The sequence below is a fragment of the Humulus lupulus genome, chromosome X (assembly GCF_963169125.1).
Source record: "Humulus lupulus chromosome X, drHumLupu1.1, whole genome shotgun sequence".
Taxonomy (NCBI): domain Eukaryota; kingdom Viridiplantae; phylum Streptophyta; class Magnoliopsida; order Rosales; family Cannabaceae; genus Humulus; species Humulus lupulus.
Genome location: NC_084802.1, coordinates 92,240,528 through 92,312,616, shown reverse-complemented (window position 1 = coordinate 92,312,616; position 72,089 = coordinate 92,240,528). Strand labels below are relative to the sequence as shown.

The 72,089-nt window shown below is 38.2% G+C and overlaps 2 protein-coding genes across 3 annotated transcripts; one reads left to right on the top strand and one right to left on the bottom strand.

Annotated features, from left to right (window-relative positions):
- Positions 1-35,153: 35,153 nt before the first annotated feature.
- LOC133806051 (uncharacterized) lies at positions 35,154-38,258 on the top strand. Its single transcript, XM_062244187.1, has 5 exons — positions 35,154-35,201; positions 35,674-36,528; positions 36,607-37,344; positions 37,423-37,925; positions 38,022-38,258. Exons 1-5 carry the CDS (start codon positions 35,154-35,156, stop codon positions 38,161-38,163), a joined length of 2,286 nt encoding a protein of 761 aa, XP_062100171.1. The 3' UTR covers positions 38,164-38,258.
- Positions 38,259-49,701: 11,443 nt separating this feature from the next.
- On the bottom strand, positions 49,702-63,893 carry LOC133804998 (putative lipase ROG1). Of its 2 annotated transcripts, XR_009878738.1 has the most exons (11): positions 63,347-63,893; positions 63,019-63,086; positions 62,591-62,661; positions 62,119-62,391; positions 52,495-52,655; positions 52,334-52,389; positions 52,137-52,189; positions 51,935-52,067; positions 51,446-51,543; positions 51,053-51,293; positions 49,702-50,328 (listed from the first exon to the last, which is right to left on the bottom strand). XR_009878738.1 is itself a non-coding variant. In XM_062243098.1 (10 exons), the coding sequence occupies exons 1-10, from the start codon at positions 63,622-63,624 to the stop codon at positions 51,222-51,224; spliced, it is 1,263 nt and encodes a 420-aa protein (XP_062099082.1). In that variant the 5' UTR covers positions 63,625-63,893; the 3' UTR covers positions 50,759-51,221. The 2 variants fall into 2 exon arrangements, 1 of the variants encoding a protein (XP_062099082.1); XM_062243098.1 differs by lacking the exon at positions 49,702-50,328 and having other exon boundaries at positions 50,759-51,293.
- Positions 63,894-72,089: the final 8,196 nt, after the last annotated feature.

Below are 72,089 nucleotides of genomic sequence, written 5' to 3'. Positions count from 1 at the left end.
AGAATCAATCAATGCAGTATACAAAGAACCAACGCTAAAAATCTGACCTGTCACAACTGAGGGACTGGCCTCCGCCTCAGTCTGAGTCAAAGTGAATACCCGAGCAGGAGCGAGGCTGTCTCCCTGCTTTGGTTCCTCTTTCTTAGCTTGTGGGCAGTCTTTCTTCAAATGATTGATGCTCACACAAATAAAACAGGCCCTGGTCCGGCACTCGCCCTGATGTCGTCGCCTGCATCGAGGACACATCGGAAAGCTCCTCCAGTTGTCATTTCCGCCCTGACGGCCACCTACAGTACTGCGAACCCTCCTATCAGAACCATAAGGAACAAATGAATCTGGTACTCTTCTTTTCTGCTCACTGGGGCCACTGTCCCGACTAGGCCCAGAAGAAGGAGGCACCGTCCTCCTGGTATCGCGCCTAGCAGCGCTATCCTTCCAGATCTGATCCTCAGCCCTCTCTGCAGTAAGGGCTTTATCCACTACCTGAGCATAAGTAGTCTCTGGAACCAATGTAATACTCACATCACGGGCGATCATCACATTCAATCCCCGTATAAACCTATCTCTCCTGGCCGCATCAGTCGGCACTAACTCTAGCCCAAACTTCGCCAATCTGTCAAATCTCAGGGCGTACTCAGTGACTGATAACCTACTCTGAGTCAGGTTGATAAACTCATCAGCCTTCACAACTCGAATTGCTACACTGTAGTATTTCTCATTAAAAATGCTCTTAAATTCTTCCCAAGTCATAGTTGCAGTATCCCTTCACTGCCTTACTACATCCCACCATACTCGTGCATCATCTCTAAGAATATAGCTGGCACAATCAACCCTTTCCTTTCCTTCAACCCTCATGAAATCCAAGATTACAGAAATCATATTCATCCACTGCTCAACCCGCAGTGGGTCTATTCCACCCTCAAAGGTAGGAGGTTGTTGTTTTCTAAATCTTTCATACAAAGGTTCCAACCTGTTCTCAACCACAGGCTGAACCGGAGCTGGTGCTACACTCTGCTGTAGTGGTAACCCGGTGACTTGTGGAGGAGCCTGCTGCCTCAACTGACTAAGCTCATCTTCCGTTTTCTTCAATCTAGCCTCCATTTCGGCTAAAATCTGCTGCCAGTTCTGAGGAGCAGGTGGAGGGTCCTGACCCTGATTGTCATCCTCGGCCCGAATGCCGCGGATTCTAGATGATTGCCGAGGCATTACCACTAAATGTCTGCAATCAGTGACACCGCTCATCAGGCATGATAACAAGATCCAATTCCACCTCTCAATCTCAACAACAACCAAGATCAACCATCCAAATAACATACAGATAGCATATAACACACAACGGGCCTTGCCTTGACATCATGCATATGTTATGTCACTCATCATGCTCATTACAATCTAAGCAGGCAAACAAGGCATTCAAACACATATTCAAGTACATTAATCAACCATACCAATCAACCCTGATTCGAGCTTTTCAATGGCAGCGTGCGTACATGTTCGGTCAATCTCCAAAACTAATAAACCTTGGCTCGCTCTGATACCAAGTAGTAACGCCTTACTACCTTAGAGTCGTTACCAAGTGAGTTTAAAACACAACTGTGCGACTAACTAACTCTACAAGGTTTTCAAAGACCAAAGTGTGACTAACCGGAAGTTAAGGCGGTAATCTTTGAAAATACTTAGTTTCATTAAAAACTTTAAGTACCAACATCTGGGATCCCAAAAATAAGGTTTACAAAATACTTACAACTCAAAAATAGATTTACACTTGATTAACTATCAAAAGAATAAGTTAATACAGCCATATTCAAAATGCCCCCAACCAAAGCAGTCGGGCAGGCCGAACATGTACGCGCCGCCCCCACGCTCTCCATACTCATGGCTGGTTGACTGACCCTTTGCTCTTACCTGCAACACAGAGCACCCGTGAGCCGAAGCCCAGCAAGAAAACTCATACAGTAAATAACATATAATCCACTATTAAACAGGAAAACCATCAGACTGAACAAACACAGCCATGCCGCCCTAGAGGCCTAACCAAAGCCTGGGGTCTCGGTCCTTACCGTAAGGATAACTCATGTATCCATTGGGTCCCACCCTGACTATAAGCACTCCATGTGCTAAGTGTTACTTCCGGCCCCACGGCCGTTCTCAGCCTTCGCCGCTCTCGGCCTTAGCCGTTCATCTCATTATAATCACACATATAGTACATCTCGAAATAATCATTCAATCATATAATAATTCATTTAAGGTTATACATTAGCACGTAATACAATCTAGGGCCAAGCCCTGTATTATCACTATGGGCCCATCCCTATTCTCGGGTGCTACAGTTTTCTTACCTGTATCCCGAGTTTCCGATGCACCAAGGTCACAAGCACGGTCCTCTAGCACGAGCCTTTCCGAAATCCTAGTCACAACACACATAAAACACTTTTAATACTAACCAAACCCAAAACCACTTCCCGGGACAAATCCCGTACCCTCGGGACCTCTAATTCCTTAAAATAATACATTGGAACCATCCCCCGCGTCCCCGGGCAAAAGCCCTAAAAACCCAAATTTTTGGCTGCCAAAATGGCCTAGGGCCGTGGCACTCCCCTCAAGGGCCGCGGCGCCCAGCGGCTGGGCCATTTCCTGAAGCATCCTCGCGCCGCGGCGCCCAAGAACAGGGTCGCGGCGCTCCTTCGCGAACCTAGATTTTTGGGTTCTCTCTTGCGTTTTTCCCGAGCTACAACCTCCCCAAATCATCCCAAAAAAATACCTAAACCCCAAGATCAATTTAAAACTTCATATGAACCATCTAACAACCCCTAAACACTAGTATCAAGATCAAAACACCATCCCACCCAAAGATCCACCCTTTGATTTCTAATTTCAGCAACTTAACCCAAAACTTTAAAAACTTAACTCATGCTTTAGATTTCTCAAATCAAAACAGAAACAAATCTTAAATGTGCATAAAATCCTTACCTCAAGTGGAGAATTCACCCAAAAGCTTCCTTGATCTCCTCTTAAACTCCCACTTCAGCCCCTTCTACTCTTCTTCTTCTTTTTCTTCTTCTTGCCCTAGCTTTTTTTCTTTCTTCTAGTTTTTCTTCTCTTCAATTTTTATCAAAACCATCACATGACCCAATGCCCAAACCGTGTACCCCAATATCCCAGCTGAAAATTGTCTAAATCCCTTGCCAAATGACCACTTTACCCCTTCCTAATAATCCTTCCTAACTAAACCTTCAAGGGCACTCAAGTCCTTTCACTTCTATTCAATTCTACCATTTTCAATCTAAAACTTGTTACTCAAAGCAGTTACAAATGATTACACAAGTTACTTAATCGCCAATAACTATAACCATCAGTTCTCAATTCAACTTACGAAATTCCTAAAGTACCCCTAGGCTCCTTCCGAGCCGAGTACAAATTCCCGTTGTGACTTTTAGACTAACTAGCTCACTAGGACCGTCTCGACGCGTGCATCACAATAAAAACTCCACTCTCACGTGGTACAAATCACATAATACAATTATCACATTTATGCCCTCAACGGGCTAAAATTACCAGTTTACCCCCAACATTCAAACGGGGCCCACATGCATCTATATACCACCTAAACATGCAATACTAATCACATATTCATTCAAATTCATATATTATCATGTAAATTCATTTATTGCCCTCCAGGCACGCTAAACAAGGTCTTAAACCTTATTAGCAACTTGGGGTGTTACACTATTGTTATGAGAAATCTATAAGCGACACTATACCTTCTTGGTGATAATGTAGTAAAAGACTACCCACAAAATAATAAGAATAATATAAATAATTTTAGTAAAATTACATAGAAAAAGCTTAACTAGATCTATATAAATTAATAATAAATATTAATTACATAAATAATTATCGAAATAATAAAACTCAAATATTTGAACATTAAAACACTTTTATAAATTCAAAATAAAAAGATTACAAAATACAAAGCTTCACCCCTATCCTCACCAAAAGAAAACTCTAGCCTAAGTTAAAAGTCATTCTCACATTTCCCATTGAAAATGTGAGAAAACTAGGCTTAGAGATAAAATGGAGAAGAGGAAATAGAGAGAAAAGATTGTAGGTAGAGAAGTGTGTAGAAAATGTGTGTTCTTTAAATGAAAACTACATACTATTTATAGGTGTAGAATACAAATAAACTATGGTCAAAATGACATGTGGCAAGCTACCATTGGTTGAGAAGGAAGCACATGGATTGCTAATTTTTTTTTAAAAGAAGAGACTTCTATTGGTTGAAAATGAAGCACATGGATTGTCAATGTTTGTTGGAATGACTTGTAATTGACATCTCTTATTGGTGGAGAAGAAATTGCATGGATTGGTGACATGGAATCTTCATGAATTGGATTGGGCTTTTTTAATTTGGGCTTGACTTCTTCAAAATGCCAACCTTCTTAATTTTCTTCCACTTTTACCTCCTTTTCTTTTTGCTTTATTTTATTCAACCAAAATTGTATCATTTTTCTAAAAAATGAAAAAAAAAATTAAATATTTTCATTTATAAAATATATAACATTAATTTCATGAAAATATTAATTAAAACTTAATTTATTTTGACAATTAAAATCAATAAATGTGCATTTTGACCTTTAATCAGAGACTTAAAGAAATTAAGATTGTCCTGAGGATGTCTATTTAGATTCCCCTTCACAGTGGCCTTGATAATCATGGGCTCGCCAATCGTGGCTGAGCCATCTACTGCTTCGCTATTCGTGGCCGAGCCAATCGTGGCCTCACCATTTGCGTCATTTGCGGCATTGTCGTCCGTGACCTCACCATCTTTGTTGATTAGTATTGAAGTACTGTAGTCACCACCAGGTCATCGCCAAGGGCATGGTTGCTAGTGACGTGGTTGTCGATGGCGAGGCCGACAAAGGTGCAGCCACCAATGGCACAGTCTCCAATGGCCCAGTCACCAATGGCATCGTCCATGGCGGGGCTGATGCTGGGCGCTGCTAGAACTCGATTGGAATGACAGTGAGGGTCTCTGCATCTCTTGCTCTTGCTAACTTTGCTAATGCATCGACGTTGGAATTTTGTTCTCTAGGGACATGTTCGATCGTGTGGCGGTCCAACTGGGCAAGCATATCTTTGGATTTGTTGAGGTAGGCGGTCATACGAAGTCTGCGGGCTTGGTATTCGCCAAGGATTTGGTTGACCACCAGTAGGGAGTCGCTTCGAATCATTAGGCACTTAGCTTTGAATTCCTTCGACATGCGCAATCCCGCTAGTAATGCCTCATACTCAACTTCATTATTTGTGGCAGCAAAACCAAACCTCAATGGGCAATGGATACGATGACCTTCTGGGGTTACTAAGATTAGGCATGCCTCGATATTGTGTTCGTTGAAGGCTCCATCCACATAAACTTGCCAATAGTCTTCTCTTGATCGTTGGTTTTCGTCCATAGCCTCTGGTCACAGATTGCATTTGACTATGAAATCAGCAAGGGCTTGTCCCTTTATCACCATCCTTGGCTGATAGGTGATCTCGAACTGTCCTAATGCAATGGCCCATTTCAACAAACGACCTGAGGCATCAGGCTGCTGCAACACTTGTCAGAGGGGTTGGTCCTTCAACATTTTGATTGGATGAGCTTGGAAGTATGGGCATAGCTTTTAGGATGCCAACACCAAATAGTAAGCAAGCTTCTCCATCTGAAGGTATTGAGTCTCAGCGTCTATCAGTCACTTGCTGAAATAATAGACAGGATGTTGTACGTTACCCTCCTCTCGCAAAAGCATTGCGTTCAATGTGTGGTCAGAAACAGTAAGGTGTTGGTACAAGTCCTCGCCATTGACAGGTTTGGACAAGACAGGCAGTTGTGCCAAATGTTGTTTTATCGCCTGAAAGACCTGCTCACATTCCTCTGTCCATTCAAATTTATTGCTTCCCCTAAGGAGGTTGAAGAACGGAATGCACTTATCGGTTGACTTTGAAATGAAGCGGCTCAGAGTAGCAACCCTCCTGGTCAGGCTTTGTACGTCCTTCATTCATTTAGGAGACTCTATATCAATGAGGGCAATGATCTTATCAAGGTTTGCTATGATTCCTCTTGAATTGATGATATACCCTAGGAGCTTTCTTGAGGTGACCCCGAATGATAATTTATGAGGGTTCAGCTTCATGTTGTATCAACGCAGAATGGCGAATGCTTCCTCTAGGTCAGCTATGTGCCCCCTAGCATTCTTGAATTTTACTAGAATATTGTCAACATAAACCTCCATATTAATTCTGATGTGATCCTTGAACATCTTGTTGACTAGTCACTAGTAGGAGGTTCCAGTGTTCTTTAAGTCGAAGGGCATAACCCTGTAGCAATACATGCCCATGTTTATCATGAACGATGTGTGCTCTTGATCTGGGGGATGCATTTCTATTTGATTTTATCATGAGTAGGCGTCCATGAATGAAAACAGCTCGTTTCCAGAGGTGGCGTTGACGAGCTGGTCAATCCGAGGGAGCATAAAGCAATCCTTGGGGCACGCTTTGTTGAGGTCGGTAAAGTCAATACACACTCTCCAAGTACCGTTCAGTTTACACACAAGCACCAGGTTAGCAACCCACAGGGGGTAGAAGGCCTCTTGGATGAATCCATTCTCTTCCAACCTTTTTACTTCTATTTTCAGTGCTTCGTGCCTCTCAGCATCTAGAAACTGTTGCTTCTGGCATACTGGGGGTGCCTTCGGTTCTATGTTCAGGACATGGCTAATGACCGATGGACTGATTCCTACCATGTCGTTGTGGACCAAGCGAAGACGTCTTGGTTCTTTTGCAAGAAATTGTTCAAATCGATCTTCACGTTGCTACTCAGGTTCTTCCCGACCATTACCTATTGAGTGGGGTCGCCATCCTTCAATTCCACTTCTTTGAGGTTTTCTCCAGTCCAACCAGTCTCTCTTCATCCCCAAAGCGAGGATCCAACTCCTCCCTGGTTTGGGACTTGTTTCATAAGATGTGTGGACTTGGGTCGCCATCCCTGCAGTCACCATTGGTGGTGGAGCTAGCATTGTGGCCGGCTTTCTCTTGGAACCTCATGATGTAGTCCTTCAAAGTCTCCTTCTTGCCCTGCTTCAGATTAGCGAGGTGGTTTGCCTCACGAGGATGGACGCATGTGACGTAGAACTGCTGGTAGAAGTCTTGAGTAAGTTATTTCCAGAAGATAATGGATCTAGGAAGATACTTCCAAAACCATTGCTTATCGGCTCTGACTAGCGTGGCTGGGAAAACCTTGCAACATGCATTGTATAACACTTTGTGGATCTCCATCTGAATCTAGAAGTTGTTGACGTGCTCCAAGGGATCTCATTTGTTGTCATAGGTCGCCATCAGTGGCATCCTAATGTTGTCAGGTAGTTGTGCGTCGGCGATGGGGGAAGAGAAGGGGCTCGCCTTTCTTGGATTCAAAGCATTCCCGCCATTCTTGGCCTTGCCCATCTCTTGGATTTCCCTTCTCAGTTGCTCGATTTGAGCAAGAACTGGGTTGTTGGTGGTCGGGACCTCTCGGCCATAGGAGATTGAGACCCCTTGAGCGTTGGCGATTGGAGGTTGCCCAAGGTGGTCTCCTCACTCTTCCCTTCGAGGAGACAAACACGCAAGTCACCTTGGCTCTTCATGTTCTAACCTTGGGTGTCACCTCGCCAATCGTTGAGGTGTTCACGCAGGTTGGGCTCATTCTTGGGTCTCACTTTTTCTCCAATACATGTGAAGATGCTATCGGTGTGGCCGTTATTGGCGTCTTCCCTTTTCCATATGGCTGGCTATGAAGTGAGTAGCTAACTGAGCCTTCAATGTGGTCCCGAGCCTGGGGCGGTCCCTGTCCTCCCTTGTTTGAAGGTCGAGGAGATCATCCCGCCTGGCACTGTGATCTTTTGCGATTGGCAGCGCTTCTGGAGTGATGAGCAGTTGATTGTTGTACTCCTTCTCCACCCAAGGCATGGGGTTGCCTTGAAGGAGCTTGGCGACGCCTTACTGCCATGCATATGGCCGTCTCAAAGGCAAGGGTTGCCTCTCGCTGTCATTGTTCCATATCCCGTTGTTGGGCAGCCATCTCAGCTACAGCAGAAGCATTCATGGCGTGCAACCATGCCATCTCTTCTCTCAGGGTGGCGACGTCCTCCCATGCTGCCTTAGGCTGTTGGGGGATATGGTCACCAATTCCTTCATCTAGGTTCTCATGAGGGTCCTCCTCAATGTTCCTCGGAGGAGGAGGATGAGAATTTTGTGGGACCGCAAGGCCGTTCTCTTTAGTTGGAAAGGGCTGACGGTGGCACCTTATTTCCCTATTAGGTTAAATCTTTGTACACTTGGCTTGGAGACAGATTTTTGTCTTACCAAAAATGGTAGTCCGACGTGTTCTGTTCATGTAATGGTTGAAGGCGCACTCAGGTGCGGAATGAGGCTCAAATGGAGAGGGCCACCGGTGAGCAGCGAGGAGCCACGACGACCGACGGCTGACTCTTGGCAACCGACAACCGGTGAGGTTCCTCGGGGATCAGCTATGGCCGATGGCGACTTTAGCAGATCCTTGTGATGCATGTTTGTCCGACTTGTGCGTCTAGCTAGGGCCTTTTTCTTCTTACGATTGATGTTAGTGTGGCCATCTGGGAATCATTTGGCTTCATGCAATGGAAGAAGTAGGCCAGCACTGGCGAGTCTTGCCTCTTCTTGAGTATTCAGGAAGTGGCAAAGGTCACTCCTTACGGCGATTGGTGGTGACTATTGTGTCCCGACACTTTGTCTTGACACGTCATCGCTTCGTGAGTCGCCACATGGAAGTGCCAAATTTTCGGTATAATAATATTTTATATACCATAAGACAAAAAATAAATATACCATGATAATAAAATTATATACCATACAAAAATTTTAACAAAAATAAAAATGGTATATTATTACTCAAAAAGTGTATATAACACACTAACAAGACTATATACCACCATTAAAATGAATATATTATACTAACGAAATTATATATCACTATTATATAAAAACTAAATATCATCTACAAAAATAATGATATAGCATACCACAAAAAAAAACATATATACTGAGTTCGAAAATAATATACCAACACTTAAAAAAATGAAAAAAAAAACAAATTATTACTCAATATATATATAACATGCTAACATAATTATATACCACCATTAAAATGTATATACGTCACTAACAAAATTATATACCAATATTAAAATGTATATACAATGCTAACAATATTATATACCACCATTATATATAACAAGATAAAAATTAAACATCATCTACAAAAAAAAAGGATATATCATACCACGAAAAATAAATATACTGAGTTCGAAAATAATATACCATCAACAATTAAAAAATTATTACTAAAAGAATGTAGATATCATGCTAACAAAATTATATACCACCATTAAAATGTATATACCATGCTAATAAAATTATATACCACTATTACATTTAACAAGACAGAACCCAAGTATCATCTAAAAAAAATAATATACGATACAACAAAATACATACACTAAGTTGAAAAATAATATATCAACAACATTTACAAAATTATTACTAAAAAATGTATATATTATGCTAACAAAATTATATAGTACTATTAAAATGTATATATCATGATATAAAGTTATATACTACCATTATATATAACAAGATAGAAACTAAATATCACCGACAAAATATATATATATACTATATCACTAAAAATATATACACCACTTAGAAAATAATATACAAACAGCCCATAAAAACAAAAAAACAAGTAAATATAACTTTAAAATAAATACTAATTGAACAACACTAATATACATATACTATGATATTAAAGTCATATGCTTCTAAATAAATAAAAAAATGATAGAAAAGAGTAAATTGGAAAAATGAAAATATAATAAAATTAAAATTTTGAAAAAATACTATTATTTCTAACTTAAAAATAAGTGATATTTATTAATTATCATCCTAAAAAGAAGAGGTCATTTGTTATGGGTATCACTTTAATGAGATGCAAATGAGAGACTTACATACTAGCTGAGGCTTTCTAGTCAATGGTTCAACACTTCAATCAAGCCATCATGACCCACAACAACAATTTTCTCCATATGTAACAATTTTGCAAGCTTCCAACCCGAACACTCCAATCCCGCAATTTCAACCTGTGAACGGACATGAATATGATACAATCCATGGTAGCAAACTTTCTGGTCTTTGGCCAATTTCCACCATAATAGCCACCACAACATCCACCACAGCATCCTTCACAATAACCACCACAGCAGTCCGACGACGATGACACAGTGAGGTGGTAGTTTAGACTAGCCAATCACATTTATCAAAACTGGGACCTATTGTTTTAAACAGCAATGTCACATCACTGTGTATAATGTTTGGATGCACATATCATTACCCTTTTTCAAATTCAAATTTTTTAATTTTTCACAGACCAACTGTGACGACATGTCGTCGCAATAGAAAATTTCGATCAAAAAAAGAGTTGTTCTATTGCGACCGACGTGTCGTCGCTGTAGCAAAGAGCTATAGCAACGACTCCATTTGTCGTCAATTTAGGACCCTACACATACGGATCTACAGTGACAACATTTTTGGGATGACATGTCGTCGCAAAAAAGCTTCAGTGACGACACTACAGCGACGACAAAGTCATCGCTATAGACCTATTTTCTTGTAGCGATATCATGCTGACAAAATCATATACCACTATTATATATAACAAGAGAGAACCTAAATATCATCTAAATAAAATAATATATCATACCACAAAATACATATACTGAGTTGAAAAATAACATACCAACAACACTTACAAAATTAGTACTCAAAAATGTATATATTATGCTAACAAAATTATATATTACTGTTGACGCAGTTTTTCGCCAACAGTGAATTATGAAAATAGCAAGGATGGATTAGTGCTTAATGATAAACCGCAATAAGAAAATGATGCTTAAGAACACTAGAAAAGAAATATTAAGAACACTCGTCTTTTTACGTAGTTCAGAGGTTAAAATCCAACTAGTCCACGAGTCTGTATTATTATTGTTTTTTTTCTCTAAATTTTGACAGAGTTTTGGTATTACAGAACTACTATTACCCTATTTTCCCTATCCAAGGTCTTAGTATTTATAGAGAAAATTCATGGATAGGATAGGCATTGGGGTCATCATGTGAATCAAATCCCTAGTGTGACCTATCTCACACTAATTATAATTATTATAATTTATCCTAAGGTATGGTCTAATCATTAGGAAAAACTGATCATGGATCCTCAGGGGTAATTCGGACATGCGATGTTTGATCACACACGATTATATTACGTGTCCGGGATTTCAAGGATTTGCGGACATGTAATGTCTGACCATGCACGTCTATATAACGTATCCAGGTTTATAAAGATCCAAGGATGCGGTAGATCTCTAGCGCACCCCGAGCTGAGTGCAGCGCCGGCTCGTATCTCGGGTGCTATGTTTTATAAATGTTTTCAGTTCGTGCCTATTGCTTTGTATTCACCAGCTCGTGCTATAGACCTAGGGTGTCGTGCTGCCTTTATAGAGGAATATGGACTTGTGGATCATCTATTACAGTTCTTGGCTAGTCAGCTGTATCCGAGTTGGCTAAAAGACTCGTGTTGAATTTTAGGACGTACATTTGCCCCCCAAGTCCCTGCTAGTGTTCTATGACGTCATCTTTTCACTTACACGGCGGGGACTTTTAAACTTCCGTCGTGATTATCCAGGCTTGCCCATTACTTGAGTACTAGACACGTTGAACGCTACGATTGGCGTCTGTTCGGGTTTCGAGGGCTGCATTGAAGGCCTGGCCAACTTTTTTCCGTCGTTTCGTCTTTCGAAACACTATCCTCAGATCTTGAACTAGCTTGATCGGACGGCCCACGTTGTTTTATGCCTTTTACGTATAAAAAGGGACAGGTCAATCCTACAGCTTACCACCTTTCATTCGAAATTTTTCTTCTTCGTCTTCTACCTTCTATGTTCTCACACCTTCTTCTTTTTTCAGAGAAAAGAACTTTCAAATACTCCCCTGAACCCAAAATCTTCCGAAGACCCGGCCGTTCAGCTCTCCCGGAGTGAGTTTTCCAAATCCGTACGAAGCACACCTCATGCATCGATGATCTTACTATATGTCATAACATGCCTTATGGGTTTTTTCTTTATAAATTTCTGCATTTTATTTGCATATTTCTTTATGCTTCATCGTAGACGATATTAGGGTGCCTTCTTGGTTTTTGGCACATAGATTTCACCTTTAGGGTTATACAAAAGATTTTGAACTTCTCCTGATATTGCAGCACTTATGACATAGGATATTTTCTGGGTAGAATTGGGCAACTTTTAGAAAATACCTATTAGGTGCATAGAAGATGAAAGGTTAGGGTTCAAAAAACTGGGTTGCTTAGGGAACACGCTTTCTTTGGTGGCTTTTCTGTAAATCACCCTCCCTCAGTCAGTAATGGCCAGATTTTCTGACACACAGATCCCTAAATACCAGGGGTCTGCTGGGAAACCTAGGCGCATAGCGTAGGTAGCGCGTGCAATTTCTTGCCTTTATCTTTATAAAATGTTAAGTCGCCTATTAAGTGACTCTTTGTTCTTGTTCGCTAGGCGACCTAATGGCGCCCAAGAAAGGCGTATCTAAGAAGAGTGCAGTCGGTTCATCGTCTCAATGAGCCAACAAGGGAAAAGAGGTCACTATCCCTCAGTTTGGCCTCGTGGTGGAGGAGGAGGTCGTGGTCGGACCTAGTGCATTCTTTGAGGCAGAGAAAATTGTCTCCAAGATCACAACCCAAGGGAGGGTCAACAAGATAATGTTGTCCCATAATATTGAGGTCGGGTCTGGCATCCTCATTGCTCGACCTCCATATGAAGGGGAACAGAGCTGCGCACCACTCCAGGACGACTTTGCAGCCTGGAGCGATGAGCACTTAAAGGTGGGGGCCTTCCTTCCCCTTGACCAATACTTTGCAGACTTCCTCAATTATGTGAAGTTGGCGCCGTTTCAACTCCCCCCAAACTCGTATCGACTGCTGGCGGGGTTGAACTATCTCTTCTTGAAGCACGAGTGGGAGGTCCCCACTCCGGTAGATATTCTTTACTTTTTCTGCCTCAAGGCCAGCCCGGAACAACGAGGGCAAGGTGATGGGTTTTATTACTTGACCCGATTCCCAAACTCTCCCTCAATCATTGAGCTCCCCAGCCATCCAAACGATTATAAAGATCAATTCTTTATGTCGAATGGGTTCCACAACTGCGAACATCGACACTTCAATCGTCCTCGTAAGTCTCCTTTACTTTCTTAGCTTGTGAAATTATTCTCTTTGTACCTGGAGTTATTTCTTGTGTGCATACTAACTGAGTAGTATTTTTGTGTAGCCATATTTGCGAGGACGGACAAATATGTGACCCTCGGGAGTCAATATGATACTCTATCAAGGCTTCCACCGAGCGAGAAGGATTACCGCCAGCTCATGTCTGACGAGACGATGTTAGCGTGTAGGTTAATTACTGAAGGCCAGATTCTGGCCTTGAGAAGAACACGGGCTAATTTCCCAATAGTCTGCGAGCTTCCGCCTATCCCTGAATGGGGCGCTGAGGCCGATGAAGACTAGGAGCAAGAAGAAGACGAGGTACCTCTCGTGCAGAAGAGGCGACCCAAGGCTGCTAAGGACCCTGATGTAGAGCAGGCTTCATCGGGGGCAGCAGCCGGCCCCTCCAGCCAAGGTAACCCATACCCCTATAGGGACTTAGATAAGGTTGTCGCCGACCTTAGGTTAGTCAGGTTTAATTCAAACTAGCTCGTCCATCGCCACCCCAATGATCCCGACCGTAACATAACCCTGCTTCAGTGCGTGGATCACCTAGTGTTACATCATGACATGGGCCATCCTAAAGGCACCGTAGTTGTAGATAACACCCTATCCTTTAGGTCAGTCTTTTTTGAAGAGTATGGAACCAACCTCAGGTCGTGGCCCTCTCTGCTCCAGGGTATCCTTGCCCCTGGACTTAGGCAATACGTAGAGGAGTCCAGCCCCGAGAAAGAACCTGAGCCTGAACCTCCCCTAATTCAAGAAGTTGTAGATTTAGGCTGCCCCTCTCCTCTAGCGGTTCCAAGGCTGGAGGTCGTGGCAATAGACTCCTCCTCTAGCTCGGAGGGTAGGACTTTTTGTTATATCGTATACATGTATACACATTTTATGTAAACTGATGACTTTATATGTATATTAACATCCTTCTCACTCTTTTCCAGGTGAAGAGATGGCACAACCAGGGGTTCTCGATATCCGCACGATTTTCTAGGAGGGAAAATCCAGCTCGGGGCCAGTCGTAAAGAAGCCCCAGTTTACAGCAAAGAAGGTGCCTCCTGTGACAGGGACAACCTCCAAATCCCCGGCTAAGGGGCAAGGCCAAAGCTCAACAGCTCCAGTTGCTGCTGCTCAGGAAAAAAGGGGTCCGCCTCCACCTCCTCCTCGATTTCCATCCACCTCTACTCGGATCAGGCAGCACAAGCTGATCCTTCAGCGCCTATCATCCCCACCGCCACCGTACGCATCCCCGTCAATGCCCAGGACCTGGAGAAGATCCCGGACACCTTTCGGGGGACTCTCTACAAGACGGCGAACCATATGGTGGAGCATTTTTACAAGGCCAATCCGAAGGATCTGAGGGTAATCGAGGAGAGGAGCCCAGAGAACATCATGGAATCCGCGCTGGGGATGAACCTTACAGTTAGCCAACTTTCCTTAGCCAAACATACACTCTTTTGATTTTATCCCAGCATGCGCCTAACTTGTTTCCTTACTTTTTGCAGGAGGTCTTGGCTCAGCACCGCAGCATAGCCCAGGCCAGGGCCAGGAATGAAGAGCTTCGGGCTGAGCTCCAAACTGCTCAGACCGCCCTGACTGCCGCCCAAGCTTCCCTCGCAACTGCTCAACAAGGCGAGCTAGACGCCAAGGCTGCCCTTGCAGCGTCTCAAGAGTGTGAGCAGGCTGCAAAGGCTGCCTTGGCTACTCTCAGGTCGAGCTCGCGGAGGCCAAAGCCAAGCAATTGGAGGTTGAGACTGCTACTAAGGAGGAGAAGGCGGCCTCGCTATCCTCCATGGAAAGCATGCAATACCACTACTGGGCCTTCAACCAGGATGGAAACTTCTCCTTCCTGGCCTCTGAAGTGTGGGATCCATACCTTGAGAAGTTTAAAGCTCGGATTCTACAAGAGCAGTCCGAGACCGGGGATGCCTCCACCACTGGCGAGCAGGAGACCGAGGAGGTCACATCCTCAAAGTGTCCTGGAGGGTCTTGATTTTTCTTTTTCATGTTTTTTTTTGTAAAAATTTTCCATTTGGCCCGGTGCGAGGTTGTTTTTCCTCGAGACAATTTATTTATAATTCTAATATCTACTTTTTTATCTATTTGTCTTTTCCTTGATTGTTTCTTATGTTTATGACTGGCACATCAAAAATCTTAGGAATCGACTTTTAGATTGAGATAGATATTTTGATTTTGGTTACAATTAAAATTAATGTTGATTTATATCCTACATGTTAAGTATCAGGCCTTGGACCTAGTTATATCTGGGATTTTGAATATTTCAGACTTAGTTCTTGTTAGGTTTATTGTTATCCCGAGTTTCTAAGGAAGCCATCGGATTTTAAATTTTGCTAACTTCTAAGTCGTGGACCTGGTTATATCCAGTATTTTTAAATGGTTTGAAACTCAATTCGTGTTAGGTTTATTGACACCTCGTGTTTTTTGCAAAAAATATTGGTTAATCAATTTTACTAACTTCCAAGTTTTGGACCTGATTGTATCTAGGATAGTTTTGTACCTGGTTATATCCAGGATTTTTAATGATTTAGAACTTAGTTCGTGCTAGATTTATTGACACCTCATGTTTTCTTAAAAGAAAACATCAGTTAATCAATTTTACTAACTTCCAAGTTTTGATACTTCTCGGGTTGTATGCCCCCCAAGTAATTAGAAAGTGAACTTTCTGGGTTGCTTTAGACAAACGCTATCACACGAACTAATACATAAATGAACTATATGAAAGGCAAGAAATACACAATGATTCCTTCATTTTTTAATCAAATGAATTTTATAACTAAGCCTTACATGGATGGGTGGTATCATCATTGATAATACTTCTTTAGGTGCATAGCATTCCAGGTCTGTGGGACTGTTTCCCCATTAAGTCGAGCTAATTTGAAGGTTCCCTCTTGTACGACCTCCACTATTTGATAGGGCCCTTCCCAGCTCAGACCTAAAGCACCGTCTTTGGGGTCCTTGTTTTCCAAAAAGACCCTTCAGAGTACCAGGTCACCCAAACCAAAGATACGCCTCCTGACCTTGGAATTAAAATAACGAGTGATTTTTTGCTGGTAATGTGCGAGCTGTAGCTGCGAATCCTCTCGTTTTTCATCAATTAGGTCGAGAGACGCACTAAGCAACTCATCATTCTGCTCCTGGTTGAATGTCTGAAGCCTGTGCGTGGTTATCTTTGTTTCGACAAGAAGGACGGCCTCACTCCCGAATGTTAGGGAGAAAGGGGTGTGCCTCGTAGGAGTTCGGTGGGAGGTTCGGTATGCCCACAATACCTACGGGAGCTGCTCAGGCCAGACTCCCTTGGCCTCGTCTAAACTTTTCTTAAGGCTTTCTTTGAGGGTCCTATTCACGGCCTCGACCTGCCCATTGGCTTGTGGGTATGCAACCGAAGAGAAACTTTTAATAATGCCGTGCCTCTCACAGAACTCAGCGAAGAGATCACTATCAAACTGAGTTCCATTATCTAACACAATCTTCTTGGGCAGTCCAAATTGACACACAATAATCTTGACTACAAAGTCGAGGACTCTTTTTGAGGTGATTGTTGCCAGGGGTTCAGCCTCCACCCACTTCGTGAAATAATCAATGGCCACCATCGCATAGCAAACTCCTCCTTTTCCCATGGGTAAAGCACTTATTAAATCAATTCCCTATACCACGAATGGCCAGGGGGATGAGATCATTTTTAGCTCGACTGGTGGAGCTCGAGCGACTGTGGCGAATCGCTGGCATTTGTCGCACTTTCAGACATAAGAGATGGAATCCTTTGCTAAAGTGGTCCAATAATATCCCTGCCTTAATATTTTTAAGGCCAGGTTTTGCCCCCCACCATGATCCCCGCAGAAGCCTTCACGCACCTCCTGTAAAATAGTTTTGGCCTCCTCTGGCATAACACATCACAGGAGAGGAAAGGAATGACCACGTCGGTACAACGCTCCATCCACGATTATATACCTTGGAGCTTGATAGAGTACCCTTCTCGTGTCTTTTCGTTCATCAGGAAACTTCCCTGTTGTAAGATACTCTATTATGGGGGTCATCCGGGTCGGCCTAGTGTTGATCATCTCGACCTCCATCGTGCTTCTTGCCACGCTTGGGCTCTCCAAGAATTCCAACGGTACTATGCTCAAAGTCTCAGCTTCTTTGGAGGTAGTGAGTCTCGCCAAAGCGTCAGTGTTGGTGTTCTGCTCGCGAGGGATCTGCTCGACTAGGCCGTACTCAAATTCTGATAGCTCTTTCTTAACCTTGGCTAGGTAAGTCGCCATCTTGGCCCCCCGCGCTTCGTATTCTCCTACCACTTGATTTACCACGAGCTGGGAATTGCTATAGCACTGGACGGCCTTGGCCTTCAATTCCTATGCCACTCTAAGTCCGGCCAACAAAGCTTCGTATTCGACTTTGTTGTTGGATGCCTCAAACCCAAACCGTAGCGCGGAGTGGAATCAATGCCCTTTCGGAGAGATCAATATGATCCCAGATCCGGACCCGTTCTCGTTAGATGAACCGTCCACGAATATTCTCCACAATGCCTGTACTGGTTCTCGCAAAAGCTCCTTCTGAAACCTGGTGCATTCAGCCATGAAATCATCTAGGGCTTGGCTTTTGATCGTAGTCTGTGGTACGTACAGTATTTCAAATTGGCTGAGTTTAATTGCCCATTTTAAGAGACATCCCGATGCTTCAGGTTTCTGCAATACCTGCCTTAAAGGTTGTTCGGTCATGGCATGGATTGAATGGGATTGGAAGTACGGCCTAAGCTTCCTGGAGGCTAGAATAAGGCAGAACGCCATCTTTCCCATTAAGGGATACTGTGATTCAGCTCCGAGAAGTCTTTTGCTTATATAATATACCAGTTTTTGAACTCGGTCTTCTTCCTGGACCAGCACGGCACTGGCTGCATTTTCCATAATAGCCAAATAAAGGAAAAGAGGCTCCCCCGCTACTAGTTTAGACAATACTGGTGGCTTGGCCAAATGTGTTTTTAGATTGAGAAATGCCTGTTCGCACTCCTCAGTCCATTCAAACTTCTTATTTCCTTGGAGCAGGTTATAGAATGGCAAGCACTTGTCAATGGATTTAAAACTGAACCGATTAAGGGCTGCCACTCTTCCAGTCAGACTCTAGACATCTTTACGCGACCTGGGCGAAGGCAGTTCTAATAATGATCTGATTTTGTCTGGGTTCGCCTTATCCCCATTGTGTTGACTATGAATCCCAGAAAATTTCCTGATGCCACTCCGAAAGTACACTTCTGGGGATTCAACCTCATGTTATATCTCCTTAAGATCTCAAAACATTCCTTCAGATCGGGAACATGGTTATCGACAGTCTTAGATTTGACCAGGATATCATTAATGTACACTTCCATGTTTTTCCCGATCTGATCAACGAACATTCTGTTGACCAATTGCTGGTAAGTAGCCCCAGCGTTCTTCAGCCCGAAGGGCATAACTTTATAACAGTAAACATTCGTTGGAGTCATAAAGCTGGTATGCTCTTGGTCTGCAGGGTTCATCACGATCTGGTTATACCCAGAATACACATCCATGAAGGACATGAGCTCGTGCCCTGCAGTGGCATCCACCAACTGATCAATTCTTGGCAATGGGAAGCAATCCTTAGGATAAGCTTTGTTTAGGTCGGAGAAATTGATGCAAGTCCGCCACTTTCCATTTGGCTTTGGGACCAGGACAGGATTTACGACACAAATTGGATATTTAGCCTCACGAATAAACCATCATTTTAATAGTCGAGCTACTTCTTCTTCCAAGGCCTCAGCTTGAGTTGTACCCAAACGCCTCTATTTTTGGGATTTCGCAGGCACACTTCTATCCAAGTTCAGGGTGTGCATGATCACACTCGGGCTTATCCCCACCATGTCTTCATGAGACCAGGCGAAAAAATTTAGATTTCCTTGTAAAAACTTTATCAGCTCCGCCTTCTTCTCATCGTCAAGATTTCTCCCGAGCTTAACGACTCTTGAAGCATCTCTGGGATCGATGTTTACCTCTTCGAGCTCTTAAATAACTCGGATCTCAGATCTATCTTCGCCTACTCGTGGATCAATATCATTGCTTAGGGTAATACCCCCGCCATTGGCTTGCTGAGGTTCTTCCGTTCCAGGAGCAGCCCATACTCCCTGGGATTCCTCGCCTTTGTCCTGTATGGCCATCGTTTGCTGTCCAGGTTGTGACTTTCCCTTCATGGAAATGTTGTAGCATTCCCTGGCAGCAAGCTAATCGCCTCGGACAGTGCCTATTCCCACAAATGAGGGGAACTTGATCAAAAGGTGGCGGACAGATGTTATGGCTTCGAATGCCATCAACGTAGGTCGGCCCAAGATTGCATTGTACGCGGTTGGACAATCGACGACCACAAATTCAAGAAGCTTGGAAACAGTCTGTGGTCCTTCACCCAAGGTTATCACTAACTCGATTGTTCCGATAGCTGTTGATCCCTCACCTGAAAAACCATACAGCATCATGGACGTTGCCTTCAGTTCGGTTACAGACAATCCCATTTTTTCTAGTGTCAACCTGAATAGTAGGTTCACAGAACTTCCATTATCAACTAGTGTCCTCCTAACTCTCCGGTTGGCGAGCTAGACGGTTATGACTAGAGGATCGTTATGCAGGAACTGAACATGGCTGGCATCTTCTTCAGTAAAACTGATTGGTTGATTCTCCAATCATTGTTGCTTAGATAAACGCTGCTCCAAGACGAACTCAACTCCGTTGTGAGATCTCAGCTTATTGATATACCTCTTTTGGGCACTTCTGCTCGTGCCGGCTAGATGAGGGCCTCCGAAGATGGTTGCTATCTCTCCCCCTATTATCGGAGGAGGGGTATCCTGATTCACTTGAGCTCCGGTCTGATTTTTTGGGGCCTTCGGAGCTGATGGAATGTTTTGTCCAGCGAGCTGAATGGGAGTTATTTGATTTTGGGCATACTGAGCCAAAGGTTCGGTCGTGATGAGTGTCTCGATCTCATCCTTCAAGTGCTTGCAATCATCAGTGTTGTGACTGGTTTCATTGTGGAATCGACAAAATTTCAAAGGATCTCTCTTCGCCCTTTGATTTTTTAAAGGCTCTGGCTTTTTCCATGGAAGGCGGGCAGAATTCGCCAAGAAAATGAACTCTCTAGTATCCGTGAGGTCGGCATAAGTCGTATAGATCGGCTTAAACTTCTCCACGGGCTTGTTTTTCTTTAAACCGCTCTGACCTCCCTCACCATTTCCCTTCCTCTTGTTATTTCCCCCTTGGTTATTCTGGGTAACGGTTTGAGTCGTAGCTGCAACATCTGTTACCGCTCCAACGGGCTGGGTAGGGACTTGGCTATTTCCTGCGACTCAAGCTCGTGCCTCTTCCAAGTTGATCCACATTTGAGCCTTGTTCAGGAACTCATCTACGGTGTTGACCCCCTTTCTTTGGAGTTCTTGCCATAGATCGCCCCCAACAAGAATTCCTGTTCTCATTGCCGTGAGCCTAGAACTTTCATCCACGTCTCTAGCTCGCGCAACAACATTGGCAAACCTACTCAAATATGCTTTCAAAGGCTCTCTGGGTAGCTGCTTTACATTTGCGAGGGAGTCTGCCTTGATGAGAGCCGCCTGAGAGGCCCAGAATGCCCTCTTGAAATCAGTGGAGAAACTCTTCCACGAGCTGATAGAATGCTTTTTGTATTGCTTAAACCATTGCCTAGCCGGCCCGACCAGAGTCGAGGGAAATACCAGACACCTCAATTTAGGTCCAATATTGTGCGCCATCATCAGGGTGTTGAACATTCCCAAGTGGTCGAACGGATCTCATCTCCATCGAATTTTGACAAATGGGGCATCCTGAAACCCGGCGGGTAGGTCGTTGCTGCGATGCTTAGGGAAAAAAGTTTGAGCTCATCCCCTGAGTCATATTCATCTTTTTCCTTCTCTGATAGGAGTCTTTTCATCAGTTCCTCCATCTGGGCTAACCTTTCGAGGGTTTGGTCCTTGATTCCCTGGTTGTTATAGGGCTGTTCAACAGCTCACATTCGGTCGTACGCATTCGGCGGGTTATTGTCCCTCCAAGTTCAATCTTGGTTTGGTGGGACATTCCCGTTATCGCGTACTTCGGAAAGACCTCCCTCGTGGTGAGTGCCACTGACTCCATCGCGAGCTGGATTTCTCCTTTGTGAGTTTAGGTGATCTCGTAGATCGGTCTGTAGATCGACTGAAGGACTCTGAGCCAAACTCAGCTGATTTCTCAAATTCGCGCCGGATCCACCACTTCAACGGCCCTCAGTCCAATAACTTCCATTAGAGAAACTTAGAGCTCGTGGTTGAGGATGAGGATCTGGGATATTTCTGCGTGCCCGTGGGGCATAAGTAGGAGCAACGGGAGGAGGATTTCTCCTGCTATCCCCATAGGTAGGAATGTTTCGCGCAGAATGAGGTGGTGTAGGATACCTTATGGGCGACGGGGAATGCCTAACTGGCAAGGCAATTCTTGTCCCGTCAGGACGGACCAAATTAGCCTGCGGTCGCTCTGCTTCGCCATTTCTAACTCTCTATGTCTGGCGATCTGATCGTGACGCAGGGGGGTCGGCTAGAACATGCCGTCTTTGCGAGTTTGCCCTAGACCTTCCACGTGGGTTGCCATGGGCGTTTCCAGGCGCATTCGATGGTGGTACTGAACTTGGGGTCGAGGTCCTAACCAACTGGCTTGATCTGGGTAGACTATCCCGGCAAGACTTATGAGTTCCACCTTGCCTCTTTCCGACTTTAACATCAGTTGCAAGAGGGGGCAGCCGAGCCAGAACCTCCTCGATTTGTTTGTTTGCTTTGGCTAGATGGCTCCTTAACTGCATGTTTTCCAACTCTACTGCAGTCAAGTAATCTGGCTTCGGATTCGGCAGCAATGATGCTGAACTCCCAGTGTCGCCATGGCCCATCGGTTGTTTTCCCGACCGTTGCTGGATTTCAGGGTTATGTTCATTGGAAACAGCAGAATGGTGAGCCTCCTGCCCGCCATGCTAATTCGTTTCATTACCGTGTCTCAAGCGAGTAACCATCATAGTGAACTTTAATCTGAATCTTTTACCATAGCACTAATATGCACCTCTCAACGAGAGCACCAAACTGTTGACGCAGTTTTTTGCCAACAGTGAATTATGAAAATAGCAGGGATGGATTAGTGCTTAATGATAAACCGCAATAAGAAAATGATGCTTAAGAACACTAGAAAATAAATATTAAGAACACTCATCTTTTTACGTGGTTCGGAGGTTAAAATCCACCTAGTCCACGAGTCTGTATTATTATTGTTTTTCTCTCTAAATTTTGACATAGCTTTGGTATTACAAAACTACTACTACCCTCTTTTCCCTATCTAAGGTCATAGTATTTATAGGGAAAATCCATGGATAGGATAGTCATTGGGGTCATCATGTGAATCAAATCCCTAGTGTGACCTGTCTCACACTAATTATAATTATTACAATTTATCCTAAGGTATGGTCTAATCATTAGGTAAAACTGATCATGGATCCTCAGGGGTAATTCAAACATGCAATGTCTGATCATGCACGATTATATTACGTGTCCGGGATTTTAGGGATTTGCGGACATGTAATGTCTGACCATGCACGTCTATATAACGTATCCAGGTTTATAAAGATCTAAGGATGCGGTAGATCTCTAGCGCACCCTGAGCTGAGTGCAACGCCTGCTCGTATCTCGGGTGCTATGTTTTATAAATATTTTCAGTTTGTGCCTATTGCTTTGTATTCACCAGCATGTGCTATAGACCTGGGGAGTCGTGCTACCTTTATAGAGGAAATATGGACTTGTTGATCATTTATTACAATTATTGGCTAGCCAGCTGTATCCGAGCTGGCTAAAAGACGCGTGCTGAATTTTAGGACGTACAATTACCATTCAAATGTATATAACATGATATAAAGTTATATACTACCATTATGTATAATAAGATAGAAACTAAATATCATCCACACAATATATATATACTATATCACAAAAAAACATATACACTAGTTAGAGAATAATATACCAACAACCCATAAAAACGAAAAAACCAATATAACTTTAAAATAAAAATTAATTGAACAAAACTATTATACATATACCACAATATTAAAGTCATACGGTTATAAATAAATACAAAATAATAGAAAAGATTAAATTGGAAAAACAAAAATATAATAAAATTAAAATTTGAAAAAATGTTATTTTTCTAACTTAAAAATAAGGGACATTTATTAATTATTAGTCTAAAAAAAAAGATGTCATTTGTTATGGGTATCACTTTAATGAGATGCAAATGAGAAACTTACATAACAAGCGCAATTTAGGTAATCAATAAAGTAAAATGGTCATTTCTCTACAATTTTTAAAATAACAACATTGAGCTTCTTAATGTTATTGTTTTTGGTCATTTACTATTATTTCTCTTTTTTCATAATGGTGGTGGAGTGTATGCTTGTGAGATGAAATGTTGTGATGGGTTGTCTTCATATTATTTATGTATATTGTATGATATACGTAGCTTACATTTTTTACACAAGATTTTTAGAATAACTTGAATATTTAAATACAAGAGTCTCCATAGCTTGCACAAATTCTTTCATGCACCCCGTAACATAGAATTAACTTGCTTTATAATGACACTTAACAAAACAAAAACAAATGCTTTCAACTTTTTTAACATGCTTTCCATCCATGGTTAGCTGACATAGATATAGAATTAATTGGATTTTCCTAATTGATTTTGTATATAGTAAACTGAGCACTTGATAGTCTTTTGGAGAAACTTCATTTTTGGTCTGATATCATCATTAAACCAAAACAACTAAAGTAGTGGAAGTGAAAGCCCAATTTACATCAAAAACCCATTTATGATAAAAGCTTGAATTCGCCCATTATATAAGGGAAACTCCATGAATTAACCCTATTTAATAGTCTAATACTAACTCTAATCTCACTTTAATGTTTCTCATGTTTTTAACCTTATACCCATGTGAAATGACTAAGTTACCCTTATTAACATGGCTTCTTCCTCCCTTTTTCCATTTCGTTTTCAGCTACCAGACCTCCTCACCATTTCTATTACTCTTCCTTCTCTCTCACAAAGAGAACAAACACCTCTTCTCTCTCAAATCATCATCAAAGAGAGATCATCACCATTTTCTTCTCGCCAAGCTTTGGAAAGTGATGTTATCTACCACAGCCCCCATCCCCTCCGCTTGCTCTCGACCCCACAAACCCACATTGCTTCCTCGCCATGCTCCGCAGCCATATCGTCGAGCCCACGTCGCCGGAGCCCAAGGTATACAACACCTAAGACCCCACGCTCCCCTTGCAAGCCCAATACCCTAGCCCTTCCGATTTATGAAATTATTTGTATTGTATGATTTATGTGTATTGTTCTCTATTCATATTTTTGTGGTATTGTTGTTATATTATTTGTGGCTCCCTTGTATATTTTGACTTTGTCATATTGATGCTTTGAGATTTGATGGTTGTGGTTGGAAACATGTTAGAAGAAGGTAAGGTTTGGACTTTGGTTAAATTTCTAAGTATTTTGCCATGTTTTAATTTGGTGTGAATAATGAATGAATTTAGTGTGAATCATGTGTGAAATTGGTGTGAACCATGTGTGATTGTGGTGTGAATTTAGTGTGAACCATGTATGAAGTGAAGTTGGTATGAACCATGTGTGATTTCAGTGTGAACAGTGTGTGAATAGTGTGTGAACGATGTTCCAAATTTATGGTGAATGATGTATGAACCATGTGTGATTTCAGTGTGAATAGTGTGTGAATTTGGTGTGAGTAGTGTGTGAACGACGTTCTGAATTTATGGTGAATGATGTGTGAACCATGTGTGAATTTGGTGTGAATAGTGTGTCAACGATTTGTGAATCAAATTTATGGTGAACAATGTGAGAATGATGTGTGAACCATGTGTGAATTTGGTGTGAATGGTGTGTGAACCATGTTCTTAATTTATGGTGAATGATGTGTGAATTATAAAGGGAAACTACACTAACTAACCCTATTATAAAAATTCATGGCCTCAATTTCTAGTGTGATATATATCTCTTTTTCTAATATTATTAGTTTATTGGAATAAATTTATTAGCATATTATATACGATATATAAGTGAAAATCAATTATGGAAGGAACTTATAACTCAAATGCACTAGTTTGTTATCAAATATATGAATGAGTATTATCAAATGCCAAACATGCTCAAAGTAGCTAAAGAATAGGCACCATATTTATCTCCATTGATTTGAAATGAATCCTCATGGAGTGTGTACTTCGCAGCAATTTATGATCTTTTAATGTTTATATGTGAATTTAATTGAAAAACTAGTATCTTTTAATGATATAGAAAAACTCATTTGAAATATGATTTCATTTCTGCAGAATGTAAATAATATTTTTGTAGTTTTTGGGTTTTTGAGTGAGAAATATCTTAGCTCAAGCAAGACCAACAGTGGGATGGTTTATGGATTATTATGGGTATATACTTATTAAATACTAACTTTGATAGAATTTTGTGTGAACAAGAGGTGAATTTAGTGTGAACTATGTCTGAATTTGGTGTGAATTATGTGTGAGGATGGTGTGAATTTGGGTGAACTATGTGTGAACCATGCGTGAATAATGTGTGAACCATACAAAGTGTGAATAATGTGTGAAGCATACGTGAATCATGTGTGAATTTAGTGTGAACAATATGTGTGAATTTGGGGTGAACTATGTGTGAATTTGGTGTGAATTATGTGTGAGGTTTGTGTGAATTTGGGCGAACTATGTGTGAACAAAGTGTGAACCATGTGTGAATAATGTGTGAACCATACGTGAATCATGTGTGAATTTAGTGTGAACAAGATGTGTGAATTTGGGGTGAACTATGTCTAAACAACATGTGAATTTGGTGTGAACAATTAAGGTGTAGATTTGGTGTGAACCATGTATGATTTTATTGTGAACCATGTGTGAAGAAAGTGTGAATATATCAGAGTTATTTATTAAGCGCTTATTTAATTTACCTTTTTAGATGTCACTCCTCATGTTTCCTACTGAAAGGCATTATCCAGCAAAGGATGCGTAGAGGGGAAGGAGCATTATGAGTACAATAATAACAAATTTCATAGCATTTGACTTGTTGGAACGAGCGAAACAGTCACCATTGAAGCAATTCTTCTTAGCTCTGCCTCTACAATATTCTGGAGTTATTATTCACCAATTACTGCTTAGGAGAGTTGTTGGTAGAGGAAAGAACGAATACTTCTTGAATTTTAATATTTGTGGTCAAAATACAAGGTTTGGAATTAGTGAATTTGGTTTGATCACTGGATTGAAATGTGGAATTTCTCCAGATCAGGCAAAGCATAAAGAAATGACCAAGAGTAAAAGACTTCTCCAAACATACTTGAACAATAAAGAATGTTTTTCTTCTGAAGAGTTGGAAGATGGATTCAAAAGGTGTGATGTGAAAGAAGACGTATGGAAATTAGGTCTATGTTTTTTGGTAGACTCTCTTTTATTACCTAGTGAACCAAAGAAGAAATGCTTTATTGATGTCCTTTCCATGGTGGAAAATGAAGATGACTTCTTCAACTATCCTTGGGGGAGATTATCGTACGAGAAGACATTATTCAGCTTGACAAAAGATATGGAAATGCTAAGGAATAAATACTTGAAGAATGTTGAGCAAAAGAGAAAAAGGTCAGCACCTCAGTACACAATTAATGGTTATGTTATTGCTCTGCAATTTTGGGCCAATGAAATTTTCACAAAGTTCGCTGCATTTGCTGATCAACAACCCCTTGCCTTTCCAAGAATGCTTAGCTGGTCAGCGCATAAAATTCTTAAAGAGAAATATATTGAAGTTGTATTTAATAAAAAAAGTGTAAGGCGTTGAGATTTTATTTGAGTTTATGGTTTATAAGTAATGTCTGTACCTTATTAATTTATTATTTATTTTTTTGCAGGATCTTGTGAAGGCTACACTCAATCCAAGACCCGAAGAGAAAGAATTTCATGACTCTATTATTCAAGGACTAGATGAACTACTCATGGGTCATGTTATTAGCTTTGTAGACAATGATGTAGAATTGGAGTTTGAAAGGGAAGAATGTGAGGAACCTCCCACAAAGCCCGATGTAGCAAATGGTCATCGTCACGAGCAAGACCAGAAAGAGATACCAACTCAAATTAGCATTCACCATGAAAAGTTGTTAGCTGATGTTGACACTTTGAAAAGTAACCAACAAAGAATGGAGGAGAAGTTGGATTATCTAATTGAATTGGTGCTCTCGCAACGTAAATGTGGTGATTCTAACAACACGTACATGGCTTAACGGACTGGTAAGACTATTGAAATAATTTTTTTTAAAATATATATATAATTTGAATGTGATGTATATATACTTATAATATTTGGCATGCAGCACATTGATGTAGCTTTAGGGTTGATGAAAGAACGAGTGTACACTTACAAGAAGACCTACTCCAAAAGATTCACCATTGTGGATTCTATGTTCCAACAGTTCTTCTAAGCACATTGGGAACAATTCAACAAGAGGAAAATCAAATCAAACTACATTTGGCCAAAGGAAGTGCTTGATTACTTGGTAGGTGATGATAACAATTTCAAAAGGAGTTGGATAGACATTGACAATGTGTTGGCCCCGATTAATTTTTTTGGACACATTGGGTGTTGTTAGAGATATCATTGACAAGCTATCTTATAAAATCTTATGACTCTAATATCATTGTGGTCTCCAATAAGGAGTTTGAGAATAAAATGAGCAGATGTGGAAAAATTCTATTAAGCCATAGGAAAGATGTCCAACTACAAGCAGAGAAAGTGCATTTTGAGGTTCACAAGACTTGGCATAGAAAAAATGGCACAGACCAAAACTAGGTATAACTCTGCTAACCATATTTATACTGTAAATAATCACTATGGTCTTCCAACAATTAAAAAACTTTATTTCCTTTGCAGTGGCGATTTTGGGGTATATGTCATCAAACATTTGGAGTACTTGCTAGCCAAAAAACCATTATCCGAAGTAAATGACAGCAACATGGGTTTCTTTAGAAAAAATACTTGTTTAGATTTGTTTTACCATAAGTTACAACCATAGTTGTCTTTATTTAAATATATGTATCTTATTTTTGAATGTATGAAGAAGACTATGTCAACTTCATCTCATTAAATGGTATTGAATGACTTTGTCAATTTCATCTTAATAGTGGAATAAATCTTTGTCACTTTAAGCTATATGTGAATTAGGTGTGAATTAAGTGTGAACTATGTGTGAATCAGGTGTCAATTACGTGTGAATAATGTGTGAACCACGTGTGAAATATGTGTGAATCATGTGTAAACTATGTGTAAATTATGTGTGATTTATGTGCATGTGTGAATCAGGTGTGTTAGAAACAACAAACTTTAACACAAAAAGTCGTATTATTGAACCAATCTAAAACTTCAAATTCTGCAATTGAAGAGTACAAAGTAAAACAATCAAAGTACAAACTGCATATCTAGATTGGGGGGGGGGGGGGGGGGGGACAAACTGTGGTGCACGTCACTCGATTGTGGCCCAGGACACCACATCTACGTTGTTTGCTATTCTTCTCACCCTTTGATAGACATTGTTTCTTCTTTGGATGACCAGCCTTCTACTTCACTAAAGGAGGAGCTATCATCATACTTTCTATGCCATTTGGTATCACCCAAGATTCTTCATTACCCAGCGTATATACAGATCCACCATAGGATGACAACCACGCTTCAACTGTGTAGAATATGGAGCATAAAGTATATGGACTAATGCCACGATCTCGAGCACCAGTTAGAGCATGTTCACAAGGAAGACCTGTCAAACCAAATCTTCTACAACTACATTTTTTCCTCCTCAGGTCAACATCTCCATCAAGATCACCGTCCAATACTTTTATTTCATACTGACTAGATGGAAAAGGGGACAAGGTAGTGGACTTGTCTGCTAACTTTCGCAAATCAGCTTCCACTTCTGTGGCAAGAGGACCTGTAGCCGCTGATGCTACAGTTCGCCGCTCGAAAAACCATTTTTGTAAAATGTGCCTCATAAATTCCATGAGACTAGTAATTGGCCACCCACATGGCTCAGCAATGACATTGTTCCAGATTTCGGCAATACCTGTAGTCATTAAATTATATCGATGACTAGGAAAGAAAGAACGAGCCCACTTTTCAAAACCCACTTGATTCTCTAAGTATTGAGCAATTGCAAGATCTTTGAATTTAATCTTCTCAAAATGGCATAAAAACTCTCGCTTTCTATAAGCTTTCACTGCAAGGAAGAATTCTTCATGGAAATGGTCAGTTTTGAACTTCTCACGGATATTCATGCTAACATGATGTATACAAGCACCGTGGTTGTAACGACCCAAAATCGCTAATAAGGCTTAAGGGCCTTGATTAGTGTGCCAGGAGGGCATGTTGGGATTTACGTGTGATTTTATGAGTTAAATGCATGGTTATGATTTAAAGCGTGTTATGTGACTATTTGATATTTGAGATGCATGACTATGTATATTAGTATGCATGTAGGCCCGGATTGTGTTAGAAGGGCATAATTGTAATTTTGGCCATGTTGGGCATAACTGTATTAATATGTGATGATTGTTGAGACCACAGTGGTATGTGGGTATATCCGTGATTTGTAACTTTCGGCACAAGGCGATCCTAGAGCTGGATAGCGGGGAAAAGTCACAACGGGGCATTATGATTGACTTTGGGCAAGTCAAGGAGTATTTTTGGTATTGGGTTATGAAAATAAATAATTGGAGATATATTTGAGGTTAGGATGTCTAGGCGGGAATACTGGGGGATTTTACCATTTTTTCCTCGGGGACATTTTGGTACCCCGAACCTTGAGGTAACCAGCTTAAGTTATAAAAGCAAAACAAATAAACCATTTGGAGACTTAGAGAAACCGACCCAGCCTCCACCCTCTCCTCTTCTTCTTTCTCTCCTCTTTCTTTCATGAAATCCATAGATATCTTAGGAGAAATCAAGCTTGAATTTCTGAATATTGATGGTGGGATTTGGAGGTTTAGTTCAAGAGTTAATCAAGAACAAATCAGGGTAAAGGTAAGCAAGTAATTCTTTTTCTCAAGTTAAATTCTGAGATTTTGTTGGGTTGTGAATGTTTATGGGTTTTGATATTCAAGGTGGAGTTTGAGGCTTGAAACTTTGAAGATAGGTCATGGGATCCTTTGGGAAATGATTCTACAACTGAGGTAAGGTTTAAATTAAAGTTTAATGGTTGAAATTGAGAATTTCTATGGTTGGTTTTGAGTTTTAGGTTTGAAATTTTAGAAATTTGGAATTGGGACCTTGGTGAGTGTTAGGTTGGATTTTTGGTGGAATTGTGTTGTTTAAACCATCCTATTGTTGTGATTATTAATTGGTTTTGAATTGGGAGCTTTGGGATGGCTTAAGGTGAGGTTTTAAGCTTGAAAATGGTGGGTTTTTCTGGGTTCGAAGGGTCGGGCCGCGGCATGGTTCTTGGAGGGCCGCGGCCCTTGAAGGCTTTGATGCGCTGAGGATGGAGGGCGGGCCGCGGCATGGTCCTTGTAGGGCCGCGGCCCTTACCTGTTTCTGGGCATTTTGTGGCCCTATTTGGGGGCAATGCCGCGGCATGGTTGGGCCATGCCGCGGCGCTTAAGGAATTTTGGGATTTTGAGAATTTAGGCTTGGGAATTTAACCACGGGTGCTCGGGATTGAATCTTTTTATATTTTTGGTGAAGTTCAATGTTCCGAGGACTAGAACTTGGTTTAGAAACTCATTTGAGATTAATCTTATTGGTATCCATTATCTTGGTTGTGACTAGGTGTTAAGCTAGAGCTCGGGAAGTGGATCGTGCTCGGGGGCCGTCATTTTTCTATTTAAAGCATTTGGAATTAAGGTAAGAAAACTATAACACCCGTAGGATAGGGCATGGGCCCATAGTATAATTGCGGGGCGCGGCCCTATATTGCATCACATGTTAGGGTGCAGACTTAAATGAATTAATATTTGATTGCATGTTGTTGTGTTATGTTATATGTGTGATTATAATGGAATGAACGGCAAGGGCCGAGAGCGGCGTAGGCCGGGTACGGCAGTGGGGCCGAAAGTAACACACAGCACATGGGATGCTTATATTCAGGGTGGGACCCAAGGGATACATGAGTTATCCTCGCGGTGAGAACCGATACCCCAGGCTTCGGTAAGGCTCTGGGGCGGCATGGCCGTGTTTGCTTAGTCTAATGGTTGACTTGTTTATCTGTGGGCTATCTGATATGATTAACTATATATATTTGCATATGTTATGTTCTGCATGAGTTTTCTTGCTGGGCTTCGGCTCACGGGTGCTCCGTGTTGCAGGTAGGGCAAAGACTGAGTCAACCAACCATGAGTATGGAGAGCGTGAAGCGACGCGTACATGTTTGGCCTGCCCGACTGCTTTGGTTGGGGGTTTATTCAAAAATGGTTGTAATAATCTATGATTTTTATGATCAATCAACTGTAAACTCATTTCAAGATGTAAATAGTTTTCAAACCTTATTTTGGGATCCCAAATGTTTAATACTAGAAGTTTTATTGAAACGACGCATTTTTCTAAGATTACAGCCTTAACTTTTATTTAGTCACACTTTTGTTTAAAAACCTCGGTTAACGAGCTCATTGCACACTGTTTTGTCTTAAAACTCACTTAGTAACGGCTCTAAGGAAGTAGGGCGTTACAGTGGTGTGCCTCAAGAAAAATTTTAGTCAAGGAACTTGCTATACTAGTATGTCTATTAGAGACGAACACTAGATTCTTTACTTCACCAATCGCTTCCTTCAAGCTCAGTAGGAAATACAACCATGAGTCATTATTCTCTGAGTCAACTACTGAAAATGCAACTAGATATATTTGCTTGTTAGCATCTTGTCCCATCCACATAACAAAGTACCTCCACACTGAGTAGTCAAGAAGGTTCCATCTACACATATAACTAGGCGAATAGATGTTTTAAACCTTGTTATAGAAACACCTAAGGCCATGAAGCAATATTTAAACCTACCTTCATTGTCCATCTGCAAATGAGTAACAGTTCCAGGATTTTTTTGCTCCATCATGTATAGAAATAAGGGAAGTTTCTGAAATGATGATTCTGGTGTACCTCTTATGTAAGCCAATGCATGCTCTCGACACCTCCAAGCTTTAGCATAGCTCATATGAACTCCATATGATAAACTCATATCTTTTACAATTGACCTTGGCTTGTAATTAACATCATCACCCTCAAATTTTCTCCTTATGACATATCCAATAAGCCATGGGGATGCCTGACGATGATCTTTATGTTGAACATCCAATGAGCATGTGTGTTTACCAAAAAGTTTACGAATCTCAAACATATTGACCAATTTTGTAGCCCTCAACCTCCATTTTCATTTATCATCAACACATATTGTACACCATATTTGTTTCGCAGACTTCTTTACTTTAAACTCAAAGTTTTTCTTTAATGTATAAAGATAGAGTTTCATCTTCAACTCTTGTTTGTTCTCAAATATTTGACCCTCTTTTATTTCCCACGAATTGATACTCGAAGTAGATGTCAGTAATTGAGTCGTTGAGGCTGAAGTAGAGCCTCTTTCCCCTTGATTCAACAAAAGTGGAGTACTCCATAGATTATCTTCACCAACCTGTCTTACTTTACGAACTATCTTCATTTCCATCAATGCAAAAATCATCATTCGCTTTGGTTTCAACCGAAGGAATAGTATACAACTCACGCTTTTTAGTAACCAAAGGATCATTACTTCTCTTCTCTATAGTAGACACACATAGGGGTGTCCGATGATTGATAGATGTTCCTATCCCATCAAGAAAAAAGCAACATCATCATCATTACTAATCAAAGATGGAGGGATACCTTTACTTCCAAAATGATAGATTACATTTAAGTCAAGATCAATATGAGACTTGTCAGCTCCAATTAAAGTATACAATACTATTGTAAGTGATAGTCTTTGGCACATTCATACCCTTGCTTTATTTCGCACTAAATGACCAACCTTCATTCAAAACTTGTTCCCACGATCCATCATATAACACCACAATATTCATATGTGTTTGACCTGTATAACATATGACAAAAGGTTAGGAACCCAAAGGTTATTAGGTAAAAGTAGCCAAAAGAAATAATAAATAAATGTGTGAAGCAAGCATGTGTGAACCAAGTGTGAAACGTGTGTGAACCAAGTATGAAGCATGCATGTGTGAACAATGTGTAAAGGGTAACTCCATGAACTAACCCTATTCAGCCCCATATTTATAACTCTAACCCTTAGTTAAAGTTTTTCACATTTTTAACTCTTTAAGACAAAATTACCCCTTTTGTTAAACAACCCAAATAACTCTTTCAGTTTCTTACTCTTCCCCCTTCCCGTCCATTGAAAACCCTCCCTCCCAAACCCAGATTTTTTCCCGTCGAAGCTGCGGTGGTACTCCGGCCAGCACCCACCTCGTCCCTCCTCCCACTTGCATCATCATCTCCACAGCCACCAACCCCTTTTACACTCTTGGTCCCGAACCCACGAACCCATCCCCTCCGCTTGGTCCCGACGCCGAACCCACCCACATTTCAGCCATATCGTCGAGCCCACGTCGCCGGAGCCCACGTCGCCGGAGCCCAAGGTTTACAACACCTAAGACCCCACACTCCCCTTGCAAGCCCGATACCCTAGCCCAAGGTATTGTTGTTGGGATCCCTTGTTGTTATTATGACTCCTTTGTTTATTTTGAATTTTTACTTTGGTTAAATTTCGGAATTTCTAACTACTTGAGGCATGTTTTAATTGGGAAATAAGGAGTGAATTTAGTGTGAATTTGGTGTGAAGGAACGAGTGTGAACCATATGTAATTTCAGTGAACAATATGTGAAATTGGTGTGAACCATGTGTGATTGTGGTGTGAATTTAGTGTGAACGATGTGTGAAGTGAAGTTGTTGTGAACCATATGTAATTTAAGTGTGAACAATGTGTGAAATTGGTGTGAACCATGTGTGATTGTGGTGTGAACCATGTATGAAGTGAAGTTGGTGTGAACCATGTGTGATTTTAGTGTGAATAGTGTGTGAATTTGGTGTGAATAGTGTGTGAACGATGTGCGAACCATGTTCCGAAATTATCGTGAACAATGTGAGAATGATGTGTGAACCATGTGTGAATTTGGTGTGAATGGTGTGTGAACCATGTTCTGAACTTATGGTGAATAATGTGTGAATTATAAAAGGAAACTATACTAACTAACCCTATTAAAAGTGATTCTTGAACCTTTTCTTGATTATAATAAGCCATTATTAGACTTATTTCCTTGTAGTGAGGCAAGAGTATGATGAGAAACTTGTACATACTGTCAATATCAAATTGTACTGTCTTATTTTGAAGTGTTGAAATAATTTCTAAGTGATGTGTATTATGGTATGGCCTCGGCTGAAATCATGAATATATATACATATATTTCTTTAATATAACCAAGAAAAGGTTGACTAGAATGAGGAATGGGACTGTATTTTGGGAACTTTTGAGGAAAATATATTCTGGTTGTTGTGGGGTATGCACTATGATTAGGCTTGTTTTAGTTATAATAACTGTTATTTAAGGATGTCTCTCACATTAGTTACCATATGTACTAAGTGGTCAAGAGTAAGACATAGCTTATGGCAATGCTGGCCAGAGTTGCATTTGGTTCTGCAATTGCAGCCAAGGTGGTTTAAAATTAAGGTGACAACTAGAATTTGCAGTTGGTACAAATGATTGGCTGAGTTATGGAAAACTTGTACGGTAGATGGCTGGTGAAAAAGGTAGAGAATAGAGAAAAAGAGAGAAGAGAAGCTCTGTAACTCTTTGAGAATAGTGAATTGAGATGGCAAGACTAGCAAAATGAACTTAGGAGACCTTTATGCTCTAAACTCCCCTGTGTTTTCTTTACTTGTCATTGCTGCAGTGTTTGGTATTTTGGTTTGGTGTGATTTGGTTGCTGTAGAGTTTCTAAACTAGTGTACATAAAATGTACCTCAATAGTAACTGTGTGTGAACTGTGTGTGAACTATGTGAGGTTGGTGTGAATTTGGGTGAGCTATGCGTGAACCATGTGTAAATAATGTGTGAACCGTATGTGAAGAAAGTGTGAATATATATGAGTTATGTATTAAGCGCTTATTTAATTTACCTTTTCAGATGTCACTCCTCATGCTTCCTACTGAAAGGCATTATCCAGCAAAGGCTGCGTATAGGGGAGGGAGCATTATGAGTACAATAATAGCAAAGTTCACGACATTTGACTTGTTGGAACGAGCGAAACAGTCACCATTCAAGCAATTCTTCTTAGCTCCGCCTCTACAATATTCTGGAGTTATTATTCACCAGTTACTGCTTAGGAGAGTTGTTGGTAGAGGAAAGAACGAATACTGCGTGAATTTTAATATTTGTGGTCAGAATACAAGGTTTGGAATTAGTGAATTTGGTTTGATCACTGGATTGAATTGTGGAATTTCTCCGGATCAGGCAAAGTATAAAGAAATGACCAAGAGTAAAAGACTTCTCCAGACATACTTGAACAATAAAGAATGTTTGTCTTCTGAAGAGTTGGAAGATGGATTCAAAAGGTGCGATGTGAAAGAAGACGTATGGAAATTAGGTCTATGTTTTTTGGTAGACTCTCTTTTATTACCTAGTGAACCAAAGATGAAATGCTTTATTGATGTCCTTTCCATGGTGGAAAATGAAGATGACTTCTTCAACTATCCTTGGAGGAGATTATCGTACGAGAAGACATTATTCGGCTTGGCAAAAGTTATGGAAAGGCTAAGGAATAAATACTTGAAGAATGTTGAGCAAAAGAGAAAAAGACCAGCACCTCAGTACACAATTTATGGTTATGCCATTGCTCTGCAATATTGGGCCTATGAAATTTTCACAAAGTTCTCTGCTTTTGCTGATCAACAACCCCTGGCCTTTCCAAGAATGCTTAGCTGGTCAGCGCATAAAATGCTGAAAGAGAAAGATATTGAAGGTGTATTTAAGAAAAAAAGTGTAAGTCGTTAAGATTTTATTTGAGTTTGTGATTTATAAGTAATGTTTATACTTTATTAATTTATTATTTTGTTGCAGAATCTTGTGAAGGCCACGCTCAATCCAAGACCCGAAGAGAAAGAATTTCATGACTCTATTATTCAAGGACCAGATGAACTACTCATGGGACGTGTTATTAGCTTTGTAGACGATGATGTGGAATTGGAGTTTGAAAGGGAAGAACGTGAGGAATCTCCCACAAAGCCCGATGTAGCAGATGGGCATCGTCACGAGCAAGACAAGAAAGAGATACCAACTCCAATTAACACCCACCATGAAAAGTTGTTAGCTGATATTGACACTTTGAAAAGTAACCAACAAAGAATGGAGGAGAAGTTGGATTATCTAATTGAATTAGTGCTCTCGCAACGTAAAGGTAGTGATTCTGAGGATTCATTATCAGATGAGCATCTTGCTTCACCACACCATACATTTATTATGGAGCACGTTGTTGGAGAAGATAGCCCTAGCTGTAAGGTGGTATCTCCTGGAGATATGGCTGGGGTGGAATTCAAGAGAAGGAGGGTTCCAACGAAAAGAATTTTTGGTTCCGAGTTTACTGATCCAACTAAGAAGAAAAAGAAAGCAAAGACAATTGTAACTGATCCTTGTGAAATTAATCCCCTACAGCCATATGACGAAAAGCAAATGAGACGTTTTAAGAAATGGGTAATTGGTTTAAAAAAGAATGATAAGCCTATTTCTCTCTTGGCTGGTTCGTGCACTGCGAAATGGTTTATTCAGCTACTTACACCACGTACATGGCTGGACGGACTGGTAAGACTACTGAAATAATTTTTTTTTTAAAATATATATAATTTGAATGCATATATACTTATAATATTTGGCATGCAGCACATTGATGCAGCTTTAGGGTTGATGAAAGAACGAGTGTACACTTACAAGAAGACTTACTCCGAAAGATTCACCATCGTGGATTCTATGTTCCAACAGTTCTTCGAACCACATTGGGAACAATTCAACAAGAAGAAAATCAAATCAAGCTACATTTGGCCACAAGAAGTGCTTGATTACTTGGTAGGTGATGATAACAATTTCAAAAGGAGTTGGAAAGACATTGATGAAGTGTTTACCCCAATTAATTTTTCTGGGACACATTGGGTGTTGTTAGAGATATCATTGACAAGCTGTCTTATAAAAGCTTATGACTCTGATATCACTGTGGTCTCCAACAAGGAGTTTGAGAATAAAATGAGCAGATGGGGAAAAATGCTACCATTTCTAATTCAATCCAGTGGGCTGTTAAGCCATAGGAAAGATGTCCAACTACAAGCACAGAAAGTGCGTTTTGAGTTCACAAGACTTGGCACAGAAAAAGTGCCACAGACCAAAACTAGGTATAACTCTGTTAACCATATTTATATTAAAAGACTTTGGTCTTCCAATAATCAATATGGTCTTCCAATAATTAAAAAACTTTATTTCCTTTGCAGTGGCGATTGTGGGGTATATGTCATCAAACATCTAGAGTACTTGCTAGCCAAAAAACCGCTATCCGAAGTGAATGACGACAACATGGATTTCTTTAGAAAAAAGACTTGTGTAGATTTGTTTTACCATAACTTACAACCATAGTTGTCTTTTATTTAATTATATGTATCTTACTTTTGAATGTATGAAGAAACTATGTCAACTTCATCTCATTAAATGGTATTGAATGACTTCGTTTATTTCATCTTAATAGTGGAATGGATAAATCTTTGTCACTTTTATCTTATTAAGTTATGTGTGAATTGGGTGTGAATTAAGTGTGAATCAGGATTGAAATATGTGTGAACCAGGATTGAACTATGTGTGAACTATGTGTGAACTAGGTGTGAACTATGTGTGAACCGCGTGTGAAATATGTGTGAATAATGTGTGAACTATGTGTGAATTAGGTGTGAATTATGTGTGAATATGAATTAGGTGTGTCCGAAACAACAAACTTTAACACAAAAAGTCGTATTACTGAACCAATCTAAAAATTCAAATTCCGCAAACTAAGTACAAACTAAGTAAAACAATAAAAGTACAAAGTAAAACAATAAAAGTACAAACTAAGCATGTCTAGACGGCGGGGGACAAACAGTGGTGCACGTCACTCGATTGTGGCCCAGGACACCACATCTACTACATCTATGTTGTTTTCTATTCTTCTCACCCTTTGATAAACGTCGTTTCTTCTTTGGACGACCAGCCTTCTGCTTCACTAAAGGAGGAGCTATCATCATACTTCCTATGTCATTTGGTATCACCCAAGATTCTTCATTACCCAGCGTATATACAGATCCACCATAGGATGACAACCACGCTTCAACTGTGTAGAATCTGGAGCATAAACTATATGGACTAATGTCACGATCTCAAGCACCAGCTAGAGCGTGTTCACAAGGAAGACCTGTCAAATCAAATCTTCTACAACTACATGTTTTCCTCCTCAGGTCGACATCTCCATCAAGATCACCATCCAATACTGTTATTTCATACTAACTAGACGGAAAAGAGAACGAGGTAGTGGACTTGTCTGCTAACTTTCGCAAATCAGCTTCCACTTCTGTGGCAAGAGGACTTGTAGCCGCTGATGCTGCAGTTCGACGCTCGAAAAACCATTTTTGTAAAGTGTGCCTCATAAATTCCATGAGACAAGTAATTGGCCACCCACGTGCCTCAGCAATGACATTGTTCCAGCTTTCGGCAATACCTGTAGTCATTAAATTATATCGATGGCCAGGAAAGAAAGAACGAGCCCACTTTTCAAAACCCACTTGATTCTCTAAGTATTGAGCAATTGCAAGATCTTTGAATTTAATCTTCTCAAAATGGCGTAAAAACTCTCGCTTTCTATAAGCTTTCGCTGCAAGGAAGAATTCTTCATGGCAATGGTCAGTTTTGAACTTCGCACGAATATTCATGCTAACATGATGTATACAAGCACCGTGGTGTGCCTCAGGAAAAATTTTAGTCAAGGCACTTGCTATACTAGTATGTCTATCAGACACGAATACTAGATTCTCCACTTCACCAATCGCTTCCTTCAACCTCAGTAGAAAATACAACCATGAGTCATTATTCTCTGAGTCAACTACTGAAAATGCAATTGGATATATTTGCTTGTTAGCATCTTGTCCCATGGCACATAACAAAGTACCTCCACACCGAGTAGTCAAGAAGGTTCCATCTACACATATAACTGGGCAAATATATGTCTTAAACCCCATTATAGAAACACCTAAGGCCATGAAGCAATATTTGAACCTACCTTCATTGTCCATCTGCAAATGAGTAACAGTTCCAGGATTTTTTTGCTCCATCATGTATAGAAATGAGGGAAGTTTCTGAAATGATGATTCTGGTGTACCTCTTATGTAAGCCAATGCATGCTCTCGACACCTCCAAGCTTTAGCATAGCTCATATGAACTCCATATGATAAACTCATATCTTTTACAATTGACCTTGGCTTGTAATTAACATCATCACCCTCAAATTTTCTCCTTATGACATGTCCAATAAGCCATGGGGATGCCTGACGGTGATCTTTATGTCGAACATCCAATGAGCATGTGTGTTCACCGAAAAATTTACGAACCTCGAACATATTGGAATTAACCAATTTTGTAGCCCTCAACCTCCATTTGCATTTATCATCAACACATACTGTACACCATATATTTTTCGCAGACTTCTTTACTTTAAACTCAAAGTTTTTCTTTAATGCATAAAGATGGAGTTTCATCTTCAACTCTTGCTTGTTCTCAAATATTTGACCCTCTTTTATTTCCCACGAATTGATACTCGAAGAAGATGTCAGTAATTGAGCTGTTGAGGCTGAAGTAGAGCCTTTTTCCCCTTGATTCAACAAAAGTGGAGTACTCCATAGATTATCTTTGCCAACCTGTCTTACTTTACAACCTCTATTATTTGAGGAATCATGGCTCTTTAATACTTCATTGGAGGTTGACTGTTGTAAATTATGCTTCACAAGTACATCATTGCAGGTAGACCTATCAATATTTTCATTATCATCTGAGCTTAATGCATCATTATTATCATCATCACAACTGTCTTCATTGCCATCTGCATCATTATTATCACCATCACAACTCTCTTCATTGCCATCTGCATCATTATTATCATCATCACAACTGTCTTCATTGCCATCAATGCAAAAATCATCATTCACTTTGGTTTCAACTGGAGGAATAGTATACAACTCACGTGTTTTAGTAACCAAAGGATCATTACTTCTCTTCTCTGTAGTAGACACACATAGGGGTGTCCGATGATTGATAGATGTTCCTATCTCATCAAGAAAAAAAGCAACATCTTCATCATTACTAATTAAAGATGGAGGGATACCTTTACTTCCAAAATGATAGATTACATTTAAGTCAAGATCAATACGAGACTTGTCAGCTCCGATTAAAGTATACAATTGATCAACAAGACTATTGTTAGTGATAGTCTTTGGCACCTTCATACCCTTGCTTTGTTTAGCACTAAATGACCAACCTTCGTTCAAAACTTGTTCCCACGATCCATTATATAACACCACAATATTTATATGTGTTTGACCTGCATAACATATGACAAAAGGTTCGAAATCCAAAGGTTATTAGGTAAAACTAGCCAAAAGAAATAAGAAATAAATGTGTAAAGTAAGCATGTGTGAAGCATGTGTGAACCAAGTGTGAAACGTGTGTGAACAATGTGTGAACTGTGTGTGAACCCAGTGTGAATTATGTGTGAACCAAGTGTGAATTATGTGTGAATCATGTGTGAACCAAATGTGAATCATGTGTTAAGTACTCGTGAACCAAGTCTGAACCAAGTATGAATCATGTGTGAAAAAAGTGTGAATAATGTGTGAACAAAGTGTGAACGCAGTGACCAAGATTGCGAAAATGTGAACCAAGTGTGAACAAAGTGTGAATAATGTGTGAACAAAGTGTGAACACAGTGAGAACACGGTGACTTAAATCGCGAAAATCATTCAAAAATTCGTCATCTCAACATAAAATTATCTCTTTTCACAGATTTTTTAGTGTATAGTAGTTCCAAAATTCTATTTAAACTATTACACAAGACACCCATAACCTATAAATAAAAAAATACTTACTCATTATCAAATCAAATGTTCAATCTTCTTCAAGTTTGGGAGATGATTTTTATTTAATCTTCTTCAACTTGGGTGAGAAGAAAAGAGATGTGGGAGATAACGTCACTTTCTAAATCTTGGTGCGAAAAAATGGTGATGACCTTTGAGATTTGATGATTTGAGAGAGAATATGTGTTTGCTATATTTTGTGAGAGTAGATTTCCATGGCTGCTAGGTACGTGCAAGACAAATAAAAGAGAGAACAACTTAATATCTATTGAAGGGTATTGATGTCTTTTTAAGTGCCTATAAGGTCATTAATGTGAGAAACATTAATGAGGGGTTATGGTTATAAATATATGGTGAAAAAGGGTTAGTTCATGGAGTTACCCTGTGTAAACCATATATGAATCATGTGTGAACCAAGTGTGAATCATGTGTGAAGTATGTGCGAACCAAGTGTGAATCATGTGTGAACCTAGTGTGAATAATGTGTGAACTCGTTTGAACAATGTGTGAACACGGTGACCTAAATCGTGGAAATCATTGAACCGTGTGTGAACCAAGTGTGGATCGTGTGTGAACCATGTGTGAACCAAGTGTGAAGCATGCATGTGTGAACAATGTGTAAACCATATGTGAATTATGTGTGAACCAAGTGTGAATCATGTGTGAAGCACGCATGAACCAAGTGTGAACCAAGTATGAATCATGTGTGAACCAAGGGTGAATAATGTGTGAACTTGTTTGAACAATGTGTGAACTATGTGTGAACGCAGTGACCTAAATCGTGGAAATCAATGAAAAATTCGTCATCTCAACATAAAATTATTTCTTTTCACAGATTTTTTAGTGTAGAGTAATTTGAAAATTCTATTTAAACTATTACACAAGACACCCATAACCTATAAATAAAAAAATACTTACTCATTATCAAATCAAATGTTCAATCTTCTTCAAGTTTGGGAGATGATTTTTCTTTAATCTTCAATCTTCTTCAACTTGGGTGAGAAGAAAAAAAGTGTGGTAGATAACATCACTTTCCAAAGCTTCGTGGGAAGAAAAATGGTGATGATCTCTCTTTGTTGATGATTTGAGAGAGAAGATGTGTTTGTTCTCTTTGTGAGAGAGAAGGAAGGATAATAGAAATGGTGAGGAGGGCTGGTAGCTGAAAACGAAATGCGAAAAGGGAGGAAGAAGCCCTAATGTTAATAAGGGTAACTTAGTCATTTCACATGGGTATAAGGTTAAAAACATGAGAAACATTAAAGTGAAGTTAGAGTTAGTATTAGACTATTAAATAGGGTTAATTCATGGAGTTTCCCTCTACATATAACAGAGACCAATTTGGGGCATTTATCAGCTTTTTTTATTTAGAACCCTATTATGAAATCACACAAAAACTTTCACTTAAAAGAGAAAGAGCTACACAAGCAAGGCAGCGACAACGACGAAGGCAATGAAAGACAACGACAATGGACAGTAATGGGCAGCGGCGGTGGCAGTATACTGTGGAGAAAGAAGTTGATGGAAATGAAATCAGGGAGAGGTTGTGCTATATTGTTCAATATAGGTTTTTTATTTTTTATCTTATGTTTTAATTGGGACCTTTACATTGAGTATGATCCAACAATGGAAAATGGTGTAAAAAGTAATGTAAAAATTAATGTCCACCGAACCTATCCCATACATATATCATTAAACATTTATTTATAAATTTGTAAAGTTATTTAATGTAGCCATATGGATATAACTATACATGCATGCTTTTTTAACTTATTTTATTTAGTTTTTTTAAGTTTTTTTTTTTTTGAAGTATTTACATATTAATTTTGAGCAATGCTGCTCATTACGAGGCCGACTATCCAATGCATGATTTTTTTAACTTATTTTATTTAATTTTTTTAAATTATTTTCTTTGGAAGTATTTACATATTAATTTTGGGCAATGCTGCTCATTATAAGGCTAGCCAATTCCGTAGCCCTACATAGACATTGAGACTGGTTCAAGCTAGATCAGCAACATTTTTAATTAATTTGTGAGGGCTTAATAGGAATTTTGCCTCCTGAAATATTATCAATACCAAATTGTGTCCCCCTTAATTTTTGAGCTTGATAAAAAATTTCCCTTGAACTATTTGTGTTATTGAAATATGAGATTTTTGTCCAATTTTACTAACAGAATGATGATGTGGCATTGCCTCATGGATAATTGAAAGAGTAAATATGACTTAGTTAAGGTGTTGGGCATGTGTCTGGGTGACTTTGAAGCTGGCTAGGTGTTTGGATGTGAGAAAGTGAGAAAAAGAATAGAAAATCTAGGTTTTTTTTCCCCTTAAAATTTTGATTTGTATATGTTGTGATCATTTTTTTTTTTGTTGGGTTTTTGTTGTGATAAATTGATGAGTGTTATTGAGATTGTTTAGTTGGTGCAAAAGTGAGAGTTAGTGAAAAAAAAAAAGTAAGGAAAAGTGAAAGAAAATGTTAATATAGTTATGATTTTATCAATTTTAAAAAAAATATTTTTTGTAAGATTTAACTTAATTTAAATGGATTTTTCGTTTAATGATTTTTTCTCAGTATCTAATTTTTTTTATTAATATTAAAAATTTGGTTTTATTTTAAAATTGAGAGCACAATTTGGTAGTGGTAATAGTTTGGGGGGGAAATCCTATTTATTTTTTAAACTATACATGTGGCATTGAGTCAATGTCATTGACATAGCAATGCTACATCAGCGCCCAAAATGGCACATCACCATTCCATTAGCATTAACATCAAAAGAAGGAATTCAGAAGGGTCAGAAATGAATGACTACTTTTGAGGGTTAGTAGAAAAACCAAATACATGAACTAAGTACTTGGAAGAGTATAGTTGAACTGATAGATTGAAAGATTGAGAACATGCAGCAAGTACTTCTATAAGTGCCTCTAAAGAAAGCAATTATAAGGACAAGTTGAAAGAAAAAATGAGATGGGCATTATGAGCCTTAAGTGTTTCTTAAGGGAATTAGTGAGCATCTGACGTTAGAAGGAGTTTACGATGGAATCTATTGAAATATGTACCAGATGCATGTTGCATGGTTGCATGATCTAATTAGAAAGGTAAAAGAAATTAATAGGATATACACTGCAAGTCAATAAGGATTGTAGACAAAGAGGAAAGTATGAAGTATATACGTAAATGTTATGGATACTAAGGAGATGAAAAGAAAACTTCATGGATTATGAAATTGGAAATATGACGTAGAACCAGTATGGATGGATTACTACTACAACGAACATATAAGTGGCAGGAATATCAAGTGGCAAATAAGTTGAAAATTTAGTAAAGAATAATTGTTACAATGAACAAGACCAGATTGTGGTTGGTGTAAATCTGATAATGTACCTAGGTATTTGTTGTTTATAATTGGACGTGGCTACAGTACTTAGCCAAGATATATTGTGATGATCCAGAGTAGTGGAAATCAATTATAATGGAAAGATTCTATGAAATTTTGAGGTTGAGTTGTTAGATACTCTTGAGGTTGAGAGAATCTTGAGATGTTATGGCATAGGAATTTCGAGGACGAAATCCTTTTTAAGGAAGGGATAGTTGTTATATTTGCATTTGCATTTTATGGGTATTTTAGTAATTTGGCCTGTGAGGGCAATTTGATAATTTATATATGTTGATGCATATGTAAATTGTTTTCTTTTAAATTTCATGATAATATGTGATTTATTTAATGATTATGATGTGTATGTGTATGACAGCGACAAGACACAATTCCTTCAAGTATTAGGAGTTTCAGTGCCAAAGATATTGGAAATAATGGGTTAGAATAGAAATATGAATCTTGTGGTAGAAATTGTAAGTCAAAACTATTAGATCGTGGAGGAATTACTAAAAAAGGCATAAGTGGTTTCATAAGGAAGCTTAGATGAGGGATAGGATGGTAATTGTGTATTATTTATTATTAAGAATTAATTAATTATGGAAAAATAAGATTAGGTTTACACAGATACGTCTTTAGAATTAGGTTATCAGATCGGGAGTCAAGTCAAATATTCTTGATCTGGTTATTTTGAGGCTTAAATACTTGAAGGAGGACCTTGGTGTGAACTAGATGAATTAGTTGTGGGAATTGAGGAAAGAAGCCAAGATTGGTGGCTGAAGCAATAATTGGTAAGTTCTTTTAATATTGTTATCTATGTTTCATGGTAGATTTAGGTTTTGATGATGAAAAAGGGATATTGATTTGCACTTTTGATTAATGGTTGTTCATCAGATGTTTAAGATTTATTCTAATTGCATTATAAGTGTTAGAAACATGTTAGGTTGCTTGAATTGGTTGTTTGGGTCGAAACTTTACGAGTTGGGATCGAAATTTGGGTTTAAAATCGCATCTGTGATTTCTGGAATTTGCGACTAGCACGACCGCGCTCAGACTTGGCACGACCCCACTGCTCACCTGGAAAACGCATTCTCATTGTGGGCTCGACTGCGCCGATTTCCCAAAAAAGGGAATTTTGGTTGTTCCTCCCTTTTGATTATGAATTGGCACATTTTGGTTTGAGGTTTTATGCAATAGGGTTTTAGGACTTTCTTAAGGATATTTTGAGGATGAATTAGCCTTAAGAGGGACATAGGTGTATTTTTAATATGGTTTTGGTTTGGCTTTAGCTTAAAGGTTTTGATATTATATGATACGATAGGCTCGCTAAGGATACTTGATGGAACGCGTTAATGTGTGTGGAGCATTGCTGGATCTGAGGTAAGAATAGTGGACACCTGGACGCAAGGTGTACGCCCAATGTTCTTAAATTTGGTAAACTTTGTATGTTATATTATAAATTATGTTATAAGTTATGCAATGAATTATGTTAGAGATTTTGTTACGAATTATATTGTGAACTATGCTATGAATTATGTTATGAACTATGGCATGAATCGTGTTATTAATTATGTTAGAAGTTATGTTATTGAGTGATGCATGTTGTGTGTGACTGGGATATGTTTGAATATGTTGTATGTCTGTGTTGCATGCTTATGTTAATTCATGTTGGGTTGTACAACATGTCGGAACGACACTGGTAATACGAGTTATGGATTGAATATGTTACACTATATTTATTGTATTCTATGTTTACATTATGATATAGTTAGGTTTTGTTAGGATAGTTTATATATGTTATGATTATGTTACGATGCGATAATGTTGATTATGGAACCTTGTATGTTAAATATCGACTATGAGTTGTTTATGTTAGGTTGTGAGGATATGAATTAGTTTATGTTTTATTTTTTACGCTTTATGTTTTATGTCTCGTATTGTTGGGCTTTGGGGATTGTGTCCTGTATTGTTTATGTCTTGTTAGGCGTTAGCTCACAGGTACTATGTGTTACATGTAAAAGCAAAAGCGTAGTTGACGAGGTGATGAGTTGGAGTAGGCTAGGTCAAATGTGTGCATGTCGTGATTGTCAACCTAAGGGTCAAAGGGGTTTCTACTTATGCATGGTTTTAAAAGTTTTCAAGTCATAGTTTTATGTTAAGTTTTAATAACTTGTATCTTTACCAACAATATGCATGTAAAAGATGGTTTATTTTAAATAAAGAGATCTTGAGTTGTATTTTTTGTAAAGGATATTTAATTCGTGTTTGTTTTTAAATGAGTTTTGATAAATGTTTTGTAGTAAATTATTTAGTTTATGTCGGGTAGTTACAAGGTGAGTGATCAATTCACCAAAGACTTAAGTGACCACTTTAAATAGTATAGGAGCCCTCATTAGGCTCAACCAATGAGATTCAAGCATTTGTTATAAATTTTGGAGCCAAAAACATGTCACTATACGAACACGTACAAACGGCCCAGGCAACGCGTCGCTTGTAAAGGATTTTATGGGACTGGTGATGCAACACAGGTCCTTCTGATTTGGCCCCCCAAAACTTGTCACAAAACATCTCTAAATGCCTCCAAACTTTTTTGGGTACTCTTATATACTCCAAAGAAACACTTTGGACTTAAAAATATTATTTATAAATGCTTATATCAAAAGTTAACTCTCGCATGTTGACTTTAGTAAAACTGTTATGGTTTTTTGCACTCTTTTGTGCCTAACCAATTTTACTTGGTATTTAACCAATCATAATAGACTCTAGTATAATGAGTGGCGTAAACTAGATTCCATATTGCACTTGCATATTCCAATTGAGTCACCGCTCTTCGTTCATTTTTTTCAAGCTTCAAGTTTGAATCGAATGGTGTATTTGTATCTTTGATTTTGATATGTCTAAATTTTTCAATCACTTTCTCGACATAATAGGCTTGACTTAAAACAAAATCCTCACTATTTATTCTAACATTGATACCTAGAATGATATCGACCTCTCCAATGCATTTCATCTTAATTTTGAATGTAATAACATGACATTGATCATTTCAAGAAATATGCTATTTTAATTTCTATAACATGCATAAGAATGTAAATTTCCCTTTGTAGTATACTCTAATACTTTCTCCTTTCCGAGACTTTAGTTTTATTTCTTTCTTTAATTCATCTCTATAATAATAATAATAATAATAATAATAATAATAATAATAATAATAATAATAATACATGCATGGCAACTGTTTTGATCAGATTATTTCTTCTCTTATATTATTCCCATTCTTAAATGAGTGACATTCTCAATTAATTAAGAAGAAGAAAAACTTCTCGTTCCACTTCAAAAATATACCTAATTGAAACACAATAAAAATGTAGCATATATATGCTATGAGGAAAAATGTTTAAAAAAATTGACATGTTTTTAATTAGTTCATATATATCATATGCCATATGGAAGACTTAAGATTATTTGTTTCTTTATATTTATATATATAAATAAATATTCTCAGCTTGTACCATAAATTTTGAGTCACAAAACTATACCCCTTTCCCAGACACAGTTAACGACGAGCAAAGTAATTGTGCTTCCACTATGTTCAGCAAAGTGTAGACAAGGTTGATCAGGGTTAAGAGGATTTACTATGCTCTTATCTAGTATCTCCTCTCATCTCTCTCCCTCCTCTTCTTTCCATCCACTCACTTCTCTCTCCTATCAAACATAGTTTCAATAGATGAACTTGATGCATTGACTCGCATATTAGAGAAAGCACAATATGGGCAGCCTTTTAAGCCGTTGATTTTCTTATGAGAAGTTTTTTTTTCAACCTAATTTGACAATTTGTCTAGTAGTTAATAGTTGGTACTTTAATGTTTATGAGGTATATTTTAATTATGTGACTTTATAATTTTTCTTACTATAATTATGAGGTATATTTTAATGTTATATTTATCTTTTAAAAGTTTATTAGGTCAGAATGAAGATATTATATAATAGACTAATTGATTGAGTCGAAATGAATACGGATAAATCTCGAAAGATGTTCAAGAGCATCGAAAAATACACATAATATGATTTGAAAATATTTATTATTGAATTTTTTTTATTTATACAATACAAAATAGTATAATTTACTACAACATTTTAATATAATTAAATACCAAACATAGTGATGTATAAAAATAATATGAATTTTTTTATAAATACACATTTATATGTTTTTTTTACATTTGTACGATCCCAATTTTTTTTAAATTTTATTAACTCAAATTTTCAAAATTACGATTTTAAAGTTTTATAATTATAAAAATACAGTTTAAAAAAAGCAACTGAAAATCAAATACAGTATTGAAAAAGCAACTATAAATTAACTAGACATTAACCTAATTGCATCAACCAAAATTAAACTAAAAAAATCAATCTCGAAAAATTTATCCATACATTTTAAAATATGACAAAAATAAACTCAAAGTATATCTCAAAACCACTAAACATATACCTATTAAAAAATAACTTGAAAAATATTATCATTAAACATAAAAATTATTTTAAATATATATATATATATAAACTCAATATATACCTAAAATAAACTAAAAATATTATCAACTAGAAATCAACCTAATATACCTCAAAATAACTACACATACACCTAAAATAAACTAAAAGTGAACCAGGTTTTGCATTAGGTAAATAAATGATACCCAAAACAATACAGTTTTGACGCATCGAAACAAAAACGACAAGAATATGGAGAAACTATAAATGGGCTGTCACAATTTCTACAGACAAACAAAAGAGTAATTAGCTTCATATTCTAACTAACTTGGGTATACAGCATCACATGGGTATACTCTGTCTCACTTCTAAAAAACAAAAACAAAGTAGCTCATGGGTTCACCTTGTGTCTCTTACCTCCATATAAATATTATATATAATAAAAGCTTGCCACGTGAGTGGCATAACGATCTACCACCATCTTGACCACATCCATGCATAGGGATGAAGAACTTAGTGCCTGTCAAGTGCCAACGATTGGAGAACAATTTAAACGCGTCAAACATGTATGGCATGATACCAGGAGTAGCCTTTTTGTTTCTGCAACTTGTACTACAAGCTGCGTCTTCTTCGTTGGCCGACGACAAGTAAGCTTCCCAATGACGACAGCCCAAGAATCGTCTTCTTCAATTCAGGGACCGTTGCCATCCGACAACCCAAGATCATCATTTTCAACTCCAGTTGACGATAAGCCAAGTTATGAGGTTCGAGTAGCCTTGGATGATGATGCTTCTGGGTTCAGTCGAGTGTAAGTCGGTAAGTCCGATCAAAAGAAGAAGCAGTAGAAGCCGTAAAAATATAAAGGAAAAATATCAATTTGGCTTATGTATTTTTCCCAAATACGCGATTCGCCCCTGTGATTTGTTAAATAAAAATTCGGTCCGTGTTTTACAAAATGGATCAAAATATTACTTTATACTCAATTTTGGTCAAAAAAATTCATATAAAATCTTTCATTCTAAGCTCTTCAGCTACATTCTCCACTTCTCTGAACCCATCTCATCACTAACGACCCGAGTATTAATCTTATAATTTAAAATATTTTGAACAAAATCAGGTCTAAAATACTATTTTGATCCATTTTGTAAAACACAGGGTCTGAATTGTTATTTAACAAAACACAGGACTCGATCGATATTCCGAAAAAACACAGGCGAAAATATTGTTACTAAATTTAGCATTTTATGTAAAATTCTCAAAATAATATTATAGAATACGATACAGCCTATCAAACGCACCTATATAAAATGACATAGGTACAAATACATACCCACTTTCATATTCATTCCTAGATCCCTCTGAATTGGGATATTTTTATAGTGTACAGAAAAGTTCTCTGTTAAGGTAGCAAAGAAATCTGACAATCGAGGATCATGTCCTAAATATAAATTAGACGAACCCTAATGCTTCATGAGAATCTCCTTTTCACTCAAAATCAATCTGATATAAATAGTACCTTTAGCTTAACAAGAGACAACCATGTAACCAAGCTTCATCTTCTGATTTAAATGGAGGTCACCAACTCAGATGACAAAATGCTGCCTCAATATTGTATTCTTCCCCAGGCTGAATTTGGATTTAGGGGCAACTCCACTAACTTTAGATCATTGCATAACAACACCCGCTTACACAAGAAAATTTTCAACCATGTGGTCAATCACATCAGCTCCGTCAGAATTTATCCACGATCCTTTCACCTAAAAAATAAAGAAGATATTAAAGAATGTTTCCCATGACTAAGACACTTGCTCTGTTGGACTGCGTCGAAAGCAACCGGTTTATTTTTCTGATATTTACAAATGAAATCTATGATCAACAGCTGGAGTGTCAAGAGATAACATTGACTTGCCTGAATGGTATTGTGCGCAAGAAATCTTTGTCTACTCCCGCTAAAGCTCACATCAATTCTTTCCCAGCTCAGTTTTGTCAAACCCTTTAACATTTCCTCTGAAATTTTTTGTTTATTGAATTAGAAACGATAACTATCAATTTTTTGTTTATTGCATCAATATTTTTTTCAATTGAAGCTCAACGAAGCAGAGAATCGTGAAAATTGCAAATTATTAATCTTTACAACATGTCGTAAATATAATTTTTAAGATTTATTCAACCTACCGAACTCATCTCCAAAAAAATAAATTACTATATTTATCATCACAAAAAAAAACTGTTTTACTGAACTTTTCTCCAACAAATCAGCAACATCAAAGAACACATCCAGACAGTTTTCTCATATTCTCCCTTGGTAAGGAAAACAAAAACATCAATGTTTTAATAAAGTACTTTCAGAAAAAAGTTAAATTATTCAGCTAGAAGAAAGAAATAGTAAGTTTGAAACCTTCCATGTTAACATTCTTGCCTCCATTGCCAACTTTGAGCTCAATTGGCGCTTCATCCTCAGGACTGGCAGTTCTTGCTGTCTCCTTATTAACAATATGTGGATATTTACTGTCTCGTGACAGCCTTTTGAGCTGATATAGTAAATAAGATTATTTAATTCAATACACAGACAAAGCCTCGAAATATAAATACAACATTACCTCTGGGAGTTCATTTTGACGCCTTAGAGATGATGTACTCCAACCGACAAGGTCTATGCAAGTAGTCAAGTACTTCATATAAGATTAAGAAAAATGAAAATGACATTTGAATATGAGATATCATTCTATGTTTTCCTCAAATGGAAATAAGTTTATAGCAAATGTAAATAGAAGCTAGTACAATGTAAATAGGATACGGTCAAAACGCACATTTGCATAGGCAACACGACGCTTGAAGGATCCTAATGCAGAACTGCAGTTACAGGAAGATATATAATGAATTGTTCAAGAATCAGGTGCCCTCAATGTTGGGGCTCATATGGCTGAAACATAAATGTTATCAGTTATAAGGACTCACATAAATTTAAGATTTTCAGTGTCACTGGCCATCCGAAGAAGAAGGGGAGGTTTCCCATTATCACAGTCAGTCAGAAACAAATGTCTCCCACTTTTACCAAGAAACCAAGATGTACGAGATGCTACTTTTTCCATAGTGTAAAGGCCACAAAAAACTGGAACCTGATATGATCAAAGATATAAACCCGGGTAAGCAGATCAAGCAGTGTTATTATTGAATTTGCAGTGTAATAAGGGCAATTTTTTTATTGACCATCAATTCGGTACACTTATGCTAGGAGATCCCATAATGAAGTCTAGTGATTTATTTTCTGCTTGTTTATGCTTTGAGTTGTTTCCTGATTTTGGTTGGTTATGTTTTGTATTCAGCTTTGTTTGGGAGGTTTAGGGAGGTAAATAGAGATGAAAGAGTGTAAGGGTTAGCGGTTAGGCATGCTATTTGATTTGTAATTGAGCAGTAGCTCTGGAGAGAAGCCAGGTCTCGAATTTCTGGGCAATTTACTATTTTCAATAAAATCTCTTTCCATCTATATTTTTCTGCTATACCACTACTGTGGTGTATCAAAGCATCGACCTAGGGCCAATTGGTATCAGAGCATCAATCTAGGGCCAATGGTGAACCGAATGGAGACCCGCATGGAGACAATAGAGGGGTTGATAGCCACGGTGCAAGAAGAGATGGGAGCTATGAACGAGAAGTTACCAGAACGGGGGCAATGAATGGCCACACTCAGTCGCTTCGACCAGTTCCTTCGCACCCAGGAGGAGCGCCACCCAGCTCAAGTGGTAGAGGCTTGGGACCAGTCGACGATTTTAGGAAAGGTCGTGGTTGTGGACGATGGGACTCGACCACTAGGTTCAGGAAGGCCAGTCAAACACAGCGACACTGGTTCAGCTTCCGGAGGGTATCGCACGACCACAATGAATTCACGGTGGGATATACAACCAAGGGGAATCGAACTCTCCAACTTTGAGGGTGAGAACCTTGATGGTTTGCTGATGAAGGCGGAACGCTATTTTTCCATTCACTAAATGACTGATGATGAGTGTTGTATATTAAACATTTACTCAGTGTCTTTCCAATAAGGAAATTAAGCTAAATTATTAGAAAGTTACTATAATTAAAATATATAATTTTAGGCTAATTGATTTACTCTAGAATATTTATAATTACTCTAGAATATTTGGTATTAAATACCAGATTTGTTTAAACCTGTACAGTGAGTATTTAAAGGTCTTATTCTCTATCATTAAGGATTATCAAAGGCTAATTTTCTGCATGGTATCAGAGAATTCCCTCTAACTTAGAAATTTCGTAGCCTCTTTTTTTTCTCTCATCCTTCGTCTCTTTCCTTGTGGCCACTTTCAACAAAAACTCTTCTGATGGAAGCCTCACTCCGATGATAACTCACTCAGCCTACTGATTGGCTCGTGCCCCTTCGGAAGGCCAGCCCTTCATTGTCACTCCATCTGAGACCAAATTCCATCAATTTCTTAATACCTCCAAGAATGCTATTGCATCTGCTCCATCATCCTCTTCACATTCAGGTACCTCCGCTGCCTTCAATGTTCAAAACTCTGCCTGGATTGTGGACTCAGGGGCCTCGGATCACATGAATGGGCAGTCCCATCAGTTTACCACATACACTCTTTGTCCATGTACTCAAAAAACTAAGATTGTTGATGGTTCCATCTCCTCTGTGGCTGGTAAAGGGTCTATATATTTATCCTCTTCTATTACCCTTTATGATGTCTTTCATGTCCCAAATTTATCGTGTAATCTGTTCTCTGTCAGTAAAATCACTTGAGAGAGGCAATGTTTTGTCTCTTTCTCACCACTCTATTATACTTTTCAAGAGATGTCCTCGAAGAAGACGATTGGGAGTGCGAAGGCATGTAGTGGGTTGTATTACATTGATCTTTTTCCTCCTGCTCAAGTAAATAAAACTTTTGTTTCTGGTTGTATTGCTTCTCGTACTAATGATATGATGCAGTGGCATTTATAGGCTAGGCCACCCTAGTTTTTCCTATTTAAAATTTATCTTTCCTAAGTTGTTTCAAAGTAAAAATTTGAGCTCCTTGAAGTATGACATTTGTCCGTTTGCTAAACATACACGTGTTAGCAGGGTTTTTCTTCTTAAACAAAAATCTGATGCTGCCATGACATTTAAAAACTTCCACTCTATGATCAAAAATCAATTTAATGTTAATCTTCAAGTATTGCACACAGATAATGGCACCGAATATTTTAATTCCATCTTGGGTGATTATCTTCTTTCTCATGGTATTATTCATAAGAGTTCATGTGTAGGCACACCTCAACAAAATGGGATTGTCGAACGCAAAAATAAACACCTGTTGGAGGTTGCTAGGGCCTTAATGTTTACCACATCTGTCCATAAGCATTTTTGGGGTGAAGCTATTCTTACCATTGTCTACCTCATCAATCGTATGTCCTCTCAAGTGTTGAACTTTCACACTCCACTCTCCATCCTTCTCAAAACATATCCACATACGCATCTTGTTTCTAATCTCCCCTTAAAAACATTTGGTTGTACTTCTTATGTCCATGTTCTAGGTCCAAACCGATCCAAATTTGATCCATGTGCTCTTGGGTGTGTTTTTTTGGGCTACTCTTCTACCAAAAAGGGGTAAAAATGTTATAATCCTTCTACTCAACGTATGTATGTCTCCTTAGACGTCACATTCAATGAAGAACAACCTTTTTATCCCAATATTTCACTTTAGGGAGGGACAGTGAGTGAAGTTTCTAGTTGGGATACTTGCTTACCTAAAGCTATCCCAAAAATTGATCAAACTATTCACATCAATCCCTCATCCCCTTCTCTACCTGAAATAGGAACATTTGAGCAACAATCTCAGCCCCAAACTAAAGAACTCTCGGCAACCAAAGGACCATCAGGTAATACAGCCAACTACTACTCCAACATCACACAAGTCTGACCCAATGACTGTTCCTAATGTAAGTGATCATTCTCTCAATCCCATCTTGCCTAATGATATTCCTAATGTTGAGCCTTCTAGTATGGTGGAACCCGAGTCTGAGTTACCTATTGCCAAGAGGAAAGGGGTCGGAAGTTGTACTCTACATCCAATGTCCAGATATGTCTGCTATAATAGACTAACTCTGAAATATAAAGCTTTCCTAGCAGAAGTCGAGCAAGTAGTAGTTCCTAAGGGCATAACTGAGGCCCTCTCACAAAAAGAATGGAAGAAAGCAGTCTACGAGGAAATTGGGGCACTAGAAACCAACACAACGTGGACAATAGTCAATCGACCTAGAGATAAACATGTGGTTGGATGTAAGTGGGTATTTACGGTTAAACACAAGGCTGATGGAACGATAGACCAAAACAAAGCGAGACTAGTTGCAAAAGGATTCACCCAAACATATGGAGTGGACTACAAAGAGACGTTTGCACCCGTTGCCAAGTTAAACATAGTCAGGATTCTGCTATCAGTTGTTGCAAATCTCGATTGGCCCCTGCAACAACTAGACATCAAAAGTGCCTTCCTCAATAGGCATTTGGAAGAGGAAGTTTTCACGAGAATCCATCCAAGGTTCAAGGAAAGATATGGAAAAGAGAATGTCACCTGAAAAAATCTCTCTACGGCTTAAAATAATCTCCACGAGCATGGTTTGAAAGATTTAATCGGATGGTAAAGCAGTATGGGTATAAACAAGCTCAATCGGATCACACCTTGTTCTTCAAACACTCACAAGAGGGTAAGGTAACTATTTTCATTTTCTATGTTGATGACATGATACTCCCTGATAATGATTATGGAGAGCAAGAAAGACTTAAAGGCTAGTTAGCCCAAGAATTCGAGGCAAAAGATCTTAGACCAATGAAGTATTTTTTAGGAATGGAGGTTGCAAGAACAAAACAAGGAATTGTTGTGTCTTAGAGGAAATATGTCCTAGATCTACTCAAGGAAACAGGAATGAGTGGTTGTAAACCTGTGACAACATTAGTTGAACCAAAAGGCAAGTATAATCCAACAAAAGAGAAGCTAATTGACAAGAGAATGTACCAACGATTAGTGGGAAAATTGATCTACCTATCCCACACAAGGCCTAATATTGCATTTGCTGTGAGCTTGGTTAGCCAATACATGCAAAATCCATTTGAAAAACACTTGGAAGCTATGTACAGAATTTTACGCTATTTGAAGAAAACACCAGGAAATTGATTACTATTAAAAAAGAATGAGGAAAGAGGAGTTGAGGCCTTCACAAATGTAGATTAGGTAGGGTCAGTTGAAGATAGAAGATCAACAACTGGATATTGTACTAAAGTATGGGGGAACTTGGTTACTTGGAGGAGTAAAAAGCAACCAGTGGTAGCCCGAAGTAGTGTCGAAGCAGAACTCAGAGCTCTTGCTCAAGGAGTATGCAAATTAATTTGGATCAAATGCATACTTGAAGAATTAAAACTTCAAAGGACCAAGCCTTTAAAGTTGTACAGCGACAGCAAATCAGCAATCAACATAGCACAACCCAATCCATCACGACAGAACCAAGCATGTTGAAGTGGACAGACACCTCATTGTAGAAAAAATTGATGGACAGGAACTATCCGTTGTATATATTCCTAGCTAGCAACAATTGGTTGACTCAGTGACTAAAGGGCTATCAACAGAAAGTTTCAACTAGTTAGTTTGCAAGCTAGGCATGTGGAGTCTCTATGCACTAGCTTGAGGGAGGGTGTAGAAAATATTATATATTAAGCATTTCCACAGTATCTTTCCAATAAAGAAATCAAGTTGAATTATTAGAAAGCTAATATAATTAAATTATATAGTTTTAGGCTAATTGATTTACCCTAGAATATATGTAATTACTCTAGAATATTTGGTATTAAATACCAGATTTGTTTATACATGTACAGTGCCTATTTAAAGGCCTTATTCTCTATCAATAAAAATTATCAAAGACTAATTTTCCACAAGTGCTTAGAGACGACTGTCATCAGCCTTGAAGGTGAGGTTTAATTTGGTTCCAGTGGGAGCATCGTTGAAGGCCATTTGTGAACTGGGAGGATCTGAAGAAGCAAATGTTACGTAGGTTCCGACCACTTCCTGCAAGTTCAATGTACTGTGAGTTCCTGACTTTGAAGCAGATCGACACTGTTCGAGAAATATCGCAAACAATTTGAACTCCTCGCTTCGTCTTTGGAAGGAATATCGAAGGAGGTCCTTAAATCCACTTTTCTAAACGGGCTCAAATCGAATACTGGATATTAAGTGACTGTCCTTGGGCTTAATGGGCTTGAGCAAGCCATGGAATTGGCCCAAAAGGTAGGAAGTAAACTACCGGACCAATGCAGCAAATATTTCTGGGGCTTCAAATTTTCAATCATAGAAAGCTTACTCCCCATACGACCAACTCTAAAGAAGAATCGAGCTTTAGGCGACTCTCAAAAGTTGAGATCCAACAAAAGCGTGCACGAGATTTATGCTACAAGTGTGATGAGAAGCATTCTCCGAGACATCGTTTTAAGAAAGAGTTGCAAGTAATTTTTCTACAAGATAGTGTCAACGAAGAAGAGGAAGATTCCATGGACGAACCTAATGAGGAGGATGAAGACACCATTCCAGGAGGACTTGAGAATCAGGTGGTGGAGGTATCCCTCAATTCTTTTGTCAGGCTAACTGCTCCCAAAACTTTGAAATTGGCCGAGCAGGTGGGCACATAACGTTGTCTTGATATATAGCGGGGCTACCCACAATTTCATCCCCAACATTCTAATTCGTAAGTTGAAGTTGTCGGTTACGAAAACAGCACCATACAAGGTAGTGTTGGGCATTGGGCAAGCTACTAAGACCCAAGGAATTTGCAACGGCGTGGTTGTAACATTGCAAGTGGTGGAAATCATTACAGATTTCCTTCCATTGGAGTTGGGGAGCACGAATATGATATTGGGAATTCAGTGGTTAGAAACTTTAAGGGTGACCTACATCAATTGGAGGATGCATTCAATGAAGTTTATGGTTGGGAACACGGGTGTGAAGTTACAAGGAGATTCGACGTTGCACAAGACTCTTGTCTCCCTAAAAGCCATGATGCGCACCAACAAACATGAAGGTCGGGGATTGGTTATCGAACTTGGGGTTGTCTCAATTACGGAGGCGGACCAACGAGCACTACCTGCTGAGATAGCCATTGTATTGCAAGATGCTCAGGCGCTTTTTGAGATGCCCATGGAACTACCGCCCTTACAAGGACAAGAGCTCTCCATTATTTTGCGGGAAGGCTGCTCGCCAATCAGTGTGCAATCATATCGTTATCCCCAAGTGCAGAAGGATGGCATTGAACGATTAGTTAAGGAGATGTTTGCTGTCAAAATCATACAACCTAGCGTAAGCCCCTATTTAGCCCAGGACGGGAGTTGAAGATTCTATGTTGACTACCGAGCCTTGAATCGTGAGACGATACCTAACAAGTTCCCTATTCCAGTTATCAACGAGCTAATAGATGAACTTCATGGAACCACAATTTTTTCGAAACTCGATTTGAAGTCTGGATACCATCAGATCCGAGTTAACCCCGCAAATGTGCACAAAACAACTTTCCGCACCCATGACGGACACTATGAGTTTCTCATAAAGCCGTTTGATCTCACCAACCCACCAACGAATTTTCAATCTTGTTGAATGAGGTTTTTCGTCCCTACCTAAGTCAATTTGTCTTAGTGTTTTTTGATGATATCCTGGATATAGTCACAGCTTAAGTGACCATGTCAAGCACCTCCCCATGGTCCTCCAAATACTTGACAAATACAAACTCTATGCAAATCTCAAGAAGTGTTCTTTTGCTTGGATTATTTGGGTCACGTCATCTCAAGGGAAGGGGTGGCGGTGGATCAGTCCAAAGTGCAAGCGATATTAGATTGGCCCAAACCTAAAAACATCAGGGCACTACGACAATTTACCAAGTATTACCGCAAGTTCGTAGAAGGGTTCATCGAGATACCATGGCCTTTGACGAAACAACTCACGAAGGATAAGTTTGGATGGAGTTAAGCCGCGACCACAACATTCGAGGCTCTCAAGCGAGCTGTGACCATAGTTCCGATTTTGTCCCTTCCCAATTTCATCAGCCATTCATGGTGGAAACCGATGCTTCGGGATATGGGGTTGGGGTTGTCTTGATGCAAGGCCAGAGGCCAGTGGCTTTTTACAATCACATTCTGGGCCAACAAGCAAGGCTTAGGCCGATATATGAGGAGTTGATGGAAATTGTCTTTTGCTGTCCAAAAAAGGTGGTCATACTTGTTGGGGCAACGTTTTGTGGTGTGCACGGACCAGCAGTGTTTCAAGTTCTTACTCAAACAAGGATTGTTGCTCCAGAATACCAACGTTGGATGGCCAAGCTTATGGGATATAACTTTGACATCCATTACAAGCTGGGGGCTAGAAATAGGGTGGCGAATGCGTTATCTCGAGTCAATCAACCAACAGAATTGCTGAACCTGCTTGTGTCTCAAGGTACTGATTGGGAGGCTTTAAGAGCTTCAACAGGATACCTTCCTAGCTAAAATTATTTCAGATCTGCAACAAGGACGTCAAAGAGTCGCTGGGTTTTCATTAGAACATGGGAAGTTGATGTATAAGGGGTAGTTAATATTATCAAAGGATTGTTCCCTTATTCCTATCATTCTACGAGAGTATCACAACACTCTACTCGAGGGACACTCAAGTGAAGGAAAGACCGTCAAACGCGTCTCTTATGATTTCTATTGGCTAAGGATGAGGAAAATGGTGGCGGAATGGGTCCGAGAGTGAGGTGTGTCAAAAGAACAAGACCATGAACCTCTCACCTGCGGGTTTATTACATCCTATTGCTTTGCCCTCACTAGTTTGGAAGGCTTTGACCATGGATTTCATAGAGGGGCTGCCTCGGTCGCACGGTCTGGATACAATATTGGTGGTGGTTGATAAGTTGAGCAAATATGCTCATTTTATCCTACTGAAACACCCTTTCAATGCTCGCATCGTGGCTGCAGTGTTTCTAAAAGAAGTGGTGCGCCTCCATGGGATTCCATCATCCATCATATTGGACAAGGACAAGGTTTTTATGAGCCATTTTTGGCGAGAGCTCTTCAAATTATAAGGCACAAACCTACAACACAGCACCACCTATCACCTCCATACCGATGGCCAATCCGAAGTCGTGAACCATTGCTTGGAGACATCTGCAGTGCTACATGTCATAACAGCCATGTTCGTGGTCACACTGGTTAGCTTGGGTCGAGTATTGGTACAATACTTCCTTTCATACCGCAACCCAGCATACTCCATTCAAGATATTGTATGGACGTGACCCGCCGGCCCTTATTCGCTACAAGCGAGGCACTACTTATGTCTCTTCGGTGGATGAGATGTTGGAGGAAAGGGATGTGTAGTTAGATGACCTAAAGATGCATCTGCTCTACGCACAACAGAAGATGTAGGATTCTGCAGACAAGAAGCGATGAGATGAACAGTTTGTAGTTAAGGAGAAGGTATTTGTTAAGCTTAAACCATATTGCCAAAAATCTCTTGCTACTAGGCGTAATGAGAAACTCTCTCCCCGTTTCTATGGCCCATTTGAAATGCTTGCTCGTATTGGGGAAGCCGCTTATAAGTTGGAGTTACCAGCCACTTCTTCGGTTCACCTTGTCTTCCATGTTTCTTAGCTTCATCAGGCTCATAGGGTGACTAATTCTTTGCCATTGATTCCTCTGCAATTGAGCCCTGATCTGGAATTGATTGTCGAATCAGCAGAGTTATTGGGCGTCCAACATAGCCTACCTGATGGGAAGGGGGAATTGGAGGTCTTGATCAAGTGGAAAGACCTACCTTTGTTTGAGGCTACTTGGGAGAACTACAACAACCTGCTGCAGCAGTTTCCTCAGTTCCACCTTAAGGACAAGGTGAAAGTTTGGGTGGCGGGTAATGATAGACCACCAATTTAGTACACTTACGCTAGGAGATCCCATAATGAATGAGTTTGGTTACTTATGGAAGTTTAGTGGTTTATTTTATGCTTGTGTTTTGAGTTTCCTCTTTTTGGTTGTTTCTTTTTTGTGTTCAGCTTTGTTTGGGAAGTTTAGGGAGTTAAATAGAGATGAGAGTGTAAGGGTTAGGCCTGCTATTTGATTTGTAATTGAGCAGTAGCTCTACCAGGTCTCTCAAATTTCCTGGGCAATTTCCTATTTTCAATAAAACCTCTCTTTCCCTGCAATATTCTTATCTATATTTTTCTGCTATACTGCCGATACACTACTGTGGTGTATCACTTTTATCTATACACTGTCAAAAAAAATTGCATACTAGCATGTCCTTATATTTAGAATAACAGTCGAAGCAGATAAACTAGAGGAAATGCTGGTAGTATTTAGTAATTGTGACACCAGCAATCCTGAATGAATACCACAGTAGTAGTATGTCTTATTATAATATATTTAGAGCTACAAAAACTTACAAGTTCAACATCTTCAAATCAGAAAAAGTGGCAAACATTTAATGATTAAAGGAAAATGAGTGTCCCATTGCAGATATAAGAAAGATATTTCTTTGCAAGTAAAAGAATAGAGAATGCAAAGCCTATGTCTATCACCTGTTTATGCCCCCATGAACCAAGGTGAGGAGTTGCGGAGGTTATGAAATTAATGGGCTTCAATCCAGCAATTTTCCCTTTGAATTTATTTTCTTCTCGTGAATCTTTAGAAGAGCTATCAGGTCTGCAATCTCCATCTACCTGAGATGGTTCTACTGTGATATCTTGTTCATAAAGCCTAGCAATGGCATATCTTGCTATCAGGCCACCTAATGAATGGCCAATAAATGAAATCTTTTGAGCACCTGGGTAGCGCTTTACCGTAGATATAACCTGAAATAACACAACTGCTATAAGTTCCTAGCAGGAAGAAAAACATCTACTTTAAATCTTACAGATCCGTTATGAATACTGAGTAGAGAGAATCCATACACCTTTTTTATTAATTTATTTATTTATGAAAGAAGAGAACATTAAGGACTTCCTCAAGAGAAGAAACTGTTGATTTTAGAGGGACAGAAACATGAAGCACCTCTTCTGCCAATCTCTTTCCCATTACATCAACACCATCAAACGTCAACATTGAAGAATTAGATTCACTGCCTGCATTGTTCCCAAGATTAATTATATGCAGTTCATTTCATTACAAGAATCAACGATAGTGGAGATCATCAAACTTTGCAGCTTGAGATGAGATTGACCAAATTGGAAAAGTCTATCATCCTAGGCTTATTGATTTCAAATCTCAACGGAGAAAATACCACTCTCAATTTAATTTATAAATAAGTACGTAAATGCAACTACTTCATATTTTCTAGTACTTTAAATGCTATAAATACTGGCATACACATTAAAACAAATGCAAAAAATTCAAACAATGTAAACAATCCCATTTGCTATTAATCCATAGTCCATACCTGCCACTAGTACACACACAAAAAAAAACCTTTAAAAACTTACAGTGAACAACAATATCATCTGGGAACTTTTTCAAAATCTGTTTAGCAGCAAACTTCCAATTCTGAGCACTGCACAGACGTAAAAATCAAAATAATACATTTTTAACATCAGCATTCACTTCCCACATTGGCAAAACCAGATAAAATTTCACAAACCCAAAACGCCAATTTTCTTCAACAATAATGAAACAAAAACTCAAAAGACCATTACTTCTTCTACTACACTAAAACAAGACCCAAAGAAACATTGAATCAGCTTGAAAAGCAGACGCGCCAAAAAGAAAATAATAGTAATAATAATCAAAGCAGTACAAATAGCCTATACCAACCTGCCAATAAGACCATTTACCATTATGACCAAGTGAGTAGGGTTCCTTCTCCGTAACTCGTCTTCAATCTCAATATCCAAATTCCCTTTCCCGTCCGATTCAGATTTTACACCAAAACACCCAAAATTAAGCATGCTATAAGAAATTCTTTTACTCTTCTTCTTCATCTTCTCACCATCACTGTGCTTGATCTCGCCAGAATCTACCTTCTTCGAGTTTCCTTCATCATCGGCTTCCTCCACCCTTCTGGAACCATCTTTTAACTCCGAAGACGCCATTACTGACCTTGAAAATTCAAATACAGACTGTGAAATGTGAATTGTTTACATACTGTTTGGAGTCAAACTTCCAGGTCGATTAAGGTCTCTAAAGTTAGTGAATTTTGGGTTAAAAAATCGTAATAGCTTGATAATTTTTGGTTGCTTGGATACGGAGTTTAGTCACCGACCACCGGTCGACGACAGCCCCCACTACTCAGGAAGAAGCCTCAATTATTAGGCACTAACGCGCAAAACTGGCCAATATATTTTCGAAATAGTTCTCCAACTTTGAGATAATTGCGTCGGTAGACGGTAAGATTAGGGGTGCACACGGGACCCGTAAAACCCGAAAACCCGCAAAATCCGCCTAACTCGAACCCGAAAAATCCGTTTTTTCGAAAAATCCGTCAAATTCGGGTATAACTCGATCCGAACCCGAAATATATCGGGTCGGGTTCGGGTTTAAGAATGAAGCTCGTCGGATTCGGGTGTAACCCGAAACCCGACCAAAAATTAAAAAATAACATGAAAAAATTGGACTAAAGTTACTGAACCATAAGTAAACTACCCGACCCTTTTTTTTTCTTCTTCTCTTTCATTTCATTCAAGAAGCCTCCCTGAACTTCAAGCTTCAGCACAGCAGCCTCCTCACCTCTCCTCAAGGCTTGACCCATCGAGTTCGAGATGACTACCGCCGACCCATCGAGACGAGAGCCTCCCTCACCCTCAGCACTCACGCGGCGGCGACACCACCAGACCAGATCGCACGGCCACCACCACGGCACGCCTCACCTCGCAATAAATCATCTGAAGTTTACATTTAGTATATATATATGTATATATATATGTTTTATTTTTGTAACTCTGTTAGTATATACTATATATGTGTTTGTATTTAGTGATGAGCCGATTTTTTCATCAATATATATATATATGTATATATAATTTGTTTTGTATCTGTTAAGAAACTTCTACCACGAATTACTATTTATAACTTACAATGCTTTTCTTTTAGCAAATAAACACTCATATATTTTGGAAAAAGATGGTATTTTTGAAAAAAAAATGGTATTTTTGCAAATTTGGGATTTTCGGCCCAAAATCACAAATGGCCCAGCCAACCCGAAATGAAACCCGAACCCGAGTGAACCCGAACCCGAGTGAACCGGAACCCGAAAAAACCCGAAAATTTCGGATCGGTTTCGGTACCATTTTTCTTAACCCGAAACCCGCAAAACCCGAACCCGATGAACCCGAAACCCGAAAATCCGACCCGTGTGTACCCCTAGGTAAGATGACAGATTTTTAATTATTCTAGGCCCAAGGTTTTCAGCCTTGTTTTATTTACAGAATTTGTTAATTATATTTAATCATTGTAATATAAATTTCAACTAAATAAATAAAAAGTATTATATATAAAAAAAAAAAACATAAATATATTAAATAAAAAATTAAATTAAAATATTATTTATAATTTTTTAAACTATATCTCTTCTATAAAATAAATGCGTCGAAAACGAAAATTCTTGGTTTTAAATTTTTTTTTTTCATTAGCTTTAACATAATATTTTTATATTTAAGAGAATATTTTTATATTTAACGGTAGATTGGAAATATGACTTAAACTTAAATAAATAAATTAAAAATAAATATTTTTGAGATATTTTATAATAATAATTATTTAAAAATAATAAAATCATATATTTTATAACTAATAAAATTTAATTAAACGTAAACTTAACATTATATTAAACATATAATGTATAATCTGTTGTTGTCACCGTCAAATTAAAAAATTAGAACAAATATAAACTTAAATAAAAATAAATTAATTAATTAATTGAAAATGATATTTTAAAGACATTTTATGATAATTTAAATAATTAAATCATATTTATTTAAAATTAATAAAGGCATACATAATTTTTTTTATCTTATAAATTATAAATTTATGTGATACTTTGTTTTTTATCAAGTGATTGGAACTCTTTTTCTTCATCAAATTCACTAAAGGATATTGTGAGATACATTAGAAACTAAAAATAGTTAATGCATGTAAACTACTGTCTACTCTATGACTTTTTCTATTCTTATTTTATTTATATTATTAATTTATTTTTAAATATTATTCTATTTTACAAATATGTCATATAGTCATGTAAATATATATATATGTTAAAGTTGTGTTTAGATGTCATATATGTAGAGATTATTGATATAAATATTTATATATACTATAGCATTATAATTCATTCTATTATATATATATATATATATTAAAAAAACAGTGAATCAGTTTTTATTAAAATTATAGACAATGTTTACAACTTTAAAACTAAGCAAACGTGCATTGCACGTTGCTTGTATCTGATATATATATATATAATATGATAACCTTTTCAAACATAAATGATAAATTTTTTGATAAAAATTAATATTATGCATTATATATTATTATTATAATGATATTTTTGTTATAAATATTATATATATAGATGTCCATAATAATAAATAATCACTAGGTTACCCAAAGTAAAATATCAACATTAATTCTTGATTGTATTCAAAGTAGTTACTCGATTTTCTTAGGGCATATTTATCTGTATAGATAGGAGTCATTTCCCCATTGAAATGAGATACAAGATTTCACCATTATTTTGCATTACTGTTTATTTATCTCTTTCTCTGCTTTTATATTTTAGTTTATTCTCAATAGTTTTATAACACGTTATCAGCACGAGTCTCTAACCAAGGTAAAGATTGTTTACTGAAATTCTTGAATTGTTTCGAAGTCACGATACACTATACAAATATATATAGTCATATATATATATATCCTCCTCTGACCGAAATAATTTCAAGTTGTTATTTTAATTATAAATATGTCTATTAATTTTTGTTTTATGTAGGAATAATAATATGTATATGCAATGTTAAGTTTATTTTAATATTTATTATTATTATTATTATTATTATTATTATTATTCCCTTAATAATTATGCTTATATGATTTGGTACATATTATTATTATTCTTTTCATAATTATATTTATTATTATTCTTTTAATAATTATGATTTGCTTATACAATTATTAGTCACGTTATCACCTTATTACACGTTACCTTATTAGAATTGTATTACCTTATTAGAATTATATGTGTTAATATATGTGTGAACTTATATATATATATGTTACGTTTTAAATTAATATTAATATTACCTATATTTTTTTAGTTCACTTGTTTTTCTTTTATACTATTAGAGATTCAATTTTATTAGTCAAGAAAGAATTATTTGGTGCATCACACTTATCACTTTATTTCTTAATAGTGTTTGCAATATAATTTATCAAATGTTTATTTTTCTAATACTTTGAATATTATTCTATGATAGTTTTCTTCATGGCAAATCTCACAAAACTCGACTTTGTGCCACTTGATATTTCGAGAATAAATTACTTATCATGGATTCTTGATGCTGAAATCCACTTGGATGCTAAGGGTCTTGGAGACACCATCAAAGATAAAAATGAAGCATCAAGTCAAAATAAGGCCAAGGCTATGATTTATCTTCGCCACCATCTCCATGAGGGGTTAAAATATGAATATCTGACGATAAGAGATCCTCTTACTCTCTAGCAAAATTTGAAAGAAAGATATGACCACCAAAAAACTGTCATACTGCCAAATGCTCAATATGAATGGTAGCACCTAAGGTTGCAAGATTTTAAATCAGTAAGTGAGTATAACTCTACAATGTTTAAAATTACTCCTAAATTAAAATTATGCGGAGAAAAGATTACTCACAATGATATGTTAGAAAAAACATATTCTACTTCTCATGCCTCAAATGTGCTCCTGCACCAGCAATGCTGAGGACGAGGTTTTAAAAAGTACTCAGAATTGATTTCGTGTCTTCTAGTAGCAGAACAAAATAATGAACTTTTGATGAAAGATCATGTATCTCGCCCAAACCACAAGCAATGAACATAAGGGAAAGAGTCCACAAAATAAGAATCAACAAACTTATGAAAACTTATGTTTCATGTGCAGTATGAAAGGACATTGGTCACGTACGTCCAAACATCTTGTTGATCTTTATCAAGCCTCTTTGAAGGAGAAGGAGAAAAATATAGAAGCAAACTTTGCCTATCAAGATGATGACCTCCTCAATGAATCATTGGATTCTACAAACATGGATGTTGCTGATTTTTTTGCTGATGATCCCATCAATGGCAATATGAATATTTCTACTGGCGATGAGAAAGTCCATAATTAGAGTTATTTTATTTGTTCATGTTTGACATATTTTTCGTTATTTATTTTGTTTTAAGTACTTTAGTTTGGTATGTTAATTTTATGGACTTATGTTTAAGTATTTAGATTTAGAACTTATTATGTTTTTTTTTTTGGTTAATAAAGAAATGGACATTTCTCATCCCTTACTTGATTCCAAGAATGATGGTGAAGATATATGTTTAGGGAACAATGCAACAACTCATACAATACTTGAAAGCGATAAATATTTTTCAAAGTTAACAAGAATGGAGGCAAATGTTAATACAATATCAGGCAGTGCAAAATTGATTGAAGGTTCTGGAAGAGCCATTACATTAATGCCTAGAGGAACAAAAATTATCATAGATGATGCTTTATTATCTGCCAAATCAAAAAGAAATCTATTGAGTTTTAAAGATATATGTCGTAATGGATATCATATCGAGACAATAGATGAAAATAATATTGAGTATCTATGTATTACATCTATTGCTTCAGGAAAAAAGTGTAAGTTAGAAAAACTGCCTGCTTTGTCCTCAAGTTTGTATGTTACACGAATAAGTGCAATAAAGGCACATGTTACAGAGAACCAGACGTTCACAAATCTAAAAGAATCTTTCCTTGTTTGGCATGACCGGTTAGGTCATCCCGGTTCAATCATGATGCGTAGAATTATAGAAAACTCGCATGGTCATCCATTGAAGAACCAAAAGATTCTCTTATCAAATGAGTTCTCATGTGTTTCTTGTTCTCAAGGAAAATTAATTATTAAGCCATCATCAGTAAAAATTGGGATTGAATCTCCTGGATTTCTTAAATGAATTCAGGGTGACATATGTGGGCCTATTAACTCACCATGTGGACCATTTAGATATTTTATGGTATTATTAGATGCATCAACCAGATTGTCACATGTTTGTTTATTATCTACTCATAATGTGGCATTTGCAAGATTGCTTGCCCAAATAATTCGATTACGAGCACAATTTCCAGACTATTCGTCTAGATAACGCTGGTGAATTTTCTACACAAGCTTTTGATGATTATTGAATGTCAACAAAGATACAAGTTGAACATCCTGTTGCTCATGTACATACACAAAATGGCTTAGCAGAATCATTTATTAAACGCCTCCACTTAATTGCTAGACCATTACTTATGAGAACAAAACTCTCTATTTCAGCTTGGGGACATGCCATTTTACATGCAATGACACTTGTGCGCATTAGGCCAACATCATATCATAAGTTCTCCCCATTACAATTGGCTTATGGTCAAGAGCTGAATATTTCTCATTTAAGAATTTTTGGTTGTGCAGTGTATGTTCCAATTTCTCCACCACAACAAACTAAGATGGGTCCTCAAAAGTCTGGGAGTATATGTTGGGTGCGAATCTCCTTCTATCATTAAATATCTTAAACCCATGCGCGGAGATATATTTACAACACGTTTTGCTGACTGTCATTTTGATGAGACAGTTTTCCCAGCTTTAGGGTAGGAGAAAATAAATAGTTGGAAAAACAAACTACATGGAATGCACAATTATTATCTCAATTTGATCCTCGTACAAGTCAATGTGAACTTGAAGTTCAAAGAATAATTCATTTGCAAAATATTGCAAATCAATTACCAGATGCATTCACTGACCCAAAGAAAATTACAAAATCACATGATCCAGTTGAAAATGCTCCAATTCAAATTGAAGTCCCAGAAGGACAATCTGCTAATGAGTCTAAAGCATGCCTGAAGCGTGGTAGACCAGTCGGTTCCAAAGATAAGAATCCTCAAAAAAGAAAAGGAGAAAATAATCAGTATGGTCTTAATGAAGAGGTTGATAATTTTGAGGGAGATATTGACATAAACAATCACAAATCTCTTGAAGAGATTCAGGTACCTACAAATATTGAAAATAATGAGATCTCAATTAATTATGTTAATGCAGGAAAAGAATGGGACCGACTTGAAGTAGTTGTTGACAATATTTTTACTTATAATGTAGCGATAGAAATTGTAAATAAAAACGAGGATCTTGAACCCAAATCTGTCAAAGAGTGTCAAAATAGAAAAGATTGGCCAAATTGGAAAGTAGCAATTCAATCATAATTGAATTCACTTGCTAAACGCAAAGTATTTGGACCTGTAGTCCAAACACCTGAAAGTGTAAAACCTGTTGGATACAAATGAGTGTTTATGTGAAAAAGAAATGAGAAAAGTGAAGTTGTAAGATACAAAACACGACTTGTAGCACAAGCCTTTTCTCAAAGACCAGGTATTGATTATGAAGAGACGTATTCTTCTGTGGTGGATGCAATTACATTGAGATATTTGATTAGCCTGGCTGTTCATGAAAATCTTGATATGCATTTAATGGATGTAGTCAGAACCTATTTGTATGGATCACTAGACAGTGATATTTACATGAGAGTCCCTGAAGGATTCAAGATGCCTGCATGCATATAATTCAAGTCATCGTGAAATGTACTCAATTAGACTACAAAGATCATTGTATGGACTAAAGCAATCTGGGTGCATGTGGTACAATCAACTTAGTGAATATTTGTTAAAAGAAGATTATCAAAATGATCATATTTGCCCCTATGTTTTCATAAAAAGATTAGGTTCTGAGTTTGCTATCATAGTTGTATAAGTTGATGACTTAAATATTATTGGAACTCATGAAAAACTTTCAGAAGCTGTAGAATATCTAAAGAAAGAGTTCAAGATGAAATATCTTGGAAAAACAAAATTTTGTCTTGGTTTACAAATAGAGCATTTAAAGGGTGGAATTTTTATTCATCAATCAACATATATCGGAAAATTTTTGAAACGATTTTATATGGACAAATCACACCCATTGAGCAGTCCAATGGTGGTTAGATCACTTGATGTGAAAAAGGATCCCTTCCGACCCATAGAAGAACATGAAGAGCTCCTTGGTCCTGAAGTGTCATATCTTAGTGCAATAGGAGCCTTAATGTATCTTGCTAACTGCACAAGACCTGATATAGCATTTTCTGTAAATTTGTTAGCAAGATATAGCTCTGCTCCAACATATAGACATTAAAAAGGGATTAAGCATATACTACGCTATCTTCATGGTACTATTGATAAAGGGTTATTCTATTCAAATAAATGTGGGTCACAACTAGTTGGTTATGCAGACGCAGGGTATTTATCTGATCCACATAAAGCTAGATCTCAAACAAGTTATTTGTTCACATGCGGTGACACTGCAATATGTTGGCGTTCAACAAAGAAAACTCTAGCAGCTACTTCTTTAAATCATGTTGAAATACTTGCGATTCATGAGGCAAGTCGAGAATGTGTATGGTTGAGATCAATAACACAACATATCCGGGGAACATGTGGGTTAACACCTAATAAAGAAGTACCAACAATTCTCTACGAAGATAATGTTGCATGTATCGCTCAACTAAAAGGAGGGTACATTAAAGGAGATAGAACCAAATACATTTCACCGAAATTCTTTTTCACACATGACCTTCAAAAGAGTGGCGATATGGATGTTCATCAAATTCGATCAAGTGACAATCTTGTAGACTTATTACAAAGTCATTACCAACATCAACGTTTGAGAAGATGGTATATAAGATCGAAATGCATTGATTAAAGGATCTTCAAGAGCGTCGAAATGACGGGGAGTAAATACACACTGCATTCTTTTTCCCTTGGTCGAGTTTTTGTCCCACTGAGTTTTTCTAGCAAGGTTTTTAATGAGGCAGTTTTCATGGACATCCAAGGGGGAGTGTTATAAATATTATATACATGCATGTCCATAATAATGAAGAATCACTAAGTTACCCAAAATAAAATATTAGCATTAATTCTTGATTGTATTCAGAGTAGTTACCCAATTTCCTTAGGGCATATTTATCTATATAAATAGGGGTCCTTTCCCCATTGAAATGAGACACAAGATTTCACTCTTCTTTTGCATTACTGTTGTTGACCCTCGTTTTGGTCAACTGACACGGAGTCAAACGCTTGATATGATAGAAAGTATTGAATAAGATCTAATGGAAAGAAAAATAAATGACACAACAGTTTATAGTGGTTCAGCCCCAAGAATTGGTAATGACCTACGTCCACTTAAGCTTTTATTGATCTTGATTCTCAAAGGAGTGATCAAAGAACTAGGGTTCTTCGAGTTTCACAAGCTTTAGAGGGATGAGTAATACCACACAA

What these genes read in the sequence shown, in the direction of transcription:
- LOC133804998 (XM_062243098.1), bottom strand. Translation starts at nt 63,624, where the DNA reads ATGGCGTCTTCGGAGTTAAAAGATGGTTCCAGAAGGGTGGAGGAAGCC. An exon ending in GTAAATGGTCTTATTGGCAG is followed by an intron (nt 63,087 to 63,346) that starts GTTGGTATAGGC and finishes ACGTCTGTGCAG; the next exon opens with TGCTCAGAATTGGAAGTTTG. An exon ending in GAAAGAGATTGGCAGAAGAG is followed by an intron (nt 62,392 to 62,590) that starts GTGCTTCATGTT and finishes GTGTTATTTCAG; the next exon opens with GTTATATCTACGGTAAAGCG.
- LOC133806051 (XM_062244187.1), top strand. Translation starts at nt 35,154, where the DNA reads ATGGCAATGCTGGCCAGAGTTGCATTTGGTTCTGCAATTGCAGCCAAG. An exon ending in GTTCTGCAATTGCAGCCAAG is followed by an intron (nt 35,202 to 35,673) that starts GTGGTTTAAAAT and finishes TTACCTTTTCAG; the next exon opens with ATGTCACTCCTCATGCTTCC. An exon ending in GTACATGGCTGGACGGACTG is followed by an intron (nt 37,345 to 37,422) that starts GTAAGACTACTG and finishes TTTGGCATGCAG; the next exon opens with CACATTGATGCAGCTTTAGG.